This window comes from Pristiophorus japonicus, chromosome 27 (assembly GCF_044704955.1).
Source record: "Pristiophorus japonicus isolate sPriJap1 chromosome 27, sPriJap1.hap1, whole genome shotgun sequence".
In the NCBI taxonomy this organism is placed as follows: domain Eukaryota; kingdom Metazoa; phylum Chordata; class Chondrichthyes; family Pristiophoridae; genus Pristiophorus; species Pristiophorus japonicus.
The window spans coordinates 9,552,326-9,611,528 of record NC_092003.1 but is presented as its reverse complement, the minus strand read 5'-3'; the positions used below and the strand labels follow the sequence as shown (position 1 = coordinate 9,611,528).

General features: G+C 47.1%; 1 protein-coding gene across 1 annotated transcript; it reads right to left on the bottom strand.

The window, feature by feature from the left end:
* Positions 1-273: 273 nt before the first annotated feature.
* On the bottom strand, positions 274-55,150 carry LOC139239477 (solute carrier family 22 member 6-A-like). Its single transcript, XM_070868255.1, has 10 exons — positions 54,749-55,150; positions 53,401-53,504; positions 48,188-48,342; positions 38,074-38,242; positions 31,483-31,606; positions 18,392-18,507; positions 12,933-13,147; positions 5,193-5,301; positions 2,324-2,527; positions 274-367 (listed from the first exon to the last, which is right to left on the bottom strand). The coding sequence occupies exons 1-10, from the start codon at positions 55,148-55,150 to the stop codon at positions 274-276; spliced, it is 1,692 nt and encodes a 563-aa protein (XP_070724356.1).
* Between the last annotated feature and the right edge of the window lie 4,053 nt (positions 55,151-59,203).

Here is a 59,203-nt window from a genome sequence, read left to right as displayed (position 1 = left end):
AGGAGGAATTTCTTCGCTGAAAGGGTTGTAAATCTGAGGAATTCGCTGCCTCAGAGAGCTGTGGAAGCTGGGACATTGAATAAATTTAAGACAGAGATAGACAGTTTCTTAACCAATAAGGGATTAAGGGCAGGGAAGTGGACCTGAGTCCATGATCCGATCAGCCATGATCATATTAAATGGCGGAGCAGGCCCGAGGGGCTGTATGGCCTACTCCTGCTCCTATTTCTTATGTTCTTATGTTATGGTGTGTTGAGAGTGAGCTGTGTTTAGTTAAACAGTCTGTTTCATCAGTGCTATGTGTGCTTCCTGCAGTGGAATCTCATCCCTCTTTCGCTCATTTTCTTTTTCAGACCCTTTTTTTGCTCTGGAAAAAAATAAATCAGAAAACAACCAGTGATTAGAATACATTTAATGTTTCTTACATTGCCTAATTTTCTTCCCTCACCGAAGTGACCATTCTTCATGTGTGAGCCCAGATAAAGAATAAACGCTATCTAAGTCAAGACCTTTTCTCAGCAGACATCCAAACCGCCCCCCCCACCCCACTTTCTCACAGGAATTCGCTGGATTGCGATGACAAGTGGGAATTCTAGGAGTTGTTGAGGCCAATTGTAGCAGTTGGTCTTACCACTCCGGTTGAGATTATTTATCTCAAAAGAGACTGTGCATTGAATCCAGGTCCTTCCTGAATAGTGTAATGATATCCTATGTGACTGTAGTGCACTATCACTCCTCATCCTTCTCTACCTGTCTGCAGCCTTTTACAAGGTTGACCACAGTATCCTCCTCCAATGCCTCTTCACCGTCATCCAGCTAAGTGAGACTTTCCTTGCCTGGCCCCTCCTATTTCTCATCTAGATGCTGTCTCTCAGTGACATCATCTGAAAACATTGACGTCAGGTTCCACATGTATGTTGACGACTGCCAACTCTACCTCACCACCACCTCTCTCAACCCCTCCAATGTCTCTGTCTTGTCACGCTGCATGTCTGACATGCGGTACTGGATGAGCAGAAATTTCCTCCAACTAAATATTGAGAAGACCTAAGCCATTGTCTTCAGTCCTGCCACAAACTCCATTCCCTAGCCACCAACTCCATCCCTCTCCCTGGCCATTGTCTTCAGTCCTAGAACTAGACCGTTCGCAGCCTTGGCATCCTTTGTGACCCTGAGATGTGTTTCCGGCCACATATCCATTCCATCACCAGAACCACCTTCGTTATATTGTCCGTCTCTGGCCCTGCCTCAGCTCTGCTGCTGCTGAGACCCTCAGCCATGCATTTGTTCTGCAATTTAGACACAAGATACTCAGCCGGTTTTCAAAGTGTTTCATCTCCACACTCTAGATTCTCCCTCTCCATAACAACCTTTTTGGTGTCTCCAATATTCCTATGGTGAGTACTTTCCCTTTCTGTTGTTTGTAAACTCACATATGCTCCCTGCATCATAATTGTTAAAATCATGACTTTGCACAGGCTCCTATTGAAATTCATGCACTGTCACAGGTGCTGTCAATGCATGACCTTATCTATCTGTTCAGGTAGAGATAAAATATACCGCGGCATTATTCCAAGAGCAACAAGTTCTCCTAGTATTTTGACCAATGTTCCTCCTTCAGCCAACACCATCAAAAAATAACTTTTTTATTTAATTCCAAGCACAGAATGGTTGTGAAATTTCCCTACATATCGACAGCAATAGCACTCCAAAAATAATGAATTGAATGGAGACTTGAGGCATTTCTATCTGATACGGTGTTACAATGCAAGTAGTTTATATTTACACTTCATCCCTGATGGTGTCCTGTACTATGAGCTTGGGCCTTTCTCTTTGGTTTCTCAATAAGAAAAGCTGACCAATAATTATTATGATGATAATTTGAGAAGATTTTATGTATGGCTGTATGTGCTGCAACCTGTAGTACTGTTACTAACAGTCCCAAACTCTGTCTTGTTTGAGGTCTGCTCTCAAGAGTGAACCAATATTCAGCCCCATGAAGTGACTGGATGCAAGCTGGACCTTACAATTCCCCACAGACTCTGCTTGATTGCTATCATGCTGCTGCGGTAAATTGCCTGTTGGAGACCAGGCACCTCCCTAAAGGAAGAGAAAGGAAAAGATTAAACTGTTGGACCAATAGTTTTACTTCGAATATGGCAACCCTGCCTCTAAATAGTTTCCCAAGGGCCACAAGTGCAGAAGTGAACCGAAATGGCTCTAACACTACGTTGAGAAGCCATTATTTTCTAATATGTTACAATCTTAGCTGTTGTTATTTAAATTGAGCCCTGAATCATCGTGAAGTTTTGACATTGCAAACCTGCTTTCCACTTCCTCAATAGTGTCTGGTAAAGGAACGTTCAGTGTTTCCAGTAAGGAAAAGGCAGCAACTCCAGATATTATCGTCATTCCACCATATGCAGCCATCGGTAGAAATGGTATATAATCACCGGTCAGCCTTATAGCCGGTGCTACAATGGCTCCCACCCGAGCCATTGCATTCACGAGTCCCAATCCCGTCTGTCTGCAAGGGGAAACAAACAAACAAACTAAGTGATTCAGAAGTTGATGAATCATTTCACCTTCTAACAATTATTTTTATTTTCTTCCCTAATGAAGCTACTGAATCTTGTTGGGGTATTGTACAAATTCCTTCAGTATGACACTCCTTAAAATGGCTTAAACCTGTAACGGGAACACTTTGATATACCCCACACCCTCATTGCAGCACTCTGATATAAACCATATCCCTGCCTGTAATATAGATGTAGCCCTCTATTGTTCGAGAGCTTTGACTATTTGGCTTCAGAAGAATTTTGCGTATTTTTTAATAAAGATCTTGCTATTAAGTGAAATTTGGCTTACAAGGGATTAAATCCGCAACATCCAGCTTTTGGGAATGGGAACTAAAATTCAAATGGGGCGTCTGTCTCGAATGATGCATACTGCATACCCCTTCAGATTGAAACTATGGAGGTTTGTTGTGGACATTCCAGTGCACTTATGGTGTGTTGGAGTGCTGTCATTCATGTATCCTCAGATGGGGATTGGCAAGCCACTCGTAGGAAGGCAGTAGCAGTTCTAATTAGAGGCTCGACTAGCCCAGCTGAGGTCAACTAACTTAGCACAGAAGAAGGAGGGAGGAAAATCAGTAAGATTGTCAAACAGACAGGAGGAGGGTTGAATTGCTTGTACATAAATTTACAAAGTATTTGAGATACAAAAATGTTAACAGAGACATGTCTGAGGCTAAGTTAAGACTGGGAACTGAACATTGGTTACAAAATATTGAGCAGCGACAGTACAGGAAAAACAGAGGGGCGTCAGGCCGAGTAAAGGATTTTATTACAGGGCTAGATGTAAAGATGTACATGGGGATTGAGTTAAGATGGAATCCATATGAATAGAGTTAAAAAACTAGGAAGGGAAATGGTACATTATAGGCCACCAATTAGTGGCAGTGAGATAGAGGGGGATATCTGAAGACAACTCATTGAGATATGCAAGAATCAGAAGAATAATATTGGATGATTTAACTATCTAAAAATGGACTGGAATAAAGGTAATGGATGTGTGCAAGGTGGGGAATGCTGTTTAGAATGCATTGAGAATTTTTTCCACGGTCAGTATGTTTCTAGTCCAACAAAGAAAGAAACATTGCCTGTTTTAATTCTGGGAAATAAAGTTGGGTAAATAACTGGTTTAAAGTGGATGCACAATTTGGAAATAGCAACCACAATATAGTTAGGTTCAATGGAAACAATGGAAAACGATAATAAAGAGTCAAAGATCAGAATGCTGGACTGGAAAAAGGCAAAGTTCACTCAAAGCATGCAAGTACACATGCAATGGAAAGACATTAAAGGGTATGGATACGAAGGCATCTGGTTCCAGTTAACTGTCCAATAAAGTCAGGAAATAAATTTAACAGAATATCTTGAAAAAGTGGCTGAGTGGTTAGGTAAAGCAAATGAAATAGAGATGGTGTATATTTTCAGAAAGTTCGATAAGTTGTTAGATAAATTTAAGCCGATGGTATGGGAAAATGTGGCAGTCTTGATCAAAGTTGGTTGATGGATAGGCAATAAATCATTAGGGTAAATGGGTGTTGCTTGAATTAGTGAAAGGTTGGAAGTTTTGTATTCCATGGATCAGGGCTGGTCCATTTTTGTCCTTGTTTTATATATAGATAAGTTGGATTTGTACATAGGGAGTACAATCTAGAAATTAGCTGATGGCTCAGAAATTCATAGATAGGTTAGTGGTATGGACAGACAAGTGGAAAATGAAAGTTAATGCAGGTATGTGTGAGGTAATACATTTTGAGAGGAAAAACAATGAATACAAATACACACACAGTGGAAAGTTGATGGTGTGGGTAAAAAGAGACCTAGTGATTTACACACATAATTTCCTGAAAGTGTGACTTCAGATAGAAAAAGCCATAAAAAAGACCAACAACATTTTGGGTTTAACTAGGACTATAGAGTAAAGACGTAATGATCAATTTGTACAAAGGATTGGTTAGGCCACAGAGTATTGTGTGCAGTTTTGCGCATCCTATTATAGAAGGAATATTAAACTGCTAGAGAGCATATAGTGTAGATTCAGCAGGACGATGCCAGTGATGGGAAACTCATCTTGAGGAGAGATGAGATACTGGGACTATATCCTCACGCAGAGAAGGCTAAGAGGAGATTTATTTGAGGTTTCTTAATTATGAAAGGTTTTGATAGAGTGAATAGGGAAAGACTATTTCCTCTGGTTGGGAGTCGGTGCTAGTGGTTATTGAGAGTGAGGAGAGAGATTAGAAGAAATGTCTTTATACGGAGAGTTGTTGGTACATGGAATGCTTTGCCACAATTAATGGTTGAGAAAGACACCAGTTCATCTTTTAAAGAAAAATTGGATATATATTTGGAGCAGAGGGAAATGTAGGGCTATAGGGAGAGGATGAAACAGTGGGATTTGTTTTGGATTGCTCTAGGAAAGAGTCGACACAGATACAATGGACCAAATGGCCTTCTATGCGGTAAACTTGTATCGTTCTATTGAATTAAACCTGGTCTGAATTGCTCAGTGGAGCCTTTACTCACCAGTCTATTGTCAGAGCTCTATCCCGATGATTGTAAATGTAGTTCAAATGCAATTCAAATGAATGAGTTGTAGAATGTAACAGAAGTACTCACCTGACCACAGTTGGGTAGAGTTCAGTTGCGTGGAGAACGCAACAGCTGAATGCAGCAACAAGACATCCTTTACTAGTAGCAGCAAATGCAGTTCGTACGGCCTGCAGTTCTGTAAGTGAGACGGAACAGTAGAAATTTCTCAGTGTTCTATTTTAACATTGATTAATCAATTTTAATTAATCAAATTTGAAAATAGCAAATACAGGAATTCCAGCAGAACCATTAACCAATTGGTTAAAAATAGATTTCTATCCCTGATCCAATATCTGCACACATGCACTTTCAACAGACATCACTAGTTAATAATGAGGACTGAGGAACCTGGCTGATTTTCCGTCTCTCTAGCCAAAGTATGCTGAAGCCAAGTTTAAGATATTTATTACAACTCATTACAGCCCAGGGAGCAACCTGGGATTTCCCTCGTCTGTATGGCTTAGTAGCACACTTAGTGGTGCATGAACACAAATATCCTCTTCCTACCATGGGACCTAATCTGTATCTCTCTAATTTGTCAAATAAAGAGCCCTGTCAATTTTCTGAATGTTTCAATGCAGCCTATATTCAATGCACATTATCATTTCAAATGATGAATGAATTACCCTGTAAATTATACCGAGCTAATTATCTTCAGGTTCAGTACAAAGAACTTGTCTCCTGCACTTCACCAATTCTCAGTATCATGTTTTCCCCCTTCTCCAGTTTTTTGTTTATTCAGCTTGAATATCATTCAGGTCCTGTTGTATGGACTGTTTCATTATCTGAGGAGTTGCGAATGGAAGTGAACATTGTGTAATCATCAGCGAACGTTCCCACATCTCACCTTATGATGGAGGGAAAGTCAGCTGAAGATGGTTGGGCCTAGGACACTGCCATGAGGAACTCCTGCAGCGATATCCTGGGACTGAGACAATTGACCTCCAACAACCACAACCATCTTCCTTTGTGCTAGGAATGACGCCATCCATTGGAGAGTTTTCCCCCTAATTCCCATTGACTACAATTTTACTAGGGCTTCTTGATGCCACACTCAGTAAAAATGCTGCCTTGATGTCAAGGGCAGTCGCTCTCACCTCAACTCTAAAATTCAGCTCTTTTGTCCATGTTTGGACCAAGGCTGTAATGAGATCTGGAGCCAAGTCGTCCGAGCGGAACCCAAACTGAGCATCAGTGAGCAGGTTATTGGTGAGTAAGTGTCGCTTGATAGCACTGTCGACGACACCTTCCATAGAAACATAGAAAAATAGGTGCAGGAGTAGGCCATTCGGCCTTTCTAGCCTGCACCGCCATTCAATGAGTTCATGGCTGAACATGCAACTTCAGTACCCCATTCCTGCTTTCTTGCCATACCCCTTGATCCCCCTAGTAGTAAGGACTTCATCTAACTCCCTTTTGAATATATTTAGTGAATTGGCCTCAACAACTTTCTGTGGTAGAGAATTCCATAGGTTCACCACTCTCTGGGTGAAGAAGTTTCTCCTCATCTCGGTCCTAAATGGCTTACCCCTTATCCTTAGACTGTGACCCCTGGTTCTGGACTTCCCCAACATTGGGAACATTCTTCCTGCATCTAACCTGTCTAAACCCGTCAGAATTTTAAACGTTTCTATGAGGTCCCCTCTCATTCTCCTGAACTCCAGTGAATACAAGCCCAGTTGATCCAGTCTTTCTTGATAGGTCAGTCCCACCATCCCGGGAATCAGTCTGGTGAACCTTCGCTGCACTCTCTCAATAGCAAGAATGTCCTTCCTCAAGTTAGGAGACCAAAACTGTACACAATACTCCAGGTGTGGCTTCACCAAGGCCCTGTACAACTGTAGCAACACCTCCCTGCCCCTGTACTCAAATCCCCTCGCTATGAAGGCCAACATGCCATTTGCTTTCTTAACCGCCTGCTGTACCTGCATGCCAACCTTCAGTGTCTGATGTACCATGACACCCAGGTCTCGTTGCACCTCCCCTTTTCCTAATCTGTCACCATTCAGATAATAGTCTGTCTCTCTGTTTTTATCACCAAAGTGGATAACCTCACATTTATCCACATTATACTTCACCTACCATGCATTTGCCCACTCACCTAACCTATCCAAGTCACTCTGCAGCCTCATAGCATCCTCCTCGCAGCTCACACTGCCACCCAACTTAGTGTCATCCGCAAATTTGGAGATACTACATTTAATCCCCTCATCTAAATTATTAATGTACAGTGTAAACAGCTGGGGCCCCAGCACAGAACCATGCGGTACCCCACTAGTCACTGCCTGCCATTCTGAAAAGTACCCATTTACTCCTACTCTTTGCTTCCTGTCTGACAACCAGTTCTCAATCCATGTCAGCACACTACCCCCAATCCCATGTGCTTTAATTTTGCACATTAATCTCTTGTGTGGGACCTTGTCGAAAGCCTTCTGAAAGTCCAAATATACAACTGGTTCTCCCTTGTCCACTCTACTGGAAACATCCTCAAAAAATTCCAGAAGATTTGTCAAGCATGATTTCCCTTTCACAAATGCATGCTGACTTGGACCTATCATGTCACCTCTTTCCAAATGCGCTGCTATGACATCCTTAATAATTGATTCCATCATTTTGAGGTCAGGCTGACCGGTCTATAATTCCCTGTTTTCTCTCTCCCTCCTTGTTAAAAAAGCGGGGTTACATTGGCTACCCTCCACTCGATAGGAACTGATCCAGAGTCAATGGAATGTTGGAAAATGACTGTCAATGCATCCGCTATTTCCAAGGCCACCTCCTTAAGTACTCTGGGATGCAGTCCATCAGGCCCTGGGGATTTATCGGCCTTCAATCCCATCAATTTCCCCAACACAATTTCACGACTAATAAAGATTTCCCTCAGTTCCTCCTCCTTACTCGACCTTCTGACCCCTTTTGTATCCGGAAGGTTGTTTGTGTCCTCCTTAGTGAATACCGAACCAAAGTACTTGTTCAATTGGTCTGCCATTTCTTTGTTCCCCGTTAAGACTTCCCCTGATTCTGACTGCAGGGGACCTACTAACCTTTTTCTCTTTACATATCTATAGAAACTTTTGCAATCCGTCTTAATGTTCCCTGCAAGCTTCTTCTCGTACTCCATTTTCCCTGCCCTAATCAAACCCTTTGTCCTCCTCTGCTGAGTTCTAAATTTCTCCCAGTCCCCGGGTTCGCTGCTATTTCTGGCCAATTTGTATGCCACTTCCTTGGCTTTAATACTATCCCTGATTTCCCTTGATAGCCACGGTTGAGCCACCTTCCCTTTTTTATTTTTACGCCAGACAGGAATGTACAATTGTTGTAGTTCATCCATGCGGTCTCTAAATGTCTGCCATTGCCCATCCACAGTCAACCCCTTAAGTATCATTCGGCAATCTATCCTAGCGAATTCACGCCTCATACCTTCAAAGTTACCCTTCTTTAAGTTCTGGACCATGGTCTCTGAATTAACTCAGTCTCCATCCTAATGCAGAATTCCACCATATTATGGTCACTCTTCCCCAAGGGGCTTCGCACAACGAGATTGCTAATTAATCCTCTCTCATTACACAACACCCAGTCTAAGATGGCCTCCCCCCTAGTTGGTTCCTCGACATATTGGTCTAGAAAACCATCCCTTATGCACTCCAGGAAATCCTCCTCCACCGTATTGCTTCCAGTTTGCCTAGCCCAATCTATGTGCATATTAAAGTCACCCATTATAACTGCTGCACCTTTATTGCATGCACCCCTAATTTCCTGTTTGATGCCCTCCCCAACATCACTACTACTGTTTGGAGGTCTGTACATAACTCCCACTAACGATTTTTGCCCTTTGGTGTTCTGCAGCTCTACCCATATAGATTCCACATCATCCGAGCTCATGTCTTTCCTAACTATTGCATTAATCTCCTCTTTAACCAGCAATGCTACCCCACCTCCTTTTCCTTTTATTCTATCCTTCCTGAATGTTGAATACCCCTGGATGTTGAGTTCCCAGCCCTGATCATCCTGGAGCCGCGTCTCCGTAATCCCAATCACATCATATTTGTTCCATCACTTTGTTGATGATTGAGAGTAGATTAATGGGGCGATAATTGGTCGGATTGAATTTGTTCTGCTTTTTATGGCCAGGACATACCTGGGCAGATTTCTACATTGTACTCGAACAGCCTGGCTAGAGGCGCAGCGAGTTTTGGAGCACAAGTCTTCAGCACGACAGCTGGGATGTTTTTCGCCACATAGATTTTGCTATATCCAGTGCGCTCAGCCGTTTATTGATATCACGTGGAGTGAATCGAATTCGCTGAAGACTGGCTTCTGTGATGGTGGGGATCTCAGAAGGAGGCCGGTATGAATCATCCACTCGGCACTTATGGCTGAAGATGGTTATAAACTCTTCAGCCTCGTCTTTTCCACTCGAGTGCTGGGTTCCGCCTTCCTTGTTGATGGGGATATTCATCGAGCCTCCATCTCCTATTAGTTGTTTAATTGTCCACCACCATTCGCGATTGGATGTGGCAGGACTGCAGAGCTTTGATCTGATCCATTGATTGTGGGATCGGTTAGCTCTGTATAGCATGCTACTTCCGCTGTTTAGCATGCATGTAGTCTTGTGTTGCAGCTTCCCCAAGTTGGCACCTCTTAGGTACACCTGTTGCTGCTCCTCACATGCTCTTCTGCACTCCTCATTGAACCAGGGTTGGTCCCCTGGCTTGATGGTAATGGGAGAGGGAGGGATAACATGAGGTTACAGATTGTGGTGCAATACAGTTCTGCTGCTGCTGATGGCCCACAACGCCTCATGGATGTCTAGTTTTGAGCTGCTAGATCTGTTCTGAATCTATCCCATTTAACACGGTGGTAGTACCACACAACACGATGAAGAGTGTCTTCAGTGTGAAGATGGGCCTTTGTCTCCACAATCACTTTTACCAATGCTGTCATGGACAGATGCATCTGCAACAGGTAAATTAGTGAGGACGAGGTCAAGTAGTTTTTTTCCCTTGTGTTGGTTTTCTCACCACCAGTTGCAGGCCCAGTCTGGCAGCAGTGTCCTTCAGGACTTGGCCGGCTCAGTCAGTAGTGGTGCTACTGAGCCATTTTATTGGTGATGGAAATTGCAGTCCCCCACCCAGAGTATATTCTGTGCCCTTGCTACCCCCATTGCTTCTTCCAAGTGGTGTTTAATATCATCATCATAGGCAGTCCCTCGAAATCGAGGAAGACTTGCTTCCATTCTAAAAGTGAGTTCTTAGGTGATTGAACGGTCCAATATGGGAATTACAATCTCTGTCACAAGTGAGACAGACAGTCATTGAAGGAAAGGGTGGGTGGGACTGGTTTGCCGCACGCTCCTCCCGCTGCCTGCACTTGTTTTCTGCATGCTCTCGGCGACGAGGCTCGAGGTGCTCAGCGCCCTTACGGATGCACTTCCTCCACTTAGGGTGGTTTTTGGCCAGGGACTCCCAGGTGTCGGTGGGAATGTTGCATTTTTATCAAGGAGGCTTTGAGGGTGCCCTTGAAACGTTTCCTCTGCTCACCTTGGGGCTCGTTTGCCGTGTAGGAGTTCTGAGTAGAGCGCTTGCTTTGGGAGTCTTGTGTCAGACATGCGAACAATGTGGCCTGCCCAATGGAGCTGGTCGAGTGTGGTCAGTGCTTCGATGTTGGGGATGTTGGCCTGATCGAGTACGCTAACATTGGTGCGTCTATCCTCCCAGGGAATTTGCAGGATCTTGCGGAGACATCATTGGTGTTATTTCTCCAGTGATTTGAGGTGTCTACTATATATGGTCCACGTCTCTGAGCCATACAGGAGGGCGGGTATCACTACATCCCTGTAGACCATGAGCTTGGTGGCAGATTTGAGGGCCTGATCTTCGAACACTCTTTTCCTCCTGCGGCTGAAGACTGCGCTGGCGCACTGGAGGCGGTGATGAACCTCTCCATCAATGCCTGCCCTTGCTGATAATACGTTCCTGAGGTATGGAAAGTGGTCCATGTTATCCAGGGCCCCGCCGTGGATCTTGATGACTGGAGGGGGGGGGGGGGGAGGGTGGGGGGCGCAGTGCTGTGTGGCGGGGTCAGGTTGGTGGAGGACCTTTGTCTTATGGATGTTTAGTGTAAGGCCCATGCTTTCGTACGCCTCAGTGAAGATGTTGACTGTGACTTGGAGTTCAATCTCTGAATGTGCACAGACGCAAGCGTCGTCCGCATACTGTAGTTTGACGACAGAGATTGGGACGGTCTTGGAACTGGCCTGGATACGACGAAGGTTGAACAAGTTCCCACTGATTCTGTAGTTTAGTTCCACTCCAGCGAGAGATGGAGCATTGCAGTGAGGAAGATCGAGAAGAGGGTTGGCGCGATAACGCAGCCCTGCTTGACCACGGTCCAGACATGGATTGGGTCTATGATGGATTCGTTGGTCAGGATCACAGCTTGCATATCATCGTGGAGCAGGCGGAGGATGATGACGATCTTTTGGGGGCAGCCAAAACGGAGGAGGATGCTCCATAGACCCTCACGGTTGACAATGTCAAAGCCCTTTGTAAGGTCAAAGAAGGCCATGTACAAGGGTTGGTGCTGTTCCCTGCATTTTTCTTGCAGCTGTCGCACCGTTAAAATCAAGTCCATTGTACCCCGTAGAGGGTGAAATCCGCACTGCGACTCTGGGAGGTGCTCCTCAGCTAAAGAGAGAAGACGGTTGAGGAGGATTCTCGCGACGACTTTCCCAGTGGCTGATAACAGGGAGGTTCCTCTGTAGTTGCCGCAGTCGGACTTGTCCCCTTTTTAAAAGATGGTCACGAATATGGAGGAGTACTGATTCATCAGCTAAGGGAGGACAGTAGGTGGTAATCAGCAGTAGTTTCCTTGCTCATGCTTGACCTGAAGCCATGAGACTTCATGGGGTCCGGAGTCAATGTTGAGGACTCCTAGGGCCACTGCCTCCCGACTGTATACCCTGTGCCACCACCTCGGGTGGACCTGTCCTGCCGGTGGGACAGGACCTACCCAGGGATGGTGATGGAGGTGTCCGGGACATTGGCTGAAAGGTATGATTCTGTGAGTATGACTATGTCAGGTTGTTGCTTGACTTGTCTGTGGGACAGCTCTCCCAATTTTGGCACGTCCCAGATGTTAGTGAGGAGGACTTTGCAGGGTAGACTGGGCTGGGTTGCCGTTGTCGTGTCCGAAGTCGATGCCGGGTAGTCCATCAGGTTTTATTATTCTTATTGTTTCTCGTAGTGGTTTGTTACAACTGAGTGGCTTGCTGGGCCATTTCAGAGGGCAGTTAAGAGTCAACCACATTGTTGTGGGTCTGGCGTCACACATAGGCCAGACCAGGGTAGTACGGCAGGTTTTCTTCCCTAAAGGACATTAGTGAATCAGATGGGTATTTACGACAATCCAATAGTTTCATGGTCACCATTAGTCCAGGCCTCTGGATTACTAGTCCAGTAACATAACCACTATGCTACCGTTCCTGCAACATTGCATAGGGATGAAGAGCAGGAACCCTGACTGACTCTCCCCACTTGTTGGCCCTAGGACACTGGCCAATTGCAGCATCCCAGTGCTACCCCTGCTGAGTTTAGTTAACTTAGCATCAAAACCTGGACCTTCTGCTCTATACAGCTTCATACGCTCACTAGGCCATTAGAGGAACGTGACAATGGCATCTATAATTCCCTATCCTCCTGGATGACGAGAGTGACATGGATACAGTTACGATTGTGGGGGATAGGAAGATATATAACTATAAGAACTTACCTTTTGGGATGAAGATATTTGCTATTATAATGCTTCCTGCCAGGATGAGGGAGGTGCCTTGTGTGAACCGTCTGCCTACATAACTCTCGCTGATAAAACCAATAAGTTTTGCTGGAATGTCGACAGCTCCAAAAATGACTTGGATGAGGTAAATATCAACTCCAAATCCTTGCAGGTCGATCGATAACCCATAATATGAAAAACTCGTTGAAAACCTGTTGCAGGAAAAAGAAAAATCAGATTTTTTTCAACATGTTCAAATTATTTCTGTGGATGAAAGTTTTATTTGCATCTTCTCCATTCCAACCTCCTTATCAATCTTCAATTTGGCTTCAGAGAAAACTAGGCAACTTGTAACAATCTTAGTTATAGTGGATAAAGTAGCATAGTGGTTATGTTTCCGGATTAGTCATCCAGAAGCCTGGACTAATGATCCGAGAGACATGGGACAGAATTTTACCGGTGCTGAGAGGGCGGGATCAGAGGTAGGTCAGGTATCAAAATAGAAATGATTGACAGTGGGTGGGGAGCCCACTGTCAACCTGCTTCCACACTAGTCTTCCATGTGTCGGGTCTGTCAGCGCTTAGCAGACCCGACACTAAGTGGCGGGGTAGGCAATTTAGATCATTATAAGAACATAAGAATTAGGAACAGGAGTAGGCCATCTAGCCCCTCGAGCCTGTTCCGCCATTCAACAAGATCATGGCTGATCTGGCCGTGGACTCAGCTCCACTTACCCGCCCGCTCCCTGTAACCCTTAATTCCCTTATTGGTTAAAAATCTATCTATCTGTGATTTGAATACATTCAATGAGCTAGCCTCAACTGCTTCCTTGGGCAGAGAATTCCACAGATTCACAACCTTCTGGGAGAAGAAATTCCTTCTCAACTCAGTTTTAAATTGGCTCCCCCGTATTTTGAGGCTGTGCCCCCTAGTTCTAGTCTCCCCGACCAGTGGAAACAACCTCTCTGCTTCTATCTTGTCTATCCCTTTCATTATTTTTAAATGTTTCTATAAGATCACCCCTCATCCTTCTGAACTCCAACGAGTAAAGACCCAGTCTACTCAATCTATCATCATAAGGTAACCCTCTCATCTCCGGAATCAGCCTAGTGAATCATTGCTGTACCCCCTCCAAAGCTAGTATAACCTTCCTTAAGTAAGGTGACCAAAACTGCACGCAGTACCCCAGGTGCGGCCTCACCAATACCCTATACAGTTGCAGCAGGACCTCCCTGCTTTTGTACTCCATCCCTCTCGCAATGAAGGCCAACATTCCATTCGCCTTCCTGATTACCTGCTGCACCTGCAAACTAACTTTTTGGGATTCATGCACAAGGACCCCCAGGTCCCTCTGCACCGCAGCATGTTGTAATTTCTCCCCATTCAAATAATATTCCCTTTTACTGTTTTTTTTTCCAAGGTGGATGACCTCACATTTTCCGACATTGTATTCCATCTGCCAAACCTTAGCCCATTCGCTTAACCTATCGAAATCTCTTTGCAGCCTCACTGTGTCCTCTACACAACCCACTTTCCCACTAATCTTTGTGTCATCTGCAAATTTTGTTACACTACACTCTGTCCCTTCTTCCAGGTCATCTATGTATATTGTAAACAGTTGTGGTCCCAGCACCGATCCCTGCGGCACACTACTAACCAGCAATTTCCAACCCGAAAAGGACCCATTTATCCCGACTCTGCTTTCTGTTAGCCAACCAATTCTCGATCCATGCTAATACATTTCCTCTTGACTCCGCGTACCTTTATCTTCTGCAGTAACCTTTTGTGTGGCACCTTATCGAATGTCTTTTGGAAATCTAAATACACCACATCCATCGGTACACCTCTATCCACCATGTTCGTTATATCCTCAAAGAATTCCAGTAAATTAGTTAAACATGATTTCCCCTTCATGAATCCATGTTGCGTCTGCTTGATTGCACTATTCCTATCTAGATGTCCCGCTATTTCTTCCTTAATGATAGCTTCAAGCATTTTCCCCACTACAGATGTTGAACTAACCGGCCTATAGTTACCTACCTTTTGTCTGCCCCCTTTTTTAAACAGAGGCGTCACATTAGCTGCTTTCCAATCCGATGGTACCTCCCCAGAGTCCAGAGAATTTTGGTAGATTATAACGAATGCACCTGCTATAACTTCTGCCATCTCTTTTAATACCCTGGGATGCATTTCATCTGGACCAGGGGACTTGTCTACCTTGAGTCCCATTAGCCTGTCCAGCACTACCCCCCTAGTGATGGTGATTATCTCAAGGTCCTCCCTTCCCACATTCCCGTGACCAGCAATTTTTGGCATGGTTTTTGTGTCTTCCACTGTGAAGACCGAAGCAAAATAATTGTTTAAGGTCTCAGCCATTTCCATATTTCCCATTATTAAATCCCCCTTCTCATCTTCTAAGGGACCAACATTTATTTTAGTCACTCTTTCCTGTTTTATATATCGGTAAAAGCTTTTACTATCTGTTTTGTGCAAGTTTACTTTTGTAATCTATCTTTCCTTTCTTTATTGCTTTCTTAGTCATTCTTTACTGTCGTTTAAAATTTTCCCAATCTTCTAGTTTCCCACTAACCTTGGCCACCTTATACGCATTGGTTTTTAATTTGATACTCTCCTTTATTTCCTTGGTTATCCACGGCTGGTTATCCCTTCTCTTACCGCCCTTCTTTTTCACTGGAATATATTTTTGTTGAGCACTATGAAAGAGCTCCTTAAAAGTCCTCCACTGTTCCTCAATTGTGCCACCGTTTAGTCTGTGTTTCCAGTCTACTTTAGCCAACTCTGCCCTCATCCCACTGTAGTCCCCTTTGTTTAAGCATAGTACGCTCATTTGAGATACTACTTCCTCACCCTCAATCTGTATTATGAGGTAGTTAAAAGTCAATTAAACACCATTTTGAGCTGTACTTAACATTTTTCGAGCTTTACATGAGGTTCACAATGCTTGGGGATTAAGTCAGGTAGGTAGGTCAGGTGTTCCATCAGTATCCATTCTTCTCAATAGTTTACAGCTGCAAATGTGGTATAAAAGCTACCATTTCACAGCTGTCCACTTTCCAATCTTAGAAGCTGGAGCCTTCAGGATTTGGAAGACATATTTGAGCTTTATGCAGGTTGTAAGAGTTTGGAGTAAACTCGCTATCCACTCTCACCTCCTTGGAACAACCTCTCTCACCATTGACAGATTGCTTCTGTCATCTCAACTTCAGCTGCCATCTATTCCATCAGCATCAATGGCCTTGAAAAAATCTCACCTTGCTCCTCAGAATCCCACCACGATCAGCACCAACACCAATGTAACCAGGCACACCAGCAGCATCAACAACAACACCAACCTTATCCGCAATCAACTGAGGCTGCACAGGACACAGAGCATTGGCACCTGACCACGTTGCTGCTCGGGAGGCCAGGGATGGCCTCACCATGGCCAGATTTACTTCACTTGATGCTGTACATGCATATGGCTGCCGCATGATGCACCAGGTTGGCACCACACTACACCAGCACCGTAAAGTATCCCTGCAATGCCCAAACCATTCCTTTCACACTCATCACCATTGAGGGGGGTATCGTTATGCCTCACCATTCACTGCAAATCATGAAGCCACTTCCATAGGTGCACACAAATCTGTCCAAGAAGGCAAAGTGTTCAAAATAAAGATATTTATGTTTGACACCACATTAGCAGAAATGTTACATAAACATTGGCGAAAACACCCAAGTGCCTACCCTTGTGTGTTGTTAGTTGGTAAGCTTGCATTAGTATGAAGGTGAGTGTGAGGTGTGGCTTGTGAGATGATGACATTTTAGGGATAGAAATTTGGTCACGCCTCTGTCGCAGTGCTAATCCAGGCAGAGCGGTAAATTTTACGCCGGGGAATGGTTTGCATCTCCAGCCGCAAAATTCACCAGCTGGGCCCAGAGTGTGGAGCGGAGCACTAAGGGAGACATTTCACACCTCTTTTAGGGCCCTAGGCCGGCTGAGCAAATGAAAATCCAAAGATAAACAGCCGGCCTCGGAGCATCCTAAGAGAGGCATCCGTGAAAAAAAACCTCAATAACAAACATCAAAAACATTCCCAATACTTTCCTGACACCACATCCACGTGAATCAGAAAAATAAAAATCAATCACACTTGCCTTAGGTAGACATTCCACACTGCGCCGATACAGCTGGAACTGCCAAATTTCCCAGGCGGTCCAACTAGGGCATGCTGCGGGGCACTACGGATCAGGCGAGTTTCAAATCCCCACAAACCTGGCACCGAATGTCCCGGCGGAGCTGGAAGCTGGCCGCCTGCCCGGCAATGCTTTCCGCCGCTATTACCGTCCCTCCGGGGCAAAAACAGAGGCGGCAACGGACTGAAAATCCGGTCCATAATGTAGATAGAGAGAGAGGGGTGGGTGGAGGTGCAAGGTAAGTTGGTATGAATAAGGATGTGTAGGAGTAGGGTAGGGAAAGCAGAGTGATGGGGATGAGATTGAGTGTGGCTTAGCAGTAACTTTTCGTGATCTACTGAAATCATTGAAAGGTTTGCGCCACTGCAGCCAGGTGCTCCCGACAACATCCCTGCGTGTGCCCTCCTGCGCAATGTGCACCCAGTCTGCGCTGGACTCATAGGATGGTCTCTTCCACCCATTAGCAGGAAAGAGAACCTCCCTGACATATGGAGGGAGTCATCGGAGAGCCTGGGTGCAGCTGTGTACCTTTGTGCAACTTGTCAGTATTCGCAGCACCTCAATGCTGTAGAACACTGACACCACAACTGTCAAAATCAATGTGGGCACGGTCCCTTTAAGGAAACCGGCTAATGACGCGTCATCAAATGACGTCATCAGACCCGCTTCCTTTTAATTGGCCGGCAACCTCACTGGGCAGGCTTAACAACCCCAATCAAGGTAAAATCACTTGTAGAGAACGGGATAGAACTGGCAGTGAGGCCTGGAACTCGCCTCGCTCCTGACCTGGTAGGTGAAATCGTGGCCCTGAGTTGTAAATCCCACCATGGCAGCTGGGGAATTTAAATTTCAGTTAATTAAAGAAATTTAGAATAAAAAGCCAGTATCAGTAAATTAGTTAGGAAAAAAAAGTAAATTACCAGATTGTTGTTGGTTCACTAATACCTTTATCTGCTGTCCTCACCCGCTCTAGCCTATATGTGACTCCAGCCCCACAGGAATGTGATTGATTCTTAACTGCCCTGTGAAATTGCCTGGCAAGCCATTCAGTTGTACCAAACAGCAGTTAGGGATGTGCAATAATTGCTGGCATTGCCAGCAACCCCTACATCCCACGAATGAATTAAAATAAAAATATTAGTTCTTTGCCTGTTTGTTGCCTTTCCTTTTCTTCCTGCTTCCTTTTTCTCACCTGCATTTTCCATTTATGGCCACCATTTCGCACCTAGTTAAAATAACTAATTATGTAATGACTTACCAAACAAGCATGGTACAACATGCTGTCTTGCGCATCACGGGTGTGCGGAACAGATCTAACATACTGTAGGAATCTTTGGTGTTTGACAGCTCTTTCTTCATACTCGATTTGAGAATCTATGAAAAACACACACAATGAAATGGTACATCTGCACTGAGTATATCCCTTTTATTGGAGTATTCTGATAGATTCATGACTTTAATTGGAGTAGTTTTGGTCTTCGCATCCCGATTTGGACGAAAATGGAATAGCGGCAGTTGAGAAGTCTGACAGAGATCAGTTCTGTAAGGTTCCCTTTGGGTTTAGTTTTGGGCCCAGCTGTATCATCTGGACAGGCCGGGAATAGGTGTAGGAGCTTAGAAGCAGGTAGCAGTTTATTAGTGTTATATATGTATACTTGTATTTACTCTGTACAGCCACCAGAAAGCTCATCCACTGGAGTCCCAAGGGATCCCATAATCCCTTGGGAGCACAGGTATTTAAGGAGGCTTCACAGGTTGAAGAGATACTCTGGAGACCTGCAATAAAAGACTACGGTCACACTTTACTTTGAGCTCACAGTGTTCAGTCTGACTCTTTCTCCATACACAACAATTAGCACATTCAAAAGCGGATGGGTGAGAGTGCAGCACTATTTCTTGGCTCACGGGCATGCTGATTACTGAGTTCCCAGCACCTCCATGGAAACCAGGCAGAAGGTGTCCTCAGGCAAACCTGCAGGCGGGTGGTCCATAGATTTTAGAGAAATTGTTTCTGGACTTTTACTTATTTTCCCACTTGTGGCACTAAGACTTTTTTGTGTTGTCATTAATTTATTGTGCACCGGTAGCGATCCTCTGAGTTGACATGTTCGGAGGAACACGAGGAGCTGGTGATGGATTCCAGGCAGGCCAGGCTCCCTAAAAGATATCTCAAACCATCCCACCAGTATTCCATCCTCTGCATTTGCAGAGAAGTAACATACCTCGCTTCGACAGACTTTATGGGCTAGAAATGGGAGGTGTCAGTAGAAAAGTTGGAGAATTAGCGTCAGGTGCTAATGCTTTAGACTACACGAAAATTCATGCTCACTGCTCAATATAATAATTGGAGTCCTAAATCTCACTGGGGCCTCCTCCATCTGCCAAAAAGGAGAGTTCACGGGAGCAGCGGGACATTGAGGAGGCTAGCGACCTATAAAGGCCCACACTCGGAGTCCGGGGAGCGAGAGTTCACGGGAGCAGCAGGACGTCGAGGAGGCTAGCGGCCTATAAAGACCCACACTCGGAGTCTATAAAGGCCTACCGGTGCAGCTGCAGCAGGGAGAGAAGGCAAAAAAGTAGAAAGAAATCGAAAGGTGACGTCACAGCCAAGGGGATAAGTGATTGGCTGGTAATTGGTGAGTAGTTTTTCTTTTTATTTTCTTTATCAGTAAGTAACCTTTAGCATTGTTGTTGCCAAATTAAGTTTATCTAAGGGTTAAGTCATGGCAGGAGAGCTCGAACACATGTTATGCTCCTCCTGTAATATGTGGGAAGTCAAAGATGGTCCCAGTCTCCCTGACGACTACATGTGCGGGAAGTGCATCCGCCTGCAACACCTGACAGACCGCATTGCGGCACTGGAGCTGCGGGTGGATTCACTCTGGAGCATGCGCGATGCTGAGGATGCCGTGAATAGCACATTTAGCGAGTTGGTCTTACCGCAGGTAAAGGGTACACAGCCAGATAGGGAATGGGTGACCAACACGAAGAGCAGTGCAAGGAAGGTAGTGCAGGGATTCCCTGCGGTCATCCCCCTGTAAAACAGATACACCGCTTTGGGTCCTGTTGAGGGGGATGACTCATCAGGGGAGGGCAGCAGCAGCCAAGTTCAAGGCACCGTGGGTGGCTCTGCTGCACAGGGGGGCAGGAAAAAGAGTGGGAGAGCTATAGTGATAGGGGATTCGATTGTAAGGGGAATAGATAGGCGTTTCTGCGGCCACAACCAAGACTCCAGGATGGTATGTTGCCTCCCTGGTGCAAGGGTCAAGGATGTCTCGGAGCGAGTGCAGGACATTCTGAAAAGGGAAGGTGAACAGCCAGTTGTCGTGGTGCATAGAGGTACCAGCGATATAGGTAAAAAACGGGATGAGGTCCTACGCGACGAATTTAGGGAGCTAGGAGCTAAATTAAAAAGTAGGACCTCAAAAGTAGTAATCTCAGAATTGCTACCAGTGCCACATGCTAGTCAGAGTAGGAATCGCAGGATAGCTCAGATGAATATGTGGCTTGAGGAGTGGTGCAGAAGGGAGGGATTCAAATTCCTGGGACGTTGGAACCAGTTCTGGGGGAGGTGGGATCAGTACAAACCGGATGGTCTGCACCTGGGCAGGACCGGAACCAATGTCCTAGGGGGAGTGTTTGCTAGTGCTGTTGGGGAGGAGTTAAACTAATATGGCAGGGGGATGGGAACCTATGCAGGGAGACAGAGGGAAATAAAATGGAGACAGAAGCAAAAGATAGAAAGGAGAATAGCAAAAGTGGAGGGCAGAGAAACCCAAGGCAAAAAACAAAGAGGGCACATTACAGCAAAATTCTAAAAGGGCAAAGTGTGTTAAAAAGACAAGCCTAAAGGCTCTGTGCCTCAATGCGAGGAGTATTCGGAATAAGGTGGACGAATTAACTGCGCAGATAGTAGTTAACAGATATGATGAAATTGGCATCACGGAGACATGGCTCCAGGGTGACCATGGCTGGGAACTCAACATCCAGGGGTTTTCAACGTTTAGGAAAGATAGACAGAAAGGAAAAGGAGGCGGGTGGCGTTGCTGGTTAAAGAGGAAATTAATGCAATAGTAAGGAGGGACATTAGCTTGGATGATGTGGAATCGGTATGGGTGGAGCTGCGGAATATCAAAGGACAGAAAACGCTAGTGGGAGTTGTGTACAGACCACCAAACAATGGTAGTGAGGTTGGGGACAGCATCAAACAAGAAATAAGGGATGTACCAATAAAGGTACGGCAGTTATCATGGGCAACCTTAATCTACATATTGATTGGGCTAACCTAACTAGTAGCAATTCGGTGGAGGAGGATTTCCTGGCGTGTATTAGGGATGGTTTTCTTGACCAATATGTCGAGGAACCAACTAGAGAGCTGGCCATCCTAGACTGGGTGATGTATAATGACAAGGGACTAATTAGCAATCTTGTTGTGCGAGGCCCCTTGGGGAAGAGTGGCCACAATATGGTAGAATTCTTTATTAAGATGGAGAGTGTCACAGTTAATTCATAAACTAGGGCCCTGAACTTAAGGAAAGGTAACTTCGGTATGAGGCATGAATTGGCTAGAATAGACTGGCAAATGATACTTAAAGGGTTGACGGTGGATAGGCAATGGCAAACATTTAAAGATCACATGGATGAACTTCAACAATTGTATATCCCTGTCTGGAGTAAAAGTAAAACGGGGAAGGTGGCTCAACCATGGCAAACAAGGGAAATCAAGGATAGTATTAAATCTAAGGAAGAGGCATATAAATTGGCCAGAAAAAGCAGCAAAGCTGAGGACTGGGAGAAATTTAGAATTCAGCAGAGGAGGACTAAGCGTTTAATTAAGAGGGGGAAAAGAGAGTATGAGAGGAAGCTTGCTGGGAACATAAAAACTGACTGCAAAAGCTTCTATAGATATGTGAAGAGAAAAAGATTAGTGAAGACAAACATAGGTCCCTTGCAGTCAGATTCAGGTGAATTTATAATGGGGAACAAAGAAATGGCGGACCAATTGAACAAATACTTTGGTTCTGCCTTTACAAAGGAAGACACAAATAACCTTTCGGATGTACTAGGGGACAGAGGGTAGTGAGAAGGAGGAACTGAAGGATATCCGTATTAGGTGGGAAACTGTGTTAGGGAAATTGATGGGATTGAAGGCCGATAAATCCCCGGGGCCTGATAGTCTGCATCCCAGAGTACTTAAGGAATTAGCCCTAGAAATAGTGGATGCATTGGTGATCATTTTCCAACAGTCTATCGACTCTGGATCAGTTCCTATGGACTGGAGGGTAGCTAATATCACACCACTTTTTAAAAAAGGAGGGAGAGAGAAAATGAGGAATTATAGACCGGTTAACCTGACATCAGTAGAGGGGAAAATGTTGGAATCAATCATTAAGGATGAAATAGCAGCACACTTGGAAAGCAGTGACAGGATCGGTCCAAGTCAGCATGGATTTATGAAAGGGAAATCATGGTTGACAAATCTCCTGCAATTTTTTGAGGATGTAACTAGCAGAGTGGACAAGGGAGAACCAGTGGATGTGGTGTATTTGGACTTTCAATAGGCTTTTGACAAGGTCCCACACAAGAGATTGGTGTGCAAAATCAAAGCACATGGTATTGGGGGTAATGTGCTGATGTGGATAGAGAACTGGTTGGCAGACAGGAAGCAGAGAGTCAGGATAAACGGGTCCTTTTCAGAATGGCAGGCAGTGACTAATGGTATGCCGCAGGGCTATGCTGGGACCCCAGCTCTTTACAATATACATCAATGATTTAGATGAAGGAATTGAGTGTAATATCTCCAAGTTTGCAGATGACACTAAATTGGGTGGTGGTGTGAGCTGTGAGGAGGACGCTAAGAGGCTGCAGGGTGACTTGGACAGGTTAGGTGAGTGGGCAAATGCATGGCAGATGCAGTATAATGTGGATAAATGTGAGGTTATCCACTTTGGGGGCAAAAACACAAAGGCAGAATATTACCTGAATGGTGGCAGATTAGGAAAAGCGGAGGTGCAACGAGACCTGGGTGTCATGGTCCATCAGTCATTGAAAGTTGGCATGCAGGTACAGCAGGTGGTGAAGAAGGCAAATGGTATGTTGGCTTTCATAGCTAGGGGATTTGAGTAGAGGAGCAGGGAGGTCTTACTGCCTTGGTGAGACCTCACCTGGAATATTGTGTTCAGTTTTGGCCTCCTAATCTGAGGAAGGATGTACTTGCTATTGAGGGAATGCAGCGAAGGTTCACCAGACTGATTCCAGGGATGTCTGGGCTGACATATGAGGAGAGACTGGATCAACTGGGCCTTTATACATTGGAGTTTAGAAGGATGAGAGGGGATCTCATAGAAACGTATAAGATTCTGATGGGACTGGATAGGTTAGATGCAGGAAGAATGTTCTCGATGTTGGGGAAGTCCAGAACCAGGGAACACAGTCGTAGGATAAGGGGTAGGCCATTTAGGACTGAGATGAGGAGAAACTTCTTCACTCAGAGAGTTGTTAACCTGTGGAATTCCCTGCCGCAGAGAGTTGTTGAGGCCAGTTCGTTGGATATATTCAAGAGGGAGTTAGATGTGGCCCTTACGGCTAAAGGGATCAAGGGTATGGAGCGAAAGCAGGAAAGGGGTACTGAGTGAATGATCATCCATGATCTTATTGAATGGTGGTGCAGGCTCGAAGGGCCAAATGGTCTACTCCTGCACCTATTTTTCATGTTTCTAAGTCTTAATACCCAAGCTCATTGGCGTTATGCTCAAAGGGTGGACTAATATCAGGTGCAGTCTAATCGCAACTCATGATTGCCACAGGCTTATTTCACTGCTTAAAGGGGAGTTTCCCTGATAGTGCACCTCATTCTCAGCAGTGCTGGTTGTGCAGCTGCCTCAGCAAGCAGAAGCAGGACAAAGAAAAGGAGCCAGAGGACTGAACCAGATGTGCTCATGGCAGATCCACGCTCCAGGGAGAGAGCCTGCAGATTCTGCCGTCATGGTGCGCAGGGTGTGAGAGGACCCACACACAATACAGGTAGAAATTTAACGTCCTTACTCAGGTGCTTCAACAAATGCTACATACCACCGATAGTAGCACAATTTCACACATTGCCCAAAGCACCAGAACCTCAACACTCGCCCATCAACAATCTCTACCTATCAACACTCACACCCCCACATCTCACAACTTGTACACAATGACAGCTATTCAATTATGGGAGGCACATCAGCCAAACACATTGCTCCATACTCACACACTTTCTCTTGCAGGCCAAGGTGGCTCACAACAGAGGGAGCAGGAGCATACAGGCGGGGGAACAAGCTGACACCCAACCACTGTTTGCGCTGGAGAATCGAGTGCTACAGATTATTGGCCACTGGCAACGTTAACCTCCTTGTGGACAACAATGATATGTTCAGCCCTACTACTCCTTCTCACATCTCACTTCCCCCTCATCCCCCTCAAAGTGTTTCATACTTTCCAGCTCATGCGGTATGCAATCATTTCTCCTTTGCTGCTCCCCTCACCATAACCCAACTCTTGGGCCTTTATACTTTCAGATAATGAACAAGCACCTGAGCAGCCTGTCCCTGAGGGGACTGTAGAGAGCATGACATGAGAAGAGGAGGAGGAAGAACATACCACATCTCTATATCTCTCACCTGCAGGCTCCAGCTCAGATACTAGCACTATGCGTTCTTTAGAGGCTACTATAGTAGTGGGATCTGCTCAGGGTGAGGAACCGGGACCGGTGGGCTGCAGCAAGGCCAGGGGGAAAGCGTAGCTTGGGGGCCAGCTTACCAGAGGGCGAGTTCGTGTGTGAGTTCTGCTGCACAGGACTCCAATGAGGGCCTCGATGAGGAAGTGTTTAGAAGAAAGGTAATAGGCATGCACACAGAGATGATAGGTACATTGGCAAAGGTGCCTGAGAGCCTCTCGGCAATGATAAAGAATGTGAAGAAGTCCGCCTCCAACATTGCACAAAGCTCTGTGCACACCATGGAGCCCATTATTTCTAGTCTGCAAAGTATGGTAGACTCCCAGAGAGACCGTGGTGACCCAGATCTGATGCTGTGTGTGATGGGCGATCTGGCAGCTTCCATTGCAGCACAGGCGGAAGTGACGCAACATCATAGTGCTGAAACGCAGTGTATAGTTTGTGGCATACAATCTCAGACTGCTCTCATGCAATCTCAGCTTGATTCCACATAAGCTCAGACTGCTGCCATCATTGCTGGGTCTACCACTGTCGACCGGGGCTTTCACGATATCGCAGCAGGCCAGCAATCTGTGTTCCAACAGATTGCTAAGGATGCTGAGATGCTGCCCCAGGGGAGTAGCAGTGGGTCAGTGGACCAGGAACCTCTCCTCAGAAAGACAGCATTCCTGCTCCCACCACTGCCACTCTGCCATTGCCCTTATCACTGCCTATCATCCAGCCAGTTCAGACTGCTGCCACCCATGCTGAGGTGGTGCAGTCTACAACCAGGCCTTCCAGGTCCAGAGCTGGTCGAGGACATCCTGCAAGGCCATCTGAACTTTCCCCGCACGGACACTCAGCAGCCTTCCACCAACTGTGCTGCAGCCACTGGGCCAACACTTTGTAGGAACACTAGAATAGGCAAAGGCACAGTAACAACAGGCACTAAGGGATTGCACAAGGGTAAATAGTTAATATTTTTGGTGTAAGTATGTGTTCACTGATTTTCAATAAATTTGTTAAATCATTTATCATTCTTCTGTGGTGTCTGCCATTCAGCTTTGCGGTGTGATATGGCCTGCGAGAGGGATGGACTGATGGGGATGTGGTGAGCAATGGGGATCTGGGCTTTAAGTCATCTTGGTGTGAGGCTGCAGGTCTGTTTGGAGGAGGTGGCAGAGCTCCTTGGTGAGGCGGAGCCATCTAATACATTGCTCTTCGCTTAATTGAAGGTAGGAGAAGTGTTCTCGAAATACCCTTGTAAGGTAAGACATCCTAGTGAGAGCTTTGATGCCCCTCTTCACCTCTCTGCGCACATGTTCCCGTCTTTCTCGTTGCCTATGCTCCGTCCGCCGTACATCCTGGAGGGTGAAGTGGCATGCCAGTACAACTATTAATGCCACCAAGTGTAGTAGTTTGAATCTTTGAAGAATAATTGTAGCTACTTTTTGGTTGCCACAAAATTTCTAATACAAAAGATCCTTGATATTAATGAATGAAACTCTTGCATTATGTGAAACTGACAAGAAGCCACTGAAATTGCACTAACCTGATGGTTACGAGTCGTTATTGATGATTCCTTTAAATAATGTTCCTGAGCCGGCTTCCTAGTGCTTCACGCCAGTTTCCCCTGTCGGTGTTTACTCCAGGCGCTAAGGTAAGTGGCAAGAATCAATTTAGCTGATCAGACGGTCAGTGAGCGTTGCACACTCACTGACATCACTATCCACCTGGTGTTGACGTTCCCGGTGACATATTCTTACCGGTGGTGCTATGGGGCGGCAGGATTTGACGTGTGGCGCTGGATTCGCCTCGCCCCGGTGATACTGCTCTAGGTCCTTCTGCTGGCGCTAACGGGAGGCAAAGGGAATGTTTCCCCCCCCCCCCAAGTGTTGAAGGTTCCTCTTCGAAAGGACACTGTGCCAACAGACCTCTGGTGGTATCACAATGAGATGTGAGTGCCTGATTAATCACTTTGCTGGAAGGTTCTTGAGAACCATCCCAATCATATTGTATGAAAGAAGGCATGTCAAGGTGCAGGAGCCAGTCTTGCCTATTTAGGCAAAATACCTCTCAACTATTTCAGTAGTCCCTGACAAAATCACCTGGAATGACTGTGGGAATCTTTCTTCTCAGCGCATGGGTCAGTGGCAGATGTTGAGCTGTGCCATCTGCTGTAATGAGACCAGTGGCTACTCTGCAACAAAAGGTTTTCACTTGTAGAGACAGGCTACTCTGCAACAAAAGGTTTGCACTTGTAGAGACAGTCCCAGTTAGCTGTGGCCTGAAATTTTGCTACCCCTTCTTGTCAATATGATACTGTGCTGATGTAGGGGATGATATCCTGGAGAAGCTCAGAGGGTATCCATCTTCACAAGCACCACCTCAACTTAAACAAAAGGCTGGACCCTGGGCCGCTCTGTTACTTGTCTGCAGACTCATGTCTTAATCCCCTACCCTCCTGCCCTGGTAATTTAGCTGATCAGACAGCCAGGAAGCATTGCACACTCACTGACGTCACTATCCACCTGGTGTTGACGTTCCCGGCGACACATTCCTACCGGCGGTGCTACAGGGCAGCGGGATTTGACGTGTGGCGCTGGATTCGCCTCGCCCCGGTGATATTGCTCTAGGTCACTTACCTTACTTTAGCCACTTACCTTAGCGCCTGGAGTAAACACCGACAGGGGAAGCTGGAGTGAAGCACCAGGAAGCCGGCTCAGGGATATTATTTAAAGGAATCATCAATGACGACTCACAATCATCAGGTTACTGCAATTTCAGTGGCTTCTTGTCAGTTTCACATACTGCAAGAGTTTCATTCATTAATGTCAAGGATCTTTTGTATTCCCCTTTAACAGTTTCCATTGATTTTAAGTTTCACTAACACACAATTTCCCTGCACTATCACAAATGTTGCCCCTTGTCCTGTCTCAGTACACACCTGGTGTTACGAACAGAATCAAAGAATGAGACAGAACTAAAGGAGGCCATTCAGCCTATCGTGCCTGTGCCGGCTCTTTGAAAGAGCTATCCAATTAGTCCAACTCCCCTGCTCTTTCCCCATACCCTATAAATATTTTCCCTTTACAAGTATTTATGCAATTTCCTTTTGAAAGTTACTATTGAATCTGCTTCCACCACCCTTTCAGGCAGCGCATTCCAGATCATAACAACATCTTGTACTTATGTAGTGCGTTTAACATAGTAAAACGTCCCAAGACGCTTCACAGGAGTATTATAAGTCAAATAATTTGACACCGAACCATATTAGGAGAAATTAGGGCAGATGACCAAAAGCTTTGTCAAAGAGGTAGGTTTTAAGGAGCGTCTTTAAGGAGGAAAGAGAGGCGGAGAAGTTTAGGCAGGGAATTCCAGAGTTTAGGGCCAGCACTGGAACATTCTCCTTAATACTGCCACTCCACCTATTTCTTTCCTTCCCTATCTTTCCTGACACCTCATATCCAAAAATATTTAAAACCCAATTCTGCCCTTTTTTGAGCCAGGTCTCCCTTATTGCCATGACATCATATTCCCATGTGGCTATTTGCGCCTGCAGCTCACCAACGTTATTTACCACACTTCATGCATTTACATATATGCACTGTAAAGCTATCTTAGACATTCTTGTATTCTCTCTTCGTCTGACCCCACCTAATATCTTACTATACTTTACTCTAGAATTGTATCTTCCAATTCTTTGTGCACTTTGTTTATCCTTTCTAATGATGCATCCTGGTGCCCACCCCCTGCCAAATTAGTTTAAATCCTTCCCAACAGCACTAGAAACTCCCCCGTGGGGATATTGGTCACCTCTATTGAGATGGAACCCGTCTGGCCCGTACAGGTCCCACCTCCCCCAGAACTGGTCCCAATTTCCCAGGAATCTGAAGCCCTCCCTCCTGTGCCATGTCTCTAGCCACACATTCATCTGCTCTATCCTTCTACTTCTATATTCACTAGCTCGTAGCACTGGAAGTAATCCAGAGATTACTACCTTTGAGGTCTTGCTTTTTAATCTCTTTCCTAGCTCCCAACCATCTGCCTGCAGGACTTCATCCATCGTTTTTACCCATGTCGTTGGTGCGGATATGGACCATGACCTCTGGCTGTTCACCTTCCCCTGTCAGAATGTTCTGCAGCCGCTCAGTGACATCCTTAACCCTGGCACCAGGCAGGCAACATACCATCCTGAAATCACATCTGCGGCCACAGAAATGCCTGTCTGTTCCCCTAACTATTGAATCCCCTACCACTATTGATTTCCCGGTCTTCCTCCTCCACCCCTGTATAGCTGAGCCACCCGTGGTGCCATGGACTTGGCTCTGACTGTACTCCCCAGAGGGACCATCGCCCTCACTAGTATTCAGTACTGGTTGGCTTGCAAGATGCACTCAGGGTACTCCTGCAATACCTGCCTGGTCCTCCTTGTCTGTCTGGTGGTCACCCATTCCCTCTTTGCTTGCACGCCCTTATGGGGTGATCTATGTAGCGCTCAGACTCACGGATGCATCGCTGTAACGCCCGCTGCCACTCAAGCTCCAAAATCTGGAGCTTGAGCTTCTCCAGCTGAAGACACTTCCTGCACACTTGGCTGTCCAGGACACGGGAAGCGTCCTTGATATCCCATATGGCATAAAATGTGCATTCCATGGGATTGAGGTGCCCTGCTATGCTGCTACTTGATAGATTATTAACTAACAACAGAAATAAACTGACTTAAAAAAGAACAATCACCAGCTACTCACCGATTTGTTTCTTTTTTGCTCTTTAGTTCCTTCCCTTGTGCTAACGTCCCTTACCTTGCTCCCTAATGCTCGCATTCCCTCCAGGCTCTTGGGCCTACCTTTCTCTCCGGCTGCTCCTCTCAATCTCTCCTCCTTCCCCATCTGTTCACAATTCTCACTCTCTCCAACTTCTCAAATTAGCACTCTGTCCCGAAGCACTCCATTTAGGATCACTCTGTATAGCCATGTGTCTGCCCATTTCACCAGTCTGCTATGTCCTCCTGAAGTCTGTTACTATCCTCCTCATTGTTTACTACATTTCTGAATTTCGTGTTGTCTGCGAACTTTAAAATTATATCCTGTATACCTAACTCCAGGTTATTAATATATATATCAAAAAGAGCACTGGTTCGAATATAGACACTGGGGAACACCACTGTATAGTTTCCTCCAGTCTGTAAAACAACTGTTCACTACTACTCTCTGTTACTATCCCTTAGCCAATTTTATATCCACTTCGCCATTATCCCTTTAATCCCATGGGATTTAACTTTTCTTCCAAGTATATCGTGTCATCATCATCATATGGTACTTTGTTAGATGCCTATTCATAGTCTACCTACACAACATCAACCGCACTATCCTTATCAACCCTCTCTTAATACATATGAGTTTATACTGGAGAATTGAGTGCTAACTTGCACTTAAATTCAGGCAGCGCTAACCAAAATAGAACTGACCTACACATAAATATGGAAATTGGCTCAGTGTTCTTCTGAGATAATAAGTACTTGATGAGTTCTACATCGAGGTTTTTTAAAATTGAGGAACTTAGGTGATAGTCCAAGGCTTATTGTGTAGGACACTGCCATGGTGGAATAAAGTAAAAGAGATTAAATAAATCAGGAAACAGTGCTAGGCGACTCCGGACCTCAGTTTTAGAAACCTGAAGAGTGAAGTGGGGTGGGAAAAAAAAGAGTTTAGAAGTTCCACAGTTATGAGGCCCCAGGAAAGAATTAGTTACAATAGGAGACTTTTCAAAACCATGAGAGTGCGGCGAGGATGAAGAGTATGTAGGATATCTTTCCAGCTTATAAGGAAAAGGAGAGGGACATTCAATGAAGCAATAAAATGGGGAGATAAGAAAGATTGTAAAGGAGAGAGAGGCAAGAGCAAGGAATTTCATATGAAATGATAACCTTTTCTGGTATCATGTGGAGGAGGATGATAGAGATGTTAAGTGAACCGTCCTAATATGAGAGTGGTATTCTAGCTTTACAAGTATTTGGGCTTGATTGTTAGAATTGTTTCGGGAAAAGAGAAATGTTTGGCACAAAAGAGAAAACACTGCTTCTTTGAGGAAGGTTTAGCAATGGAGGAGATATGAGGTCAGAGGAGAGTGAGGCCAATAATGTTCATAAATGTAGAAGAACTAAGGGTGGTGCCATCAACCGTAAGGAAAGAGCTGTTGGTTATACTTGTTACAGATGGAAGGAAAGTGTCTTTGAAGGATTAAAGGAAGCAAGATTTTAATTGTTTCCATCGAAGGATCTGGAGGAGATCAAGATGCAGTAATTGAGCTATTCCACTGAGTATGTGACAACAGTCATTTTTGTCTAATCTTAACTTGGCAGCACTCCCTTTAACACAGCCACCAAACTTAAGAGGACAGATTTTCCTCTTCAGTGCTTGGATTAGCAGGTGCTTGTAATTCCTGGCTCCAGGTCAGAAGAAACCAGTGTGAAATGACTGCCTCTCTTTCTCTCTATTTAATGTGTCTGAGTTTATGTCTAATGTCTTCAGAGGGGAAGCAATAGAAACAAATGTGTCATCCAGTTACCTTCACAGTGTAAAGAGGTTAAAAATATCAGTTCTACGGTGTACCAAGTGGGGAGAGTAAGTGAAAAACACTTTTTTAACATCAGCACTTACTGCAATGGTGAGTTTTTCCCCTTCTGCCTCCTTGCCGTTCAGTTTTGCGACCCTCTTGAGCTGTTTCAGAGCTACATCAGCCTTGTCATTTAGAATGAGCCAACAAGCAGACTCTGGGAACCACCTGTGAGAATGATCACAATACTTAGCAATAAAAGCACTCCCAGGAAACCTTGGGATAATTCAGCAGAACAATATTGGGAGTGTGGTAATCGGGAATCAAGCTTCATCTCTGTAGTGATATATGATCATTTTGATTGGTTCATTTTAATTTATTTTTAATTTTTATTATAGGTAGATTTGCAAGACTGGTCATTCAGGAATGATTGTTTCAGTAAGTCCTTCATAGTTTCTCATAAGTTTTCCAGCCACTGATTTGTACATTCCCTACTTCTTCGGTTCTGAATTACTGCCTCTTTACTCTGAGCCAATTAACAATGTTGAAAGCGAAAGTGTGACTGAAAAATCATGGCACAGTAAGTAAGGTTAACATGTGCAGAAAAAATGCACTGTATGCAAGACTTTTAATATAGTATGGCAAATTACCCATTAGAATTGGTCACAGCAAGTGAGAGAAAATTAAATATTACCTGTGATGTCTGAAGTATGATACCAAGTGTGTACTAAATGGAACACTTTCATAATAGTGGTTGTCATGTCGTGTGTCTCCAATCTGTATCTGTCATCGTCTTATTTCTGCTTCTATGTCTGTATCTCATTTCTGTATCCGGCAATCTCTCCACTACCAGCTGTCTTCTTAAAACCCTCTCCACTTGTAATGTATGTACATAAGGTCTGCCCACCAACAGGGGGCATTACCGTCGGAGATCCTAGGGTCATAGGTACACTCGTGCTGGGTCCAGTATATAACCTGAACTTCACCTTTGTATCTTCACTTCTGGAAGCCATTAAAGACTGCCCAGGTTACACCTGGTCACTAGCTCACAGTACGGAGTTCATTGTATCATTTCATACACCACAACTGGTGACGAGGCAAATACAAACCCATACAAAAGTATGGCGAGCACAGCACGATCAAGAACTGTTGGAATTCTTGAGAGATTCAATGAAGGAGAGGATTGGGAGATTTCACGGATCGTCTTGACCAGTATTTCGTGGCAAACAACCTAAACAAAAACAAGGATGCAGAGAAGCGCAGGGCAGTTCTTCTCACCGTCTGTAGCCCCACGATCTAGCAAGAATCTGCTCTCACCCACTCTTCTTACAGAAAATGATTACAAAGAACTGTGTGCTCTAGTTCGGGAACACCTTAAACCCATGAAAGGAATCCTCATATCCAGATATCGCTTCTGTACGCACGTTCGTCCAGAAGGCCAGGACGTATCGGCATTTGTTGCCGACCTGAGACGACTTGCAGGGCCTTGTAAATTTGGGCCTGCATTGGAAGACGTGCTGCGTGACTTTTTCGTGATCGGGGTCAACCACGAGATGATTTTAAGTAAGCTGCTGGCTGCGAAGATGCTGGACCTCAGCAAGGTCATCACCATCGCCCAGGCTTGCATGTCCATGCAGAAAAGCACGAAACAGATATCGTGACAAAACAGGAACTCCACGGCAAGTACTGTGCACCAAATTGTATCGACGGCTGGCAGAGCTGCACATGGCAGGGCCTACTCGACTGCGTCTGCAAGACCAGGACCTGCTCAAAGTTCACCATCGAGGGCCTACTTGACTGCGTATGCGAGAACGGGAGCCGCTCAAAGCCTGCCATCGGGCGCAAATCCGAGCTCAACGTGATGGCGTTGTGGGGGCAATCATCGACCCCATCAGTGCCGCTTCAGGCAGTATGTTTGCAGAGGGTGTGCGAAGACGGGGCATCTTCCGCGGACGTGTCCACAGCAGAGCAAGCGAGCTGCGACACACCACGTGGATGATGATCAATCCAGCGTGTATCTGGCGATGCAGCCCAAGGCATTTGAGGGCTCCCAGGAGGAAGTGTATAGTGTATGTGTGTTCCTAACAAAGAGCCAACCGATAATGATGGAGGTAAAATTACTAACAAAGAGCCAACCAATAATGATGGAGGTAAAATTAAATGGCATGGCAGTATCCATGGAATTAGACACGGGTGCGAGTCAATCGATAATGAGCCAGAGGATTTTCGAAAAGCTGTGGGGGACCAAGACAGAGAGACCCAAGCTGAGTCCGATAAATGCGAAATTGCGTACCTACACCAAAGAGCTCATACCAGTAATCGGTAGTGCAGCAGTAAGCGTGTGTGTGAGGGAGCGGTTCATGATCTACCGTTATGGATTATCCTGGGCAATGGCCCATCGTTATTCGGCAGGAGTTGGCTCGAGAAAATAAAATGGAAATGGTACGATATCAAAGCTTTGTCATCAGCAGATGATGATTTGTGTGCTCAAGTGCTGAGCAAATTTCCCTCACTGTTTGAACCGGGAATTGGCAGCTTCAAGGGAGCCAAGGTTCAGATTCACCTAGGCCCAGACGCAAGGCCCATCCATCACAAAGCCAGGACGGTCCCGCACATGATGAGAGAAAAAGTTGAGCTCGAACTGGACAGGCTACAACGCGAGGGGGTCATCGCACCGGTCGAATTTAATGAATGGGCCAGCCCCATTGTTCCGGTTAAAGAGCGATGGCACGGTCAGGATTTGTGGAGACTACAAGGTCACGATCAACCAAGTTTCGAAACAAGATCAGTACCCGCTACTGAAAGCTGATGACCTGTTTGCAATGCAAGCCGGGGGAAAATCGTTCACCAAATGGATCTAACGTCGGCCTACATGACACAGGAACTGGTTGAATCATCAAAAAAACTGACGTGCATCAACACACACAAAGGACTGTTTATTTACAACAGGTGCCCTTTTGGCATTTGTTCGGCGGCAGCCATATTTCAAAGATACATGGAGAGCCTATTGAAATCCATCCCCAGGACCGTGGTCTTCCAAGACGACATCCTAGTCACAGGTCGTGACACCGCCGAGCACCTGCACAATCTGGAAGAGGTTCTGCGTCGTCTGGACAAAGTGGGACTCAGGCTGAAATGTTCGAAGTGCGTTTTCATGGCACCAGAGGTCAACTTTCTTGGACGAAAGATTGCTACAGATGGAATCAGGCCTACAGACGCGAAAACAGAGGCCATCAAAAATGCGACCAGGCCCCAGAATGTGACGGAGCTGCATTCATTCCTGGGTCTTCTCAACTACTTCGGTAACTTCTTACCCAAATTGAGCACAGTATTAGAGCCTTTGCACAAGCTGCTCAGGAAAGAAGACGACTGGGTGTGGGGTGAACTTCAAGACAGAGCCTTTGAGAAGGCTAGAAATCTGTTGTGTTCCCACAAGCTACTGGTACTGTATGATCCATGCAAGCATCTAGTTTTGACCTGTGATACGTCGTCCTATGGGGTCGGCTGCATACTCCAGCAAGCCAATGAGTCAGGCAAACTACAACCAGTTGCACACGCGTCTCGAAGCCTGTCCAAGGCAGAAAGAGCCTACGGCATGGTAGAGAAAGAGGCTTTAGCATGTGTTTACGGGGTAAAAAAAATGCAGCAGTACCTGTTTGGGCTTCGCTTCGCACTGGAAACCAGTCACAAGCTGCTTATATTGTTGTTCTCGGAACATAAAGCTAACAATACCAACGCGTTGTCCCGCATCCAGAGGTGGGCGCTGACATTATCTGCCTATGATTATGTCATGCGCCATAGACCAGGCACCGACAACAAACTGGTGCTTTGAGCCGGTTACCGTTGCCCACACCGGAGGTGGAAATGCCAATGCCCGCAGAGCTACTCATGGTCATGGATGCCTTTGAGAGTGAAGGGTCGCCCATCACTGCTCAACAAGTTAAGACCTGCACCAACTAGGATCCGACCCTATCGGTTGTAAAACGTTGTGTTCTTACCGGGGACTGGTCGACCATCCCCAAGGAAATGGGTGATGAAAGCAAACAGTACAGCCGTCGCAAAGAGGTGGGCGCTGACATCATCTGTCTATGATTATGTTTACTGTGGAGTAATCGTGTTGTAATGCCCAAGAAAGGCAGGGCGAGATTTGTACGGGAGTTACATAGTACGCATCCCGATATTGTCATGATGAAGGCCATCGCCAGGTTCCATGTTTGGTGGCCTGGCATTGACTCGGACTAAAGAGTCATGCGTGCATCAGTGCAGCACTTGCATGCAGTTAAGCAATGCCCCAAAGGAAGCTCCGCTCAGTCTGTGGTCATGGCCATGATCTAGAATCTACACCGACTTTGCGGGCCCCTTCCTCGGTAAAATGTTTTTTTATGGTGGTGGATGCATACTCCAAATGGATAGGATGTGTGATCATGTCATCCAGCACTTCCACTGCCACCATTGAGAACCTGAGGGCCATGTTTGCCACACATGGTCTGCCAGACATCGTTGTCAGCAACAACGGACCGTGTTTCACGAGCCTGGAGTTTCAAGAGTTCATGAAACGCAACAGCATAAAACACGTGAGGTCAGCCCCGTTCAAACCCGTGTCCAATGGTCAAGTGGAGCGGACAGCTCACATCATCAAGCAGAGCTTGAAACGCGTAGCTCACGGTTCCTTGCAGACACGCCTGTCACGCATGCTGCTCAGTTACAGGACAAGGCCACACACGCTCACCGGGGTCCCACCTGCAGAACTATTGATGAAGGGAGGCCTCAAAACCAGACTCTCTCTAGTCCATCCTGACCTTAACGATCATGTCGAAACCCAACGTCAACACCAGCAGTGGTATCACGACCGCGCTGCAGTGTCGCACGACATATCTGTAAATGACCCAATGTATGTACTTCACCAAGGTCAAGGGCCCAAATGGCTCCCGGGCAATGTTACGGATAAGGAGGGTAACCGGGGTGTATATGGTTAAGCCCAAGAATGGGCAGATGTGCAGGAAACACATTGATCAAATCAAGCTAAGGCACACTGACGAACTGGAACAGTTGGAAGAAGACACCGCGAGCTTAGACGACCAATCAACTCACGTCCAGCCTTCAGAAGAATCCACTGTGGTCAACGCCCAGCCCCAAGTCGTGAGAGACTCGGAAAGTACTGGGATTATACTGAGACGGTCAACCAGGGAGCGAAGGGCTCCGGACCGTCTGAACTTGTAATATGGACTTGTGCCAAGAACTGGGGGGGAATGATGTAATGTATGTACATAAGGTCTGCCCACCAACAGGGGGCACTACTGTCGGAGGTTCTAGGGTCATAGGCACATAAGCTGAACTTCACCTTTGTATCTTCACTTCTGGAAGCCATTAAAGACTGCCCAGGTTACACCTGGTCACTGGCTCACAGTACGGAGTTCATTGTATTATTTCATACACTCAGCCTTCTCCAACCTCACTTCCAACAGCAAGTGCGAGGAGCTAATGGACCTCTTTGTCTCTAAGATTGAGATAATCCGTTCAGCTGCCTCTGCCGCATCACTCTCTTCCCCTAGTTAACTGGGTCAAATTTCTCCCAAGAATTTCCCCTGCCCTAGCCCAAACTCGCATCTTACTCTTGTTTCTCTCCCCTCATGCCCTCTACAAGCTGACCTTGTCCAGGAACCTCACCTCCTGTTCTCGCGACTTATTCCCACTAAACTGTTGACCACCTAACTTCCCATCCTGGTCCCCATGCTAGCTGACATTGATACCGGTTCCCTCTCCTTTCATAGTGTCCACTTCCCTTTCAAATCTCCCATCATCTCCCCACTCCTAAAAAATCTATCCTTGACCCCCCTCTGTCCTTGCAAACTACCATCTTATCTCCAAACTCCCTGTCCTCTCAAGTCCTAGAACTCCCAATCCTCCGTAACTCCTTGTTTGACCTCTTCACCCCGCCACAGCACTGAAACAGCCCCAATCAGTCACAAATGGCATCCTCTGTAACTGTGGTGCACTATCCTTCAACATCTTTCTCAGCCTGTCTGCAACTTTTGACACGGTTGACCACACTGTCCTCCTCCAATGTCCCTCCTCTGTTGTCCAGCTGAGTGGAACTGCCCTCGCCTGGTTTCATTCTTAGCTAGCCAGAGAATCATCTGCATGGCTTCTTTTCCCACTCCCGCACCGTTACCTCTGGAGTCTCTCAAAGAACTATCGTTCATCCCTTCCTATCTCACATCTACATGCTGCAACATGATCTGAAAACATAATGTACGCTGGCGACACCCAGCTCTACCTCAGGTTAAATTTAATATTGCTATTGTGAAATAAATAGTTAATTCTTGAATAAAAATAGTTTAAAATCTTATTTTGGACATTATGAATTTCTGAGGAAAAACGTAGGATAATAATTTTTTGAAAATGTATTTTGAGTGAATTGATTGGTTCCTTAACAAAGTTTTAATGTTAAAAGTTGACATTAAAGTGTGACCAAAAATCATGACAAAAGTAAGAGTTTTGGACAGGAAGAGCATGCACAAGTAAGTATTTTTAATAAGATATATATACATATCAGATTGTGCGAAACATTTCATTTAAAACAACATATCCTTCAACTCTCTGAGCAAAATCACAGGAGACGCAGTATTAATAGAGATAGATAATTATTGCTACAATTTTGCAAAAAGAAAAAAATCGTTTGTATCTGACTTTACCACGAGTAGAGGAAGATGATGAAAAATGGCGCAGACACTGCAAATTGAAGCCAACGCCAATCTTGAATTCCGTACGCTATGCCAGCCAGCACTACTTGACCCACGGTATAAGAGTAATTCATAACAGTTACAACAGAGGTTCGGATTTTAGTTGGGATCCATTCAACAGCTAGGGGAAAATAAAAGAAAGATGAAGTGCCTGAATTTCTCCACTCTAGCACCAGCTGTTAAGGCTGGTTTTGTGGAAAAAATGACTTCTGCCTCACATCCGCCCACACTGCACGAGACGTGCCAGATGCCATATTGGTGAGAGCAGAAAAAGAGGCGTCGTTTAGCTTCGTCTGATATCATATTCAAATAAGGGACCTAACACCTGCTTCTGCTCCATCTTGTGAATTTGGCTTGTGTCTGACACAGCCAGCGCCAGCAATGTTTACTCCTGGGGAAAACCAACGTTAGACAGCGCCAAATGAAAAAGATGTACCATTATCGTCTCCGACCTCACTCCCCACTCTGACCTCCAGATCCCTCCGACTCCCTCTGATGCTGGCCCCGATCGCGATGCTGGTTCCACATTCTGCTCTCGATCTTGGCTCCGAGTCCCAATGGCCTCAACCTCATACCACTCCCCCCGATTCTGATCCCGAAGGCCCTGACCGCCTCCCACAAGTTCCAACACACCTCAGAGTCTTTGCTGGACCTTGATTCATTCATCGTGTTCAGCGCTGGGCTGAACGTCACCATAATGATCAATAGAGAATATCAAGTTCCAGAGCTGCCTACGATCTTTTTTCGGGCATGAGCAAATCCCACCCTGCTGTGGCACCGCCCATTTATGGGCCTTAGCAGTAAGCTGCTGATACTGAGTTGGCAAGTGATGGACTGGCTTGCAGCCCATGTACTTTTAATGGATACTATGGGGCCCAAGTTTCCACATGATAAAAAACGGGCGCCCCTCCGAGCTGGGCGCCTGTTTTTCGCGCATAAAACGGCGCCTAAAAAAAAAAATCGAGATTCTGGAGCGTTCTGCAGCTCCTTGTCTGCCTGGCGCGGCGCCCAGAGGGGCGGAGCCTACACTCGCGCTGATTTTGTAAGTGGGAGGGGGCGGGTACTATTTAAATTAGTTTTTTCCTGTAGGCAACGCTGCGCGTGCGCGTTGGAGCGTTCGCGCATGCTCAGTGTGAAAAAAACATTGGCACTCGGCCATTTTTGTAGTTCTTTGTAGCTGTTTAATTTTTGAACATTTTTTTAATAAAAGCACATTAGCACTTGCAGCCTTCTCACTGTCTCCTTCCCGCCCCCCCCCCCCCCCCCGCGGGAAGAAGGGGCGCCTCCCCCCCCCCCCCCCCCCGCGGGAAAGAACGGGCACCTCCTACCCCCCCCCGCAGGAAAGAACGAGCGCCTCCTCTCCTCTCCCCTCCCCTCCCCCCCCCCCCCCCCCCCCTGCGGGCAGAACGGGCGCCTCACCCCCCCCCACCGCGGGAAAGAACGGGCGCCTCACCCCCCCCCCCACCGCGGGAAAGAACGGGCGCCTCCCCCCCCCCCGCGGGAAGAACGGGCGCCTCAGGCTGACTGCAGAATTCTCCGTGCCTGAAGCACTTTCACACAGGTAGGAAGATGGTTTATTTAATCTTTTCTTTGCTTATAAATGTTTATTCAGGTTGGATTCATTTGTATAATATTTGTAGAAGTATAAATAAGGATTTATTGTAGAATTTAATGAGTTCCCTTCCCCCCCTTGCCTCCCACCTCATTCTGGACGCCTAATTTGTAACCTGCGCCTGATTTTTTTAATGTGTAGACAAGGTTTTTCAGTTCTACAAAAATCTTCACTTGCTCCATTCTACTTTAGTTTGGAGTACGTTTTCACTGTGGAAACTTTGAAATCAGGCGTCAGTGGCCGGACACACCCCCTTTTGAAGAAAAAATTCTGTTCCAAAGTAGAACTGTTCTACCTGACTAGAACTGCAGAAAAAAAAATGTGGAGAATTGCGATTTCTAAGATAGTCCGTTCTCCACCAGTTGCTCCTAAAAATCAGGCGCAAATCATGTGGAAACTTGGGCCCTATATGAGGTGGTTCTGTGTGAATAAGAAACAGGAACACATTAATAGCACAAATTCTGTCTTGAAAATGCTCACACATGCTGGGGAAACCCTCTGGTACTTCACCCAAATGGCCAATCTTCACATGTGACCTTGCCAGTGAACATTGGTAACTTAGTTGATTATGTTGGACATCATGAGTGGGCTTGATCCAGTCTTCATCTGATGCCCATGCACACACTCAGTCAGTCACTTTCTAGCAGAGGTCACTACATAGTGAGCAAGAGTAGGGACCTTGACTGATTTTTGTGCTCCAAGGCCCATTCTGAATCCACAACACTCACTTGTCTTTTTGTTTACATTCTCTTTCTCGTCTGAAGGTATTGATTCCTTCCTCAGTTATGGTTCCCTGAGCTCCAGGTGCTCTCCAGAACCTGGCCCAAATGGTAAACCTAGACAGTGGAGGGTGAAATACGCATGGTTTGCGACTGCCGTTAGCGCCTCCGGAGACGGGGGGGACTTCCCGAACATTGGGAACATTCTTTCTGCATCTAATTTATTCAGTCCCGTCAGAATTTTATATGTTTCTATGAGATCCCCTCTCATCCTTCTAAACTCCAGTGAATAAAGGCCCAGTCGATCCAGTCTCTCCTCATATGTCAGTCCAGCCATCCTGGGAATCAGTCTGGTGAACCTTTGCTGCACTCCCTCAATAGCAAGAACGTCCTTCCTCAGATTAGGAGAGCAAAACTGAACACAATATTCCAGGTGAGGCCTCACCAAGGCCCTGTACAACTGCAGTAAGACCTCCCTGCTCCTATACTCAAAACCCCTAGCTATGAACGCCAACATACCATTTGCCTTCTTCACCGCCTGCTGTACCTGCATGCCAACTTTCAATGACTGATGTACCATGACACCCAGGTCTCGTTACATCTCCACTTTTCCTAATCTGCCGCCATTCAGATAATATTCTGCCTTCATGTTTTTGCTCACATTTATCCACATTATACTGCATCTGCCATGCAATTGCCCACTCACCTAACCTGTCCAAGAGACCCTGCAGCCTCTTAGCATCCTCCTCACAGCTCACACCACCACCCAGTTTAGTGTCATCTGCAAACTTGGAGATATTACACTCAATTCCTTCATCCAAATCATTGATGTATAGTGTAAAGAGCTGAGGTCCCAGCACTGAGCCCTACGGCACCCCACTAGTCACTGCCTGCCATTCTGAAAAGGACCCGCTTATCCCGACTCTCTGCTTCCTGTCTGCCAACCAGTTCTCTATCCACATCAGTACATTACCCCCAGGAATTCTCACCTCGTGAAGGTTACCGCCTCCAAATGGGATGATACGCAATTTCACCCTCTTAGTGTTGCCAAACTGTTTGACGGAAGAGACAATCAAAGAGGAACCAGATGATGACCCCACCCCCGGCGTTGTGGATTGGACCTGCCAGGTCCTGCGGCCTGCTCCGGGGTGCTCCCTGTCCCACTTGAAGCCAAGCCTATAAATCAGGCTGCCTTCCGGGCGAGGAACCTGTCAGCGCCAAAAGACACACGCTGTAACTCAAAGGCTTTGGGGGAAACCCAGACTTCCCGGTTTCCCATCAGAAACTGTGCACCACAACCGCTTTCCCTACCATGTCCCCCGCCTACATAACCCGCCCCTGTTAATATCGAGGCCTAGGTGTGGGGAGTCCAAACCTCGGGGCCATAAAAAAATCCGATAAGGAACTCAGGAAAAAATTCCTTACTTAGAGAGTGGGTAGAATGTGGAACCTGCTGCCACATAGATTAGTTGAGGCGAATAGTTTTGATGCATTTAAAGGGAAACTAGATAAGTACATGAGTGAGAAAGGAATAGAAGCATATGTTAATAGGGTGAGATGAAGTAAAGTAGGAGGAGGCTTGTGTGGTGTATAAACACCGGCATGGACCTGTTATGCCGAATGGCCTATTTTTGTGCTGTAAATTCTGTGTAAAGTGTTAACAGTAAAATTGTCAATTGCATGTTTGGGAGGAACAGGACTGGTACCCGTTACCCAAGGCAGACGACCTATTTGCGACCCTGGCTGGAAGAAAGACGTTCACCAAGTTGGACCTGACCTCGACCTACATGACGCAGGAGTTGGAGGAATCTTCGAAAGGCCTCACCTGCATCAACACGCACAAAGGTCTGTTCACCTATAACAGATGCCCGTTTGGGATTTGTTCAGCCGCGTCAATTTTCCAGCGGAACATGGAGAGCCTGCTAAAGTCGGTTCCACGCACCGTGTTTTTCCAGGACGACATACTGGTCGCAGGTCGGGACACCATCGAACACTAGATCGCGTGGGACTCGGGTTGAAACGCTCGAAGTGTGTTTTCCTGGCGCCAGAGGTCGCGTTCTTAGGAAGAAGAATCGCGGCAGACAGCATCAGATCCACCGACGCCAAGACGGAGGCCATCAAGAATGCGCCGAGACCACAGAACGTGCTGGAGCTGCGGTCCTTCCTGGGACTCCTCAACTATTTCGGTAATTTCCTACCCGGGTTAAGCACCTTGCTAGAACCCCTGCATGTGGTACTGCACAAGGGAGATGACTGGGTTTGGGGGAAATTACAAGAGGTTGCTTTTGAGAAATCTGTTCTGTTCCAACAAACTGCTTGTTCTGTATAACCCATGTAAACGATTAGTGCTAGCTTGCGATGCATCGTCATACAGGGTCGGGTGTGTGTTACAACAGGCTAACGAATCGGGAACATTGCAACCGATCGCCTATGCATCCAGGAGTTTGTCCAAGGCCGAAAGGGCTTACAGCCTGATTGAAAAAGACGCTCTGGTGTGCATTTACCAGGTGAAAAAAATGCACCAGTATCTGTTTGGTCTCAAGTTTGAACTAGAAACTGACCATAAGCCACTCATATCGCTATTCTCAGAGAGCAAAGTGATTAATACCAATGCCTCTGCCCACAACTAAAGATGGGCACTCATACTGTCGGCATACAACTATGTAATCCGCCACAGACCAGGCACAGAGAACTGTGCTGATGCCCTCAGTCGGCTACCATTGCCCACCACCGGGGTGGAAATGGCACAGCCTGCAGACTTGTTCTTGGTGATGGATGCGTTCGAAAATGAAAAGTCACTTGTTATGGCCTGCCAGATCAGGACCTGGACCAGCCAGGAACCTTTACTGTCCCTGGTAAAAAAAACTGTGTCCTCCATGGGAGCTGGTCCAGCGTCCCAGCGGAGATGCAGGAAGAGATCAAGCCATTCCAGAGGCGCAAAGACGAAATGTCCTTATAGGCGGACTATCTTTTGTGGGGTAATTGCTTGGTTTTGCCTTAGAAAGGCAGGGAAACTTTCATACACGATCTGTACAGTACCCACCCAGGCATAGTAGTGATGAAAGCCATAGCCAGATCCCATGTGTGGTGGCCCGGCATTGACTCAGACTTAGAGTCATGCGTGCGCCAATGCAACACTTGCTCTCAACTGAGCAATGCACCCAGAGAGGCATCGCTAAGTTTGTGGTCGTGGCCCTCCAAACCGTGGTCTAGGATCCACGTTGACTTTGCGGGCCCATTTCTAGGCAAAATGTTCTTGGTTGTTGTGGATGCTTATTCAAAATGGATTGAATGTGTGATAATGCCTGTAAGCACGTCCACCGCCACCATCGAAAGCCTACAAGCCGTGTTTGCCACACACGGCCTGCTGGATGCCCTTGTCAGCGACAATGAGCCGTGTTTCACCAGTGCTGAATTCAAGGAATTGATGACCCGCAATGGGATCATGCACGTCACATCTGCCCCGCTCAAGCCCGCATCTAACGGTCAGGCAGAACGGGCAGTTCAAACCATCAAGCAATGCTTGAAACGTGTGTCGGAAGGCTCCCTGCAGACCCGCTTGTCCCAAGTCCTGCTCAGCTACCGCACCAGACCCCACTCGCTCACCGGGGTTCCCCCAGCCAAGTTCATGAAAAGGGCGCTCAAACAAGGCTCTCTCTTGTCCACTCTAATCTCCATGATCACGTTGAGGGTAGGCGTCATCAACAAAGCATGTACCATGATCGCGCAAACTTGTCATGCGACACTGAAGTCAATGACCCTGTATTTGTACTCAACTATGGACATGGTCCCAAATGGCTTCCTGGCATGCTTATAGCCAAAGAAGGGAGTAGGGTGTTTCAGGTCAAATTGGCCAATGGACTAACGTGCAGAAAGCATTTGGACCAAACCAAATTGCAGTTCACAAACAGCCACGAGCAACCCGAAGAGGACACCACCAACTTCGACCCTCCAACACATACACACGTGGCAACCGCCATCACGGTTGACCACGAAGCTGAACTCACCATCCCCAGCAGTCGGCAAGGCCAGCTGCCCAGCAGCCCAGCGAAGAACCAACCAACTCGCCCACACCTGCATTTGTACCGAGACGATCGACAAGGGAGCGAAAAGCCCCAGACCGTCTCACCCTGTAAATAAGTGTACTATTGACTTTGGGAGGGAGTGATGTTATGTATGTAACCCTTGGCAACCTGTATCACACCACCACCTGTTGGAGTCCCAAGGAATCCCAGCATCCCTTGGGAGAACGGTATATAAGCAGGCCTCCCACGCTGTTCCAGCACTCTGGAGTTTAATTAAAGGAGCTAAGGTCACATTTACTCATTGCATACAGTACTCAGTTGTATCCTTTATTATGAGCGTAACAATCATCATAGGCAGTCCCTCGAATCGAGGATGACTTACTTCCAAGTCAAAAAGTTCACAGGTGTTTCAATGAAGGACCTAATATTCCAGATCCCGAACTGCATGTTGAAGGGTGGAAGATGCCTGTGGGTGGATTTTTTTAAGGTGGGGTGGCCGTTGCACACCAGCCACCACACAGGCTTGACAGAGCTAGGTCTTGGTCCAGTGGCAAGGATTAACCAGGACGACTGGAGACCAGCTCTGCTACACGGGCCTAGTGCGCGCACATATCGCACAGTGTGGGCTGACCCATGCTGCCCCTGGGCCCTCGGCTCTTCTGGGTCCCGAACTCGCGCCTCTCCTGGGTCCCGATCATGTCCCTCTACATTCTCTCGCCGCTCCTTCGCCCCGACCTTGGGACACACTTATAGAAGGCCTCTAACTCAGACGTTCTCTTTAATCTTACAGGACAAGCTCGACTACAACCTCAGGGAGCAGATGAGGACGGAAGGAGGGGGACTCTGCTTGCAGGTCCTGACTCGAGGAACGCGTCTCAGCTCTGATGGGCGTTCAAGTTGGTGGCATGGTGGTGGGTGAGACCGACCCCCCCCCCCCCCCCCCCCCCACGGGGACAGTAACGGTATGTCGAGTTCCTTTGCAGCATCCACCAGGACACTTAGGCCTGACAACACAATCCTTCAGCTCTTTCCATGACACTGGCATTCCCAAATGCGTTTGCCGCTCCTGGCACCCTCCCCTGCAGCTAACCACTCTTCTCTGGCTTTGTGCTTTCAGATGATGACTCGGACGGCTAGGGGCCTGCACGTCAGCCCACGAGGAGGCAGAGGACACCTCTCTGGACATGACCGACGATCTAGCGTCCTCACAGAGCGGGGCCAGCAGCTTTTTGTCGGAAGGCATGGTCGGGGAGATGGAGGTGGGTGATGCTCCGGGGCCCAGTGGCCTGCAGCAACGCCACAGGGGAAGAGAGATCAGGGGGCCAGCTCCCCAGAGGGTGAGTGCACGCCTGTGTGATACTCAGCAGCACTCTGATGATCAGGCCGGCTTTGAGGATCTCGCCAGACAGTCATTGTAGATGCACAGCATTCTGCTGGGTGTTTTGTCAAGGGTGCCCGAGAGTGTTGATGCACTTGCTTTGAGCGTGGTGGAGGCCGCTTCAACGATTGCATTTGTGTCTCAGCAGCCCATCGAGCTAATCCTTGATAGATACCAATGGATGTGTCATGGGGTCCCAGACATGGTGGCATGGGCTATGGCTGATGTGGCAGTAGCCATTGAGCACCAGGCGTGGTGGCATGAATCAGCTCCATGGTGTATTGCAGTTGCATTTTGCCTTGATGCAGAGCCAATGTGAATCCACGCAGGCACTGACTGCTGGCATCATGTCTGGGGCCCCATCAGTTGCAGGGAACTAACGTTGGCGAAGCACGGCAGCAATCTGTGCTCAGCCAGATAGCTCCAAGTGCTGAGCCTCTGCCCCAGGGGAGTAGCAGTATGTCAAATCTGTTGGGACGTGATGTCCTCTCTCAGGACGACATCATTCTGCCCTTGCCCCTGCCGCTCTCCGCAACCCATCCACCACAGAGTGCTGCCGCCCATACTGAGGTGATGCAGTCCGCAGCCGGCCTTTCCAGGGACCGAGGTGGTGCGGAATGTACTGCTAGGCCATCAGCTGTGGCAACGGCACCAACACAGCGACCTTCTACCAGCCTTGCTGCAGGCACGGAGACCCCATTAAGGAAGAGCAATAGGCCTGGGAGTGGGGGAGAAGGGAAGTGGTGAGAAAGCACTGAGAAAGAGCCGGTAAAGATGTGTGTGCTAGTGGCCAGTAGTTCACCATGTGAATTAATGGAAATATTTGCAGTTGGATGAGTGAATAAAGAATGGTGTGATGCTGCCCAGAGATGCTATCCTTGTTCCAGGAGGAAGTAATGTGAATAGTTGCATGTGCATGTGGGTGATAATGTTTCAAGGGGACTGGTTTCAGTTATTGTCTGCTGTGGATGATGGCGTCCATTAGTGCTTCTTTACAGCACACTATTGTGTTTTCTGTCAATAAAAATTTGTTTCATTTGTTACAATCTTGTGTTTCCATTAGTATGCACGAAGGCTTGAAGGTGGGGCACGATCTCTTCAGCAGATGGCCAGGTGAAGAGGCTGGCTAGGTGAGGCGGGGCCCGCAATGCCAGATGAGTACAATCGATGGCTCCCTGAACCCTGGGGAAGCACGCTATCATGGCAAAGCCACGGGTGCATTCATGCATGTCTTCTCTGGACATGCTGAACTTGATCTAGTCTATTTGTTTGCTGTACAGAGCGTCGGTAACCTAGCAAATGCAGCAATGTACTGCAAACTGCGAGATGTTGCATATATCGCCTCTAGGAGACTGGAAGGAGCTGGTACTATAGAAGTTGAGTGCTGCCACTGACATTGAGGTCCAGTCATCTGCCAGGTATGTCTGCAGAAGGTTGAAAATCTCCGTGACCGCTTCCTTGAGGAACCTCAGCCTTCTTATACAGTGCTCCTCAGACATCTCAAGATAAGAGTAATGTGCATGGTAAAGCCTGCGTCTGTATGGCCACCTGCCCCGCCATCTGGGGTGTCTCCTCTGGGGACAATCCACATTTGCCCTAAGCTGTCTCTGCAGCCGGCGCTTTTTAAGTCATCGCTGCAGGATGATGTGGTGTGTAATAACTGCCCCCATAACTTTGCAGAGGTTGCAGTGAAATCCAACTTTCACATTTTTACTATATCGAACCCAGCAATGTGTCCAAGATACTAATATTCAATCTGCCGAGTCAACAGCACTGCAACACCACACCCTACTGTCTGTGCGAGCATCAAATGCAGCACTAACCAACACCTGAGCCCCGGCTGCAACTCCCTTTAAATAACGCCCCGGATTTGTTTCTCCGCCTTGTGCAGTTCAACTTTTTCAGGCGTCATGGACGCCAGCCATTAAGTGAGGCCGCAAAAGTGAATGTGGCAAGAAGGGCTCCAAGGAGGCATTGCGCGCGTACTGACGTCATGATTTCCATGGCATTAGCCGGCAGTACGTTATGTTTTAACGCCCTGAAAAAAAATTACCACCAAATTTCGCGTCAAGTGTGAACAGCACTGAGCACCACTCCCAGACGCCTAACTCCCAGTTAACACCTAACACCGGCGTTATCAGCATGCGTTAGCAACCGAATTTCGACTCCTTACAGTGGTTTCCAATAGGACTGGATGACTAGACTACATTGGACTTGAACTTTTATCTCTTATAGTTGGGTTCAAATGGAACCCAGCCAGAGTATTTGAAGACCTCCTTTGGCCTTCATTGGGCTTGAGGCAAATAGAAAAGATATAAAGTAATTCACTTACCAAAATAGTAAGTGTTCAACATGGCCCCTGACAGTGCCACTCCACACAGAAATCTCCAGAAGCAGAACAAGGTGAAGGAGGAGGAGAAAGCTCCACATATTCCAAAGACTGCTAGCTGGAAGCTGGTCCAGAGTAGGAGAGTCCGCCGTCCGTACCTAACAATAATAAAGGCAGGATAAACATTAAGGAAATTAAATCTTTGCTAGTAAAGGTTTAACAGTAGTGGTAAGTGATTCACCCGTCTGTGCTGTGACCTTGTCTGGTAACATGCGGCCCAATATTTATGGAGAGGGAGCGGGAGCACGTGTTTGCGGGATTGAATCTGCCAACCTCATTATGATTGGTTTATTCTGTTTCCTACCCAGCAACCAGAAAGATTGAAGGCTGGCCGCTGCTAGGCAAGAAAGCCTGCGGTAAAAGGCTGCAACCATGGACCCCTGGGGATAGTCTCCTTTGACCGATAAACATCGCAAGTTGATGGGGGCCTGGGGGTGGGGGGTTAGACCAGGAATCGGGAGGGAGGGAGGGGGCCAGGAGATATCATGGGTTTGAAGGGCGGGGTGGTCGGCCAATCGCGGCAGAAGGTTTGCTTGAGGGGCTGGAGGAAACACTACTGCTCCTCCTGGCCCACAAGCAGTGCTGGAAAAGCATTTGCCTGCATTGATCTGGCATCTCCAGCCTCAGCTGCCGAGTTTCCGAAACCTGGCCCGCAGCTATTAAATCCAAACGGTTGTCATAATCGCAGAAATGGAGCCTCATTAACATATGCGGGTTACTCGTATGCCCCCAAATCTGCCACGGTTAAACTGGGAAGTAGGCGCGTTCGCGGTAGGTTGGGGTCGGGTTTTGCATGTTTGCCAATTTAACCCCAGACCCTCTCCTGCACGTCGTGTGCGGAGGGGTTTTAAAATTCCCCCCCATGTTTAAGGTTTGGAGTGTGTTCAGTTCAGTGTTTAATTGGTATTGTACAGGATCTTTATAGCTCACAGAGCTATAAACACCAGCTATCAGCAAACTATGAGCCACCACTGAATAGTCACAGGGCCTTTATTACAATTTTCCCACCTCCTTTCCTAAAGGAACTGACTCCTTCCTTGGATACAGTTTCCCATGGAAGCCTAAAAGTGATTGTCAATGGATTTGTATCTACTTGGAGAACAGTTATCAGTGGTGTCCCACAAGGTACAGTTAAGATCTTTGCTATTTACTATTTTCATTGATGATCTAGATGTAGGTGTTGGGGGTATGATTCACAAATTTGTGAATGATACCAAGGTATGTGCAAGAGTTAGGATTGTAGGGGATGCTCAGGTACTGCAAGTAGGTCTTGATGTGTTGGGAGATTAAGTCTGTGTATGGCAAATTATGTTTAACTTAAGAAAAGCATATGGGCTAGAAATTCGTGGGGCGCTAATGTTTGAAATCTTGAAAAATTAAGGCCAGGTGCTAATGATTCTGAGCTTCCACTAAATAGGCTGTTGGCACTCCAGGAAAGAACTGGACCACTAAATTAAGCACTAATAGCCTCAGTAGGGCACTACAGGGCCTCTACCAGCAGAGCAATAATGAATTTCAGGTGTAATGCCAACAGGAATGATCCTTCACACTGGTTCCTTCCAGCTCTTAAAGGGGAGGTTCCGTCATTGTGCAGATCCTCATTATCAACATTGCTGGCTCTGAAGGTGACCTGCAAACAACTCAATCCCCTGATCGTAATGGCTGATCCTACTCCCAGGGGGGAGAGCTCACCCTTTCACCGACCAGGCATTGGTTGCGAGAGTGGAACAAAGCAGTGCTGTTCCTGGCCACTGGAAGGAGGCCATTGCCCCAGATCTTCAGGGCAATGTGGAGGGAAGTGGCCTAGGAGGTCTCGGCCAGTAATGTGGTCATCCGGAGCCTGACACAGTGCCGGAAGAAATTCAACAACCTCATTCAAGTGGTCAGGGTGAGTAAATGCTTCAACAGGTCCTACAAACAGGCTTCTGAACCTCAGTCTATACACACGGCACAAACCACCATACCCCAACCACTCACCCACCAAGCATCTGTACCTACTCAAACTCACATCCACATCTCACGCCTTGCCTACAATTACAGCTATTCAACTATGGCACGCATATCTCCCAAACACATAGCTGGTTTCTGATTCACATTTTTGTTGCAGGCCAAGTGGCTACACAATAGGAAGGGGCAGCAGAAAATAGGCGGGGGTGATGAGCAGCACCAGCAGCTTACAGACTTTGAAGAGCGAGTGCTGCGACTCATTGGGCATCAACTCATTGGGTCTTGGGGGCAACAACGATATCTTCATCCACTTTCCTTCTCTCATCTCACTACCCCCTCACACCACAAGCCTTTCTCACATACCAGCTCCTGATACTGTCTTCTTTCCTTGCTCCATTCCAGCCCCACTACCCTCACCTTACTGCAAGTCCTGTGCCTTTATGCTTTCAGGAACCAGATGACCAGCCTGTTCCTGAGCCTCCCACTGAGAGTGAGGAAGGAGAAGCAAAGCACTGCATCACTGCATCTCCCATCCACAGGCACCACTTCAGATACTGGCACTACCAGATCTTTAGCAGAGGGGTCTGCACTGAGTGATGCACCGGAGATGAACGGGCTGCAGCAAGGCCAGGGGGAAAGGGTAGCTCGGAAGCCAGCTCCCTGAAGGGCGACTTTACACCCAGGTTCTGCTGCACAGAACTCAGATGAGAACCTTGATGGGAAGGCGTTTACAAGGGTGGTGGCCATGCACTCGGAGGTGCAATGGTAAGGGTGCCCGAGAGCCCCTTGGTAATGTTAAGGAGCGTGGAGGGGTCCACCTCCAATATTGCACAGAGCTCTGCGCTCTTCATGGAGCCCATCAGTTCCACTCTGCAGAGGATGGTGGATCCCAGAGAGACCGTGTGGATCCAGACCTCATGACGCGTGTCATGGGCGATGTGGCAGCTTCCATTGCAGCACAGGTGGAAGCCACGCAACGTCTTAGTGCTGTCATGCAGTCTATGGTTGGTGGTATCGAGTCTCAAGAGTGCTCTCATACAGTCTCAGCTGGATGCCACCCAAGCTCCGTGCTGCCATTGTCGCTGGGTCCACCACAGTCCACCAGGGATCTCACGGTGTCATAGCAGGCCACCAATCTGTGGCCCAGCAGATTAGTAGGGGTGTTGAGAACATAAGAAATAGGAGCAGGAGTAGGCCATACGGCCCCTCGAGCCTGCACCGCCATTCAATAAGATCATGGCTGATCTGATCTTGGCCTCAACTCCACTTTCCTGCCTGTTCCCCATAATCCTTGACTCCCCTATAGTTGAAAAATCTGTCTATCTCTGCCTTGAATATATTCAATGACTCAGCTTCCACAGCTCTCTGGGGTAGAGAATTCCAAAGATTCACAACCCTCTTGAGAGAAGAAATTCCTCCTCATCTCCGTCTTATATGGGCTACTTCTTATTCTGAAACTATGCTCCCTGAGGTGTTGCCCCGGGAGAGTGGCAGCTGGATGCCTACTGAACTCTCTCAGGATGACAGCATTCCTGATCCCACCACTGCCACTCTGCCATTGCACTTGTCGTTGCCTGTCACCCAGCCAGCCCAGACTGCCGTCGCCCATCCTGAGGTGGCACAGTGTACAGCCGGGCCTTCCAGGCCCAGAGCTGGTCGTGGGTGTCCTGCAAAGCCATTTGTCGTCTCTGGCACCGACACTCAGCAGCTTTCCACCAGCCCTGCCGGAGCCACTGGGGAGACACTACATAGGAGCAGTAGATTAGGAAAAGGCACTGTAAAGAGAAAAAGTAAGGGTTTGCAAAAAGGTGATTAGTTAATATTGATGTATATATGTGGTTATTGAATATGGCAAATTTGGTAGTGAGTCTTATTCCCGATCACACCTCAAAGCTGAAATAAGATATTGATAAAATGATGGGGACGTGCTGAGCAACCAGAAAGTGACCTCGAATTCATTGGAACCGAAGTCTGATGAGGTGGTCACGGACTGCCCTTACACAAGGCTGAATGAGTGGCTGTCTCCTCCCTCGCTGCTGTTCATGCACCTATGCCTCATCCTCCTCGTCTGCCTCTGCCTCTGCCTCCTCCTGAGGTGGTGCGGCTATGCCTGGTGATGATGGCAGCGCCCTCATGATGGCCAATTTGTGCAGCATGCAGCAGATGACAACGAAAAGGGACACCCGCTCAGCCGAGTACTGAAGGCAACAGAACTGTTGCTTGAGCACTCTGATGGCCTGTTCAGTTATATTCCTGGTGGCAGCACAGCTGTCATTATATGAGTGCTGGGCACGAGAAATTGGGGTTGCAGAGGGGAGTCATGAGGCAGGTGGAGAGAGGATAGCCCTTGTCTCCCAGCTGCGAGCTTTATGTGGTGGCTGGAACAGAGCTGGCACCCCGGTCTGGCACAGGAGGAAGGCATCATGGCTGCTGCCAGGATATCGAGCATTGACAGGCAGAATTTATTGTGTATGGTCGCAGATCAACTGCGCATTAAGTAGCCTATGCAGCTACTGAATACCTCAGGATTGTTACGCGGTGCCCGCAAAGCGATGTGGCTGCAGTCAATGGCGCCCTGCACAATGGGGAAGCCCACTATCCTGGCAAAGCCACATGCACGATCGTGCTGTTTCTCTCTGGTGATGGGGAAGGAAATATAGTCCCTTCTCTTTCTGTAGAGAGCATCTGTGACCTTGCAGATGCAGCAATGCATGGCGAACTGCGATATGTTAGATATGTCTCTTGTTACACATTGGAAGGATCCGCTGGTGTAGAAATTGAGGGCGATGGTGACCTTGACTGCCACTAAGAGAGCCGTGCTCACCTGGTCGGAGGCTGGAGGTCTGGTTGTAGGAGGTGGCAGAGCTCTGTGACCACGTCCTTCAAATACCACTCCTTCACCAGCCATCTGACTGCATACCGCCTCCTCTTCCTGCCATTGTTGACGGCAAGCGCTCAGCAGGTAACGAGAGGGAATTTCTGAACCGGGTGGTAATGAGGTGCTGCACGCTGGATGAGGTCATGATCAACGGAGCGCTAGGGACCGAGGCGGTTAATCTTAGCGTCAGCGCAAAACCCTCAGGGAAGTTCGCTGGTACAATTTTCTATTTTCATTCAGGTTGCTCTTCCACTTTGAGCTCTAGATAACCAGTTGGGAGCTCAACCCCAAAAGAAACAACTCTTAGTATTATCCATCCTGCTTTTTTTACTTATCAGAAAGCCTGCCCAGTACTATGGCTCCTGCCAGCAAACCAGCCATGTAGATAGATTGTGCGATCCGTTTCAGAGACTTATGGTTGCACACTAGGTCCCACTGTCGAAACAAGAATGGAACTGATCGTTATTGAGGATATAGCAACAATATTAATAACTGGATGTTCTGCAAACTTCAGGGCCCTGAAATTGCTGGGGCACCAAAAATAAACGTACAATGTTATTCCCAAAAGGAAACCTAGTTTGGTCTCACTAGAATGCATGGGGATGAGGAATGGGAGCCACACAGAACGAGGTACAAAGATAGATAGTAAAGCAGTTTTGACAGTGAAAATTCAAAAGGAACTTATCAAAAACAACTGAGAAATAAGGTTTCTGGGCCCTTTTAATCAAGTTCCATATTTTCTGCACCACCTAACATTTTGCTCGGTTAATTTTCCCAAAGGTGCTGACTCAAGCTGCAGTACGGTTCCACAGGGCCAACCACCCCTGGCAGTAGCCATTGCATTCACTGGGTAATGCATTTTCCAGCCAAGCCATTGAGGAAATACCTCCACAGTTTATGGTGATTAGAAAGTGAAGTCAACAGCCCTTCTTATCGCAACAACTTTCCAAATGCAGAGTTTTGTTTCAGTTTTTTTTGATCTGCCTGTAGTGGAAGATTGGATGATTACTGCATATGGAGGCTTCTATTCCCCAAGAAAGCAGGTACAGCAGATCTGATAAGTGAAATATGGCTAATATTGGTGCTTCCTTGGTTTCCAGGTGATCTGATTGGCGGTTCCACCATCCACACCTGCCTGGCAATAATTGTGGGAAAGTGCCTTAACAGAGTCTTCACCATCAATTGCCTTCTTTTTAATTAATTCCCTGTATCTAAACGTTGCTGATAAGGCTGGCATCTTTTTTCCATTTCTAGTTTCCCTGAGATGGTGGTAGTGGGCCTTCCTCTTGAACACTTCAGTCCATATACTTTAGAGTGGTTTGATATAACTGAATGATTGCAAGGCCACTTCAGAGTTAACCACATTGGTGTGGAACTGAAGTCACATATAGGCCAGTCCAGGTAAGGTCAGCAGGTTTGCTTTCCTAAAAAACATAAGTGAACCTGTTAGGTTCTTAAATCATGCCCAGGTCAGGCAAAGCATGTAGAGTAAACCTTGTTCTACTCTTCCCCAACATTGTGCTTCAATCTCAACCTTAGCAGAGCACTCCTCCTGTACCAGTGGATTACTTTCCCATTCCCACACTCGTACCCGAATATTTGAACATCCATTTGTAGAACTTCTTTCAGTTCTACAATGCTATTGAAAACTTAAGTAAAATAGACATTCTCAGTCGTACCTCTGCCACTACCGTAGCTTTAAACTTGGAGTTGTCATACGTCCACCCGTCAGAGCACATCTGTGTGTCGTATTCGGTCCTATTTCCCTGCGTCTTGTTGAGATCCAGAAGGTGCCACTGAGGTGAGGAATACTCACGGCATTTCTCCAGCTGTTGCTCCTGATCCAGAGGGATGAAAACCCGGAGAAGCTCCTCTGTCTGCAGTTTGTCTGTAACATTAACATACCTCAAGCCATTTGTTTCCAAACGGATCCTACAATGATGATCGGGTACAACAGCTACAAAGTTCTGAAGCAGGTTGTGGCTAGGCATCAATACAATTGGGAAAAACATCAAAAGTATCTGGATGATTTGGAATTTTCCTGTACTTCCAACAGTCTCCAGGATATCAGCAAAGCCCATGGCTGTGGACTACAGCTGGAGAGATCGTTAATTGCTGGGGTTGTTCACGTACTGTGTATCTTTGGCTGTACTGAACAATAGTACATGGATTAACTGATGCTTCATCTGCTGATAACAGTTACTTTTATACTCTGAAATCCAAACATATGAGCGTTATTGGTCAAAGCTATATATGTAATTAATATTTGAAAGATCACAAGATACGTAAGGATACGTAAGGATCTTTGGCCCATATTAATTTATCCATGTGGAACAACCCTACATTCCTCCCATTGCCATATCTAATCGTTTCTTAAATGATTAATGGGTTTTCACCTTCACCAATCTGCCTTAAATAGAATATTTTGATATCAGTCTCAAGTTACCTTTGACTAGTTTGAACCCGTGCCCCTTTGTCCTACACCTACTGTTTAATTTGAAGCAGTATTTTAGATTATCCTATTCAATACCATTTACTGAGTTACATCATCATAGGCAGTCCTTCGAAGTGAGGATGACTTGCTTCCACTCCAAAAAGGGATGAGTTCACAGGTGTTTCAATGTTCCAGATCCCGAACTAATATTCCAGATATCCCAAACTACATCCTGAAGGGTGGAAAATGCTTGTGCGTGGATTTTTTTAAACGTATGGTGGCCGTTGCACATCAGCCACCACACGAGCTTGACAGAGCTAGGTCTTGGTCCAGTGGCAAGGGTTAACCAAGACGACTGGAGACCAGCTCTGCTGCACGGACCGAGTGCGCGCACATATTGCAATGTGGGCTGGCCCATGCTGCCCCTGGGCCCTTGCCTCCTCGGAGCCCCAAACTCACGCCTTTCCTGGGCCCCGGTCACCTCCATCTACAAACTCTTGCCGCTCCTCCTGCTGTGTCTGCCCGCACTGCAATCAGCGACCTGGCTTTGCAGCCGTCGCCCTCCTGCAGCAGCACGCGCTGCTCCCTGCAGTGGTATACCACCGCACACTGCTCCCTCTAATGGCCCCGGCCTGCTGATGGTCTCGCAGTCCGGGACTGTGCCAATTTCTGTGCTGGGCCACCGCACACTGCTCCCTCTCAACCGGAACTCCTGATGCTGCATCCACTATACATTACTATTCGTTTTCTATCAGACACCGGTCAGAAGCAGCATGAATCTGGTGGCAGTGAATAAGACCTCCTTCCCTATCCCAGGGACAACCTTACTGCAACCTCGACTGAGATCAGAGAACTCAAACTTACTGAGTTACATACCTCTGTAAAATCACCTGCTTTCTATTGTGTTCCTAACACAGATGGGACTGCACACAGGGAGGTTAAAGTAACAGTGACCTCAGTCAGAGTGAGGAACAGGTCTTAGGGGCCAGCTTATATACAGTGCTCCCAAGAGATGCTGGGATCCCTTGGGACTTCAGGGGATGTGCTCCCTGGTGGCGGAACATGGGAGTGCATGCTTTACAGTTACACAACATCACCCCCGCACCCCCCCCCCCACCCCCCTCAAAGTCAAAGTGAAAACTATTTACAAGGCAAGGCGGTCGGGAGCCTTTCTTTCCCTGGTGGACCGCCTCGGTACAAATGTCTATTCTGGTGTGTTGGCTGTGCCCTCGCTGGGCTGGGTGAGCCTGGGCTGTTGGGCGTGATGGGTTCAATTTCCTGGGGTGGTGTCGTTGATCCTTTGGGTATGTGTTGTGGGCTCTCAAAAGGTGGTGTCTGCTGTGAGTTGTTTAGGGCAGTCTGTGAACCGCAGCCTCGTTTGGTCCAGGTGCTTTCTGCAAATTTGTCCATTGTCTAGTTTGACTACAAACACCCTACTCCCTTCTTTAGCTATCACCGTGCCCGCGGTCCATAGTTTAGCACATACACAGGGTCATGCAGATCAATTTCCCGTGACACAGTGGCTCGACCATTGTTTACATTTTGTTGCTGCCGCCTGATCTCTACCTGATCATGCAGGTTGGTGTGAACCAGCGAGAGTCTGGTTTTAAGTGTCCTTTTCATGAGTAGCTCAGCCGGGGGTACCCCTGTGAGCGAGTGGGGTCTCGTGCGGTAGCTGAGCAATACTCGGGACAGGCGGGTTTGGAATGAGCCTTCTGTGACTCGTTTAAGGCTCTGTCTGATTGTTTGTACTGCCCGCTCTGCTTGCCCGTTGGAGGCTGGTTTAAACGCGGCCGAGGTGACATGTTTGATCCCATTGCGAGTCATGAATTCTTTAAATTCGGCACTGGTGAAACATGGCCCGTTGTCACTGACCAGTATGTCAGGCAGGCTGTGGGTGGCAAACATGGCCCTCAGGCTTTCAATGGTGGCGGTGGTGGTGCTTCCCGACATTATTTCACATTCAATCCATTTTGAAAAAGCATCCATCACCACCAGGAGCATTTTACCGAGAAACGGGCCCGCATAGTCGACAATGATTCTTGACCATGGTCTGGAGGGCAGGACCACAAACTTAGTGGTGCCTCTCTAGGCGTGTTGCTCAACTGAGCACACACGCTGCATTGCTGTACACAGGACTCTAAGTCAGAGTCGATACTGAGCCACCACACGTGCGATCTGGCTATCGCTTTCATTACTATACTCGGGTGTGTGCTGTGGAGATCCAAGATGAACGTCTCCTTGCCCTTTTTGGGTAGCACTACGTGGTTACCCCACAACAGGCAGTCTGCCTGAATGGACAGCTCGTCCTTTTGCCGCTGGAATGGCTTGATTAGCTCTTGCATTTCAACGGGGATGCTGGCCCAGCTCCCATGCAGTACACAGTTTTTTAGTAGAGACAGTGGAGGATCTTGGCTGGTCCAAGTCCTAATCTGGCAGGCAGTGACAGGTGATTTATCATTTTCAAATGCTTCCATGACCATCAACAAGTCTGCGGGCTGCCCCATCATCAACAAGTTTGCAGGCTGCGCCATTTCCACCCCCGTGGTGGCCAGTGGTAACCGACTGAGAGCATCTGCACAGTTCTCGGTTCCTGGCCTGTGGCGGATGGTATAGTTATACGCTGATAGCGCAAGTGTCCACCTTTGTATGCGGGCTGAGGCATTAATATTTATCCCCTTGTTTTCAGCGAACAGGGATATGAGGGGCTTGTGATCGGTTTCCAGCTCAAATTTGAGGCCAAACAGGTACTTTTCTTTACCCCGAACACACACGCTAATGCCTCTTTCTCAATCATGCTGTAGGCCCTCTCGGCCTTAGACAAGCTCCTGGAGGCATAGGCGACAGGTTGCAACTTCCCCGCAACGTTAGCTTGTTGCAATACACACCTGACTCCATATGACGGCGCATCACATGCTAGCACAAGTCTTTTACACGGGTTATACAATACAAGCAACTTGTTGGAGCATAAAATGTTTCTGGCTTTCTCAAAATCAATTACTTGTTTTTTTTCCCCATACCCAGTTCTCACCTTTACGCAATAACACATGTAGGGGCTCGAAGAGGGTGCTTAACCCCGGTAGGAAGTTACCAAAATAGTTGAGTCCCAGGAATGACCGCAGCTCCGTGACGTTCTGTGGCCTGGGCGCATTCCTGATAGCCTCTGTCTTGGCATCTGTGGGCCGAATGCCGTCCGCCGTGATCTTTCTCCCAAAAAACTCCACTTCTGTTGCCATAAAGATGCATTTCGACCTCTTCAGCCACAGCCCTACGTGATCCAGTCGCTGGAGGACCTCCTCCAGGTTTTGTAAGTGCTCGACGGTTTCCCGACCCGTGACCAATATGTCATCCTGAAAAACCACCGTGCTTGGTACCGACTTGAGTAGGCTCTCCATGTTTCTCTGGAAGATTGCTGCAGCCGACCTAATTCCAAACGGGCATCTATTGTAGATGAACAGTCCCTTGTGCATGTTGATGCAGTTGAGGCCCTTCAAAGACTCCTCCAGCTCCTGCGTCATATAGACCGAAGTCAGATCGAGCTTGGTGAACGTCTTGCCTCCTGCCAGCGTCGCAAATAGGTCGTCTGCCTTAGGTAGCGGGTATTGGTCCTGTAGCGAGAAACGATTAATAGTTACTTTATAATCGGCGCAAATCCTGACCATGCCATCACTTTTTGAGTACTGGAACAATCGGGCTGGCC

What these genes read in the sequence shown, in the direction of transcription:
- LOC139239477 (XM_070868255.1), bottom strand. Translation starts at nt 55,150, where the DNA reads ATGGGCTTTGCTGATATCCTGGAGACTGTTGGAAGTACAGGAAAATTC. An exon ending in GGGAAAAACTCACCATTGCA is followed by an intron (nt 18,508 to 31,482) that starts GTAAGTGCTGAT and finishes TGTTTTTCATAG; the next exon opens with ATTCTCAAATCGAGTATGAA. An exon ending in CTCTACCCAACTGTGGTCAG is followed by an intron (nt 2,528 to 5,192) that starts GTGAGTACTTCT and finishes TTCCCCTTGCAG; the next exon opens with ACAGACGGGATTGGGACTCG.